This window comes from Rutidosis leptorrhynchoides, chromosome 10 (assembly GCF_046630445.1).
Source record: "Rutidosis leptorrhynchoides isolate AG116_Rl617_1_P2 chromosome 10, CSIRO_AGI_Rlap_v1, whole genome shotgun sequence".
Taxonomy (NCBI): Eukaryota; Viridiplantae; Streptophyta; class Magnoliopsida; order Asterales; family Asteraceae; genus Rutidosis; species Rutidosis leptorrhynchoides.
The window spans coordinates 81402838-81474926 of NC_092342.1; the positions used below are offsets into that span (position 1 = coordinate 81402838).

General features: G+C 34.8%; 2 protein-coding genes and 1 non-coding gene across 3 annotated transcripts; all 3 read left to right on the forward strand.

Moving 5' to 3' along the window:
- Nucleotides 1–21201: 21201 nt before the first annotated feature.
- Nucleotides 21202–22425, forward strand: LOC139870407 (uncharacterized). Its single transcript, XM_071858218.1, has 3 exons — nucleotides 21202–21550; nucleotides 21682–21881; nucleotides 21937–22425. Exons 1-3 carry the CDS (start codon nucleotides 21202–21204, stop codon nucleotides 22423–22425), a joined length of 1038 nt encoding a protein of 345 aa, XP_071714319.1.
- A 6731-nt stretch (nucleotides 22426–29156) lies between these two features.
- LOC139870408 (uncharacterized) lies at nucleotides 29157–30302 on the forward strand. Its single transcript, XM_071858219.1, has one exon. The coding sequence runs from the start codon at nucleotides 29157–29159 to the stop codon at nucleotides 30300–30302; it is 1146 nt and encodes a 381-aa protein (XP_071714320.1).
- Nucleotides 30303–64452: 34150 nt separating this feature from the next.
- Nucleotides 64453–64559, forward strand: LOC139873912 (small nucleolar RNA R71). Its single transcript, XR_011767623.1, has one exon. It is a non-coding gene; the product is annotated as a small nucleolar RNA R71 (small nucleolar RNA).
- The last annotated feature ends 7530 nt before the right edge of the window (nucleotides 64560–72089 follow it).

The following is a 72089-nucleotide window of genomic DNA, read 5'->3' on the forward strand; positions in this document are numbered from 1 at the left end:
TATTAAAAGTATTAAAAGTATTATAAGTATATATATGTGACGTTTGTTTAAAAAGAAAAGGTATTGATATATTATATATGGATAGGTTCGTGATATCAATCGGAGACCAAGTCAAAATTACATATCTTCAAGACGAAAGTGAGTATATAGTCCCACTTTTAAACTCTAAGTATTTCGGGATGAGAATACATGTATTTTATGTTTTACGTTATGGACACAAGTAACTGAAAAATATATTCTACGTTGAGTTGTACCACTGGCATACTTCCCTGTAGCTTGGTAACTACTATTTACAGCGGTATTGTAAACGCGAATCCTGTTGATAGATCTATCGGGCCTGACAACCCCAACCGGACTGGATGACCAGTATTCAACGGTTGCACAGTACTTCGTTTCGTGACTACACTTGGTACGGTGTAGTAAGATTTCATAATAAAGGGAATATGCGACGTGATTAAGTGTTAAGTATGGTTACCAAGTGCTCAACCACTTAGAATAGTTTTATTAAAATGTTTATATATGAAATCTTGTGGTCTATATTTATATCGCTGCCGGCATTAAACCTATATCTCACCAACTTTATGTTGACGTTTTAAGCATGTCTATTCTCAGGTGATAATTAGAAGCTTCCGCTGCAACATGTTGAATTTAAGCAAGATCTTGAGTATGCATATTTGTGTCAAAAATAAAACTGCATATCCGAGGAATTGTAATGTAAAATATGCTAGAAATCGTATTGTTATCATCACATGTAAAGTTTGTAAGTCTAAGATTATCGCTAAACGATAATCATCTTTATATTGTCTAAAGCTTGTATTAATATAAGAGTTATGGTTTGTAATGTAAAATAAATGCAGTTGTTCTTTTAAAAATGTCGCATATAGAGGTCAATACCTCGCAATGAAATCATACGTTATCTAACTCGTTCTTATGGTTAAGGACGGGTTATGACATGTGGTATCAGAGCGGTGGTCTTAGCGAACCAGGTTTGCATTAGTGTGTCTAACTGATAAGTCGTTAGAATACATTAGTAAGTCTGGACTTTGACCGGGTCTGATTTAAAAACCATTGCTTATCATTGTTGGTTAAAATTTATATGTAAATATTATGTAGTACTAATGGGTTAGTTGTTATGTGATAGATGTCGGGCTCGAAACTTATTATCACATTCAGCGACTCCGAACCAGAATCTTCAGATGGTGTTCCAGTTATTAACCTATCCGATGACGAAAATGATATCTTTGGGGAAGACTCACAAATTCCGGATGAATCAACTATAGAGAAACCGGAAAGTGAACCCGAGGAGGAAAGTGAACCCGAGGAGGAAAGTGAACCCGAGGTGGAAAGTGAACCCGAGGAAGAAATACAGGAAATTACGAAAGACAAGTTCTAATTAGGAAAGAAACGAAAGGCTAAGGAATTAGAAAATTCAAATCCCGAGTTTAGTAAGGATGATGTGGCACCAACTCCACTAGACACTACCACCCCTATTCCCGCTATTCCTATTCGTTCTATCCCGGCATCCAGTTCTTCAGCCCCACCGCCAAAATATAGGCAGACAGCTAGGATAAGCGTTAGGCGATTCATTGAACCTAAACGTCTTAGAAAATAGACCAAACGATGCGCTGCCGTATTAAACCATGGGATCATATAATGTTTTGTATAATATTATTAGAGTGGTTTGCTTAATGTTCGATGTAAGATAAGCATATGTAAAATAGTGAAGTGTGAAATGCAATAATTTTCCATGGTTAAGTATTATTTAGATGGTAGTAATTGATTCTGTACTAAGCTATTAAGTATGGACATTAACGGGTAGGTACTACCCTAGATATAATTATAAAACGCTAATAAGAAGAAAAGGCTTTTATAATAATACCTGGTTCATATTATTAATAAGCTATAATGTACTGTAAATATACACTACATCTATAATATTCCATGTGAATAATTATTTTCTTTTCATTCTTATAGAAGATTATGGCGCGATTGAACCGAATGACGGAACAAGAAATCCAGGAACTCATCAATCAGCGAGTGAACGACAGAATGTTATGGGTCGAGGCTGCAAGAGGTGCTGCAGTTAACCCAAATCCTCGTGTGGGGTGCACTTACAAAACTTTTCAAGCTTGCAAGCCCTCATCATTCAGTGGAACGGAAGGACCGATCGGTTTAACCCGGTGGATAGAAAAGATGGAGACTGTGTTTAAAATAAGTGGTTATGTTGAAAAGGACATGACCAAGTATGCATCGTGCACTTTACAAGATAGTGCACTCACGTGGTGGAAAAATTATGTGAAGGCTGTAGGAGGAGATGTAGCTTATGATACTCCATGGGAAGAATTCAAAACAATGTTAATCAACGAATATTGTCCAAGGAACGAGGTTAGGAAGTTGGAAGATGAATTACGAAGTCTGAAGGTTGTTGGTACTGAAATCACCAACTACAATCAGCGATTCATGGAATTAGTTTTGCTATGTCCTGAATTGGTTCCAACCGAAGAACGAAAGATTGAAATGTACAAAGATGGTTTGCCCACAAAGGTCAAGGCAAACATTACAGCATCGAGACCTAAGACAATTCATGAAGCTATAACCATGGCAAACGAGCTAATGGATCAGGTCATCTTGGATAAGAAATCATCCAATACTGATGTGAAGGTATTGGGTAACAAAAGAAAGTGGAATGGAAATTATGATCGAGGTAACCAACAACAATCTTTTAAGAAACAAGAAACCACGAAAGGTGCGGGTAGTGGTTCAGGTTTTGGTTACAAAGGACAAAGTCCTTTATGCAACCGATGCTACAAACATCATTTTGGTTACTGTAGTGTGGTATGCAACAAGTGTAATCGACAGGGTCATCTTGCTGAAGATTGTAGGGCTCTCGTTACAAATACAAATGGTACCAAGACTCTTGCCACCAATGCAAATAGAACTGCTTTGGCTACCGTTACTTGTTTTGGGTGTGGAAAACAAGGTCACTATAAGAGCCAGTACCCGAATCCAGAGAAGAATAATGGATCTGCACGTGGAAGAGCATTTGTTATTAATGCTAGAGAGGCGTGTGAAGACCCGGAGCTTGTTACGGGTACGTTTACCATTAATAACTTATCCGCATCTATTATATTTGATACTGGTGCCGATAGAAGTTACGTGAGTAGAGGCTTTTACGCTAAATTGAATTGTTCATCATTACCTCTAGATGCTAAGTACATGATTGAGTTAGCTAATGGTAAACTAATTAAAGCCGATAAAATTTGCCGTGATTGTAAAATAAATTTAGCCGGAGAAACATTTAAGATTGATTTGATACCCGTAGAATTAGGAAGTTTTGATGTAATAGTCGGCATGGACTGGATGTCCAAAATAGGAGCTGAAGTTGTGTGCGCCAAGAAGGCAATTCGCATTCCTCGTAAGGATAAAACGCCAGTAATGATTTATGGAGAGAAGGGTAACTCAAAGCTAAAACTCATTAGTTATTTGAAAGCTCAAAAGTGCTTGAAGAAAGGGTACTATGCTATCTTAGCACATGTTAATAAAGTCGAAAAGAAAGAAAAAGAGAAGTGAATCAATGACGTGCCTGTGGCAAGAGATTTTCCTGAAGTATTTCCTGAAGAGTTGCCGGGATTACCTCCATTTAGATCTGTAGAATTTCAAATAGATTTAGTACCAGAAGCTGCACCAGTGGCTCGTGCTCCATATAGACTTGCACCGTCCGAATTAAAAGAACTTCAAAGTCAGTTAAAAGAATTACTAGACCGTGGATTCATACGACCAAGCACTTCACCGTGGGGAGCTCCAATTTTGTTTGTTAAGAAGAAAGATGGATCTTTTAGGATGTGTATAGATTATCGTGAATTAAATAAGTTAACTATCAAGAATCGGTATCCACTACCGAGAATTGATGACTTATTTGATCAATTACAAGGATCATGTGTTTATTCGAAAATCGACCTAAGATCGGGCTATCATCAACTACGTGTCAAAGAAGAGGACATTCCGAAAACTGCTTTTCGGACACGTTATGGTCATTACGAATTTTTGGTCATGCCATTTGGATTGACGAATGCGCCAGCTGTATTCATGGACCTCATGAATCGAGTTTGTAGTCCATATTTAGATAAGTTTGTTATCGTTTTCATTGATGATATTCTTATTTATTCCAAGAGTGAGCAAGAGCATGAGCAGCATTTAAGGTTGATATTAGAGTTGTTAAGAAAAGAACAGCTATATGCTAAATTTTCTAAATGTGCTTTCTGGTTGAAAGAAGTGCAATTTCTTGGCCACGTTGTTAGTAGCAAAGGAATTCAGGTTGATCCAGCAAAAATTGAAGCCATTGAAAAATGGGAGACTCCTAAGACACCAATGCAGATACGCCAATTTTTGGGTTTAGCCGGTTATTATAGAAGGTTTATTCAAGATTTTTCCCGAATAGCTAAGCCGTTGACAGCGTTAACGCAAAAAGGGAAGAAATATGAATGGACTTCTGAGCAGGAGAGTTCATTTCAATTACTGAAAAAGAAGTTGACTACGGCGCCTATTTTATCGTTACCAGAAGGGAACGATGATTTTGAAATATATTGTGACGCTTCGCGACAAGGTTTTGGTTGCATTCTTATGCAACGGAAGAAAGTTATTGCATACGCATCCCGACAATTGAAGATTCATGAGCGGAATTATACGACGCATGATCTAGAATTGGGAGCAGTCGTGTTTGCATTGAAGATATGGAGACACTACTTGTATGGGGTTAAATGCACTGTGTTTACTGATCATAAAAGCCTTCAACATATTTTTGATCAGAAACAGTTGAACATGAGGCAACATAGGTGGGTCGAGTTAATAAACGACTATGATTGTGAAATTCGTTATCATCCCGGGAAAGCGAGCGTGGTGGCCGATGCTTTAAGCAGAAAGGAACGAGAACCAATTCGAGTTCGAGCGATGAACATAAAAATTCGCATGAATCTCAACTCACAAATCAAAGAAGTTCAACGAGAAGCACTTACTAAAGAAAACATAAGAAATGAAATAATGAAGAAGTATGAGAAGCAACTCGTTATACGAGAAGACGGAATTCGATATTTTGCAAACCGTATTTGGGTACCGAAGTTGGGTGGATTAAGGAAGTTGATATTGAACGAGGCACATAAGACAAGATACTCGATACATCCTAGAGTTGGAAAGATGTATCAAGATCTTAAGACACATTATTGGTGGCCTAATTTAAGGACAGACGTTGCAACATATGTTGGGGAATGTTTAACTTGTTCCAAGGTCAAAGCAGAACACCAGAAGCCGTCAGGGTTACTTCAACAACCAGAAATCCCAGAATGGAAATAGGATGGTATTACCATGGATTTCATCACGAAGTTACCAAAGACTGCCTGGGGATATGACACCATTTGGGTAATTGTTGATCGTCTTACCAAATCTGCACATTTCTTGCCTATAAAGGAAACAGATAGAATGGAGAAATTATTACGATTATATATAAAGGAAATAGTTTCAAGGCATGGAATACCTATTTCCATTATATCCGATCGTGATAGTAGATTTACCTCAAAGTTCTGGCAATCACTACAGGAGGCACTAGGAACTCGTTTGGATATGAGTACCGCATATCATCCGCAAACGGACGGGCAGAGTGAAAGAACAATTCAGACTCTTGAAGACATGCTCAGGGCATGTGTGATCGATTTTGGAAATGGATGGGATAAGTATTTACCATTAGCAGAATTCTCGTATAATAATAGTTATCATGCGAGCATTAAAGCTGCACCATTCGAAGCACTGTATGGAAGGAAGTGTAGATCTCCTATCTGTTGGAATGAAGTAGGAGATCGACAATTAACTGGTCCCGAGATCATACATGAAACTACTGAAAAGATAGTACAAATCAAGGAGAGATTGAGAACGGCCCGTAGTCGCTAAAAGAGCTACGCCGATGTTCGAAGGAAACCATTAGAGTTTCAGATCGGTGACATGGTTATGCTAAAGGTGTCACCTTGGAAAGGTGTAATACGTTTCGGTAAAAGAGGTAAACTGAACCCAAGGTATGTAGGCCCGTTCAAGATCATCGAACGCATTGGACCGGTAGCTTATCGACTCGAGTTACCGCAACAACTCGCCGGAGTACATAATACTTTTCACGTCTCAAACCTTAAGAAGTGTCTTACAAAGGAAGACCTCACCATTCCTCTTGAAGAAATCCATGTCGACGAGAAACTACAATTCATCGAAGAACCAATCGAAATCATGGATCGTGAAGTTAAACAGCTCAAGCAGAGCAACATACCGATCGTTAAGGTTCGTTGGAGTGCTAGAAGAGGTCCCGAGTTTACTTGGGAACGAGAGGATCAGATGAAACAAAAGTATCCACACTTGTTTCTCGATGACGCAAAATAGGTACAATCTTAAAATTTCGGGACGAAATTTATTTAACGGGTAGGTACTGTAATGACCCGCACTTTTTCGATCGTTCTATACTTATAAGATTAATATTTACATAAATTAAACCTTACCAACATGATAAGCAATCCAAATTGCTGAGACTTATGCCTTCGAAAAGAGTTTTACACAACGTTTGACCGTCTAGTTTGACCGACGATATCACGAACTATATAACATATGATAATTATACGTTTGTGTATATATATGTATATATACATATTTAACATGATCTAAGAATGTTTTAATACCTCATTTTTTATTAATAACAATAAGTTACAAGTATATTTTGAAACTACTAACTTAAGTTTTCAAAATGATAACCATACGTAACGTTAATTGACATAAATACTTATAATCTATAATGTTTATACATATATCGTATAAGTAATGTATTTAACCACTTTTTAAGGACTTAAACACATAAAACAATATAAGTGTATTCACAAAAGATAGCTATATTTGAATTCTCATTCCATTTTTCACAAAATTTCTATACGTATATCTAGAGTACATGTACTCGTATCATACCTAGCTTCTATACGTATTTACTATTGGTATATACACATCAAATCACCACCAACCAGCCCTTGTTCAATGCCTTATGTATAAGGTAACTACTTTTGTTATCTAGTATGACAATTTCACATGATTAAAAGATTTTTTCACAAAATTACAAACTTATACACCTTTTACACCACCATTTATACTCCATTCCATTTTCATTTTACTACACATTTTCTTTAACCAAAAACACACTCTTAAGAAACTCCATAACCATTCAGCTAGTATCCATGAAGATCTAGCCATAAAAACATCACTTAAACACCATAAGAAAAACCTTACAAAAACACTTCAAGAATCCTTTCAAGAACACAAGTTTACTTCCAATCTTTCATCCAACTCCATCACTCTTTTGGTTCTAGGTTTTTACTCCTCTTTTACAGCAATCTTGTCCAAGTAACTTGAGGTAGTAACTTTGTTCATAACCTTATTCGATTCATATATATATAGCTATCTTATTTTATGGTATAAAATATTAACAACAAGAACATAGTTTGAATGTTTTCAAATTTGTTTGCAAACTAAATAGATCCTTCTCACTTAACTTTTAAAATACTTCAAGACCTGTAATATATTATAAATATATGCTAATTTAACAAGGTATAACTTGGTTTTTCAAAGAACACCTTAAAAACTGAATTTACGACGTCGGAGTGCAACCGGGGGCTGTTTTGGGTTGGATAATTAAAAACCATCTTAAACTTTGAATTGGAGGTTTATTTTCTGGAAAAATGATTTTTACTATGAATATGATAACACATAAAAATTTCATGATTTAACTCAAAGTATAAGTATTTTTAGAAAAATAATCATTTAAGGTTGTTTACATGATGGAAAATGATTAACTTCATAAGTTTTACTAAAGTTTGACCTATGACCTGTGATTTTGAATACAAACTAAGGTATTTACAGTTCATAGTCTTAAAGAGGGACTCGATCCAAGGAAGTGGCAAGTTGAATCAATGAAAACAGAGTTGTAACGAAGAAACTATGACCAAAACGAGATCGGATATCTAAGACTAGTTTAGCTACGAAAATAATTGGAGAAAATTAAATAAATCACATCTTTTTAAAATAACATGATATTTTATATATATGTACTCATAATTTAATTTTATATGGTTCAGGATCACCCGTAAACAATACGAGAAGATTAATCATAAGATCCCATGATTGTACGCAACACGTCATTTGACAACACCGGTACTTTATGTACGCAACACGTCATTTGACAACACCGGTACCATGGGTCAAGATTAATCTCGACCAATACATATACGATGGGGGTTTTTATTTATTTCATTGGGGGTTTATTAAACACCTAAAAATGAACCATTAAAATTGAATTACTAACATCGGACTGCTAACTACGGACTAAGGAATTATTAAAAGTATTAAAAGTATTATAAGTATATATATGTGACGTTTGTTTAAAAAGAAAAGGTATTGATATATTATATATGGATAGGTTCGTGATATCAATCGGATACCAAGTCAAAATTACATATCTTCAAGACGAAAGTGAGTATATAGTCCCACTTTTAAACTCTAAGTATTTCGGGATGAGAATACATGTATTTTATGTTTTACGTTATGGACACAAGTAACTGAAAAATATATTCTACGTTGAGTTGTACCACTGGCATACTTCCCTGTAGCTTGGTAACTACTATTTACAGCGGTATTGTAAACGCGAATCCTGTTGATAGATCTATCGGGCCTGACAACCCCAACCGGACTGGACGACCAGTATTCAACGGTTGCACAGTACTTCGTTTCGTGACTACACTTGGTACGGTGTAGTAAGATTTCATAATAAAGGGAATATGCGACGTGATTAAGTGTTAAGTATGGTTACCATGTGCTCAACCACTTAGAATAGTTTTATTAAAATGTTTATATATGAAATCTTGTGGTCTATATTTATATCGCTGCCGGCATTAAACCTATATCTCACCAACTTTATGTTGACGTTTTAAGCATGTCTATTCTCAGGTGATAATTAGAAGCTTCCGCTGCAACATGTTGAATTTAAGCAAGATCTTGAGTATGCATATTTGTGTCAAAAATAAAACTGCATATCCGAGGAATTGTAATGTAAAATATGCTAGAAATTGTATTGTTATCATCACATGTAAAGTTTGTAAGTCTAAGATTATCGCTAAACGATAATCATCTTTATATTGTCTAAAGCTTGTATTAATATAAGAGTTATGGTTTGTAATGTAAAATAAATGCAGTTGTTCTTTTAAAAATGTCGCATATAGAGGTCAATACCTCGCAATGAAATCATACGTTATCTAACTCGTTCTTATGGTTAAGGACGGGTTATGACAGTTATCATCATTGAACATCACGACGTTAACATAATCATAATCTAATCATCTTTTCTTACTAATCGTCACCCTCATAAATGCAACCATCATCATCTTCGATTTCATCATCATCATACAAACCGTAACCATTATCATTATCATACATTATCATCTAACATCATATTCTTTATATCATAACACCTCGTCTCCTCATCATCCTTAACAACGAATATCTTCACTTCATCTTCATCATATTATGGTTTCGTAAAAAAAATAAAAGCTCGGTGGTGTGTGTTTTGTGTATATCGAACAGCACAAAAGAAAAAAAAGAAAACCGCAGGCCTGTCATCATCATATAAAAAGTTTAATATATTCCAATTTCTTGGTCGGCCATTATGTAGTAATTAATCCCACTTGTCTAACCAATTGGCGGTATATACAACTTTAATACATCAACTTGACCAAAACATTAAACTGCAAACATATTCAATCTTTTTCATCATCTTCATTACCTCTTTCGTCCCTGGATTAGTAAACAGGAACATGGCAGTAGCAATCAAATGATGATGTTTGGGTCTGGGAATCAACGAGCAAAAACAGAAACGTTTGAGTTGAAGTAATGGTTTAATGGGTGTCTTAATATTGATGGGTGGTGATCGAGTTTTAAATATAAGATGGTGAGGTTGAAGTGAGGGTGGCGGTTAAAAGAAGATGAAGGGGTGGTGAAAACGTGGTGATCATGGTGAAGTTGGTCGACGGTCGCAGTTAACGGTGATGATCATGTGATGGTTTCGGTCTGGGTTCGTAGAACAAAACGCATCAGGATATGAGAGAGAGAAATTGGTGGTTATCGAAGGTGGTGGAGTTCGATGGTGGAGGTTGATCAAGGTAAGGTGGTGATGGTTATGATAAAGTGTAATGACCCGGAATTTTCTGACCAAATTATACTTATGAGATTAATATTTACATAAATTAAATCATACCAACATGATAAGCAATCCAAATTGTTGAGACTTGTGTTTTTGAAAAGAGTTTTACACAACGTTTGACCGTCCAATATGACCGATGATATCACGAACTATATAACATAAGATAATTATACGTTTGTGTATATATATGTATTTATATATATTTAACATGATCTAAGGATGGTTTAACATCTCATTGTGTACTAGTGACAATGAGTTATAAGTATATTTTGAAACTACTAACTTAAGTTTTCAAAACGATAACTATACGTAACATTCTTTGATATATATACTTATAATCTATAATGCTTATACATGTATCGTATATATAATGTATTTAATCACTTTTTAAGGACTTAAATACATAAAACAATATAAGTATATTCACAAAAGATAGCTATATTTGAATTCTCGTTCCGTTTCCTCAAGATTTCTATACGTATATCTAGGGTATATGTACCCGTATCATACCCAGCTTCTATACATATTTACTATTGGTATATACATATCAAATCAACATCCTAATCAACATTATTACTGCACTAGATATGAGATAACTAGGATTTGTCAAGTAGTATGAATTATTAGTAAGAAAACAAAATTAGGAATCCTTTTCTTTCTTTATAAACTAAAAACATTTTTATAAATGAACACCATTTCTTCACTCCATTTTCTCATACCTACACCCTCATTTCTCTCTAAAAATACTCCTAACTTCATACTTGATCATCTCCAAGCATTTTCCCCATCATTTAGCTTCAATTACAAGCCTTAAACACCATAAGAAAACTCTTTCAAGAACATATCAAAATAACCACCCATTTGAAGAAGTTTACTTCCAACCTTTTGATCTAACTCCACCACTCTTTGATTCCAAGATTATTTCTTATCTTTTGCAGTAACTTTGTCCAAGTAACTTGAGGTAGTAACCTTGTTCATAATCTTATTCAATTCATATTCATATAGCTATCTTATTTTGTGGTATAAAATTTTAACAACAAGAACATAGTTTGAATGATTTCAAACTTGTTCGCAAACTAAATAGATCCTTCTAACTTGACTTTTAAAACACTTCAAGACCTGTAATATATCATAATGATATGCTAACCTAACAAGATATAACTTGGTTTTACAAAGAACATCTTAAAAACTGAATCTACGTTGTCAGAGTGCAACCGGGGGCCGTTTTGGGTTGGATAATTAAAAACCATCTTGAACTTTGAATTGGAAGTTCATGTTCTGGAAAAATGATATTTCTTATGAATATGTTAACACATAAAAATTTCATGGTTTAACTCAAAGTGTAAGTATTTTTAGAAAAATGATCATTAAATGTTGTTTTTATGATGGAAAATGATCACTTCATAAGTTTCACCAAAGTTTAACCTATAACCTATGATTTTGTATACAAACTAAGGTATTTTCAGTTCATATTCTTAAAATTTGACTCGATCCAAGGAAGTGGCAAGTTGAACCAACAAAAACGGAGTTGTAATGAAGAAACTACGACTAAAACAAGATTGGGTATCCGAAGCTAGTTTAGCTACGAAAATATTTGGAGAAAAAGTAAATTAATCATATCTTTTCTAATTAATATGATATTTTATATATAATTACTTATGATTTGATTTTATATATTTCAGAACCACCCGTAAACAACACGAGAAGATTAATCATAAGACCTCATGATTGTACGCAACACGTCATTTGACAACACGGTACTTTATGTACGCAACACGTCATTTGACAACATGGTACCATGGGTTGAGATGAATTCTGATCAATACGAATACGATGGGGTCTTTATTTATTTTATTTAAACAACTAATTGTGGACCACTAACATCGGACTGCTAACTTCGGACTAAGAAAATATTAAAAGTATTAAAAGTATATATATATATATGTAACGATTACTTAAAAAGAAAATATGTTGATATATTATATATATGGTTAGGTTCGTGATATCTATCGGAGACCAAGTCGAATTAAATACCTTCAAGGCAAAAGTGAGTTTCATTTGCTCCCTTTTTTAATTGCTTTTGCAATATATATTTTTGGGCTGAGAATACATGCGCTGCTTTTATAAATGTTTACAAAATAGACACAAATACTTAAAAATATATTCTACGTTGAGTTGTACCACTGGCATATTTCCCTGTAGCTTGGTAACTACTATTTACATGGGTATTGTAAACGCGAATCCTGTTGATAGATCTATCGGGCCTGACAACCCCAACCGGACTGGACGACCAGTATTCAACGGTTGTACAGTACTTCATTTGGGTGACTACACTTGGTACGGTGTAGTGAGATTTCATAATAAAGGGAATATGCGACGTTGATTAAATGTTAAGTATGGTTACCAAGTGCTCAACCACTTAGAATGCTTTACATACACTTGCGAGTGTATTATGTTTATGATTATGAAATCTTGTGGTCTATTAACATATTGAAATGATTGTCATGATAAACCTATGAACTCACCAACCTTTTGGTTGACACTTTAAAGCATGTTTATTCTCAGATACGAATTAAGTCTTCCGCTGTGCATTTGCTCAATATAAGGGCATTACTTGGAGCCGATCATCCCAATGGGACCAAATGTTGATGACTTCGTCCAGGTGGATTAGGACGGGTCCTTTCAGTTGGTATCAGAGCGGTGGTCATAGCGAACCAGGTCTTGCATTAGTGTGTCTAACTAGTAGTTGTTAGGATGCATTAATGAGTCTGGACTTCGACCGTGTCTACATGTCAAAAGTTTTGCTTATCATTTCTAGTCGGAAATCATCTACTTATCATCCTTAGGAAATAACCTGCTTATCATTCATAAGTCTAGACACGTTTTACTGCATTTACTGCATTGATAGTGTATAGATGAATTCTTATCTCAGCATATCTGTTATTGCGAACTTTGACTGATATCTTTTCAAAGATTCTCCGTAATTTACGGGATTTTGGTATTATATATACATATGTAATTTATGTATTGAAGAGTACCAAATCTAACTCCTATAATCTATTCCATACCAAAAATTCATTTTTCCCATTATACAAGATGGATTCCGCATCTAGTTCGAATTCTTCAGTTTCTGACAGTTATGCCGATATGGATTTCCATTCGGGCTTCGAAAGCAGCGTCACCAGAATGGATCAACCAATTTCCCATCATCTATTCTGGATGAATTGGGGATGGGTTCGTAATATACTAAATCACTGGAGACAAGAAGAAGGTGATCCATTCCATCCACCAAATTGCCCTCTTGGCGATGAACCTGAAGCACTTACCGGCGAACCTATTCGAAACACCATTTTCTCTCTCATTTCTAGAGTATCTCGTCACGATTATATACTATCCCATATTACAAATCTTGTTCATTCGCTCGCTCCAACCGCCAATCATCCCGGTGTACTAGCAGAAGTTAACGAACTTCGCGCTCGCGTGACGGCTTTGGAGAACATGGTGCGAAGGTTGCAAACACCAGCAGCAGCACCAGCAGCATAATCAGCACCACCATCAATAACATCAACAATACCATCATCACCACTAACAAACAACATCCGCATCACACGTCTCGACATCATAATCTATCCCACAAACATTAACATCATACGCACCATAGATACCAAGGAGTACCAACAATAATGAACGATGAAGTATTGATCCATAACTTCATTGATATTCTGCGAAGAATATGTGGTTTCAAAAAGTTTTAGAGATTTCTTATTCTAGCTCAAACCGAAATGCAAATGAGATTAATATCATATTAACTCATTAAATTCATGATTTTATCTGAAGAAAATATATATGTATATATGTTTTCATAAAGATTGTAATTAAAAGTTCTTTTGTACAAAATATTAATGGTGAAAATTTTTTTTAACGGGTAGGTAATACCCGAGGAATAATTAGATTTCATCTTAATAAGTTACATTGTACATTCGTCGAAGCTGATTCAACAGTCATTTACTATCCTACTTACAACCACCGATATACGTATCCGTTCACCGTAGAATAACGATTTTCATTCAATTTCATATTTGGATTTTGACTTCCCAGAATCCAACAAGTGGCATATGAAGAAAACATATGACAAAATAAAATCTGTTAGAAACAAACAAATTAACTATGAAAATTTTTGTTAAGAATCCACGCTAACTGTTCCAGCTAACTGTTCCTAGCTAACTGATTACATTTTATTTATCGCAGTTTATTTATCGCAATTTAATTATCGCACTTTTATTTATCGTCATTTAATTTCTGTAATTATTTTACGCACTTTAAATATCGGGACACGTATACAATGTTTTGACATATCATATCGACGCATCTATATATATTATTTGGAATCACCATAGACACTCTATATGCAGTAATGATCGAGTTCTCTATACAGGTTTGAGGTTGATTCTACAATAATATATATATAGTTTGAGTTGTGGTCGAGTCTGAGACGTATACAGGTCACGACACGTATTAATTAATTCGTATATTATATATTAAACTATATATGAATTATTGGACTGTTACTGTGGACTATCGACTGTGGACTAATGACATTGGACAATTAAAATGAATTAAAATATTGATTATAACATATGAAACTATACATTTCTTCAAGATTGCCACTTGATTTCATCTTAAACCTCATTGTATCTCGACGATTACAATCAGCGTTCAAATCTTTCATGATTCTTAAAAACACCTCAATCGAGAGGATAAACCAACCGCACTTCATCTACGGAAGAAAAGATTGATGCATATAGTTATGCACCTGAAAAACCCTCGGAAACTGAGTAAACATTTGACACGTATCTGTTCTAGTTCCTTTGACATTGTTATTACCGAAGATTGTTTTGCAATCCCTTTCCAAAGTAGCTAATTTTGTCACAGCTCCAGCAAGTCAACTCCGACTTTTCATCCGAAACGACTTTATTATAACCGCGATATATATGCGTACTCTTTATTGTTACTGGGGAACCTTTTATATTCCACAATATTACCTTCAGCGATTAATCATTTTAAAAACACAATTCTCCTAAAACTACCTCGGTTTGATAACCGATGACCCATATCAGTTAACTTTGAAAATGCTGACGAAGCAGCATGTTGTAGATGATCTTAATGGCCAAAAGTTTGATGATAAAGAAAGGAGTGTTAGGAACGCTCGATAGAAAATTTAATACCGAAAAGCGGATTATGCGAAACTATGAAGAAAGCCGTGGACAAATCATAAAGAATAAGTTTGCCTTCAAAGAATCCAAATGATTCTGTGCATGCTGAAATCGTTAGCAAACATCTTATTTCTCATTCTAAACCTTCACAGACAAATCTTCTTCATCATCCATTGATATTAGAAATTCTAAGATATTCTCGTATGTTCTATTATAAATATCCTCCATATTTCTGTCGATATTTTCACAACTATTCTTATCTGAGATCATTTATCTCTCCGTAATATCTGCAACATAAAAGAAACTGTGTTAGTTTCTAAAATCTGAAACCTTCGAGTTTAAAATATGAATATTTTGAAGTAGTGTTGGGAACTGAAGCATGGATTAGTATAATATAATGAAACTTGATCAACGTCATTATATTACAGTAAGTCATGCTGAGTTTCTAATGAAGCATGATGATTCACAGTACCGTCATCATGTGCCATTTACACGACTCTTACATTCTATCTAATCTCTAAACATATCAAGAGAATATTTTTCTGGATGACTCGGTCTTCTCCAGGGTATTCTGGTAATTTAACAAATCAAAATCGTTCTATTACCATTTTCTTCTTAGAGCATTAGCTATGTTCATTCTAAATTTCATATCTACGAATTCCGGACCATTACTCGCTTGACTCGAATTCGGGAAGAGAAAACGAAAGCATGAAGCTCCGAAAAATAATGAAGAATATAAACTCCGATAATAACCCCGAAATTACAAACCGTATATATCGATGCAGATAGCAATATAGAGACACGGGAGAATTAGAAACACTATAAACACAAGAGTATAGTAGAAGTAAATAGATTCTTCTGGTGGTAGATGAAAAAGAAGAATGACAGATATAAAAATTAGGAGTATATCAAGAATCGGGACTGGATGGAGCATATTGATGAATGCTTTAAAGTAAGAATCAAGGGAGAAAGAATAGAAGGTGTGAGTCGTGGAAAATAAGGAAACGAAGGGGTGAATTTATAGTGAAATATCCGACAGAGCAATCGAAACAGATTATTGCATATAATCAAAGAAGATCCTGATTTCCTTAATCACCAAAGAACCAAATCTTATTACGTAAGATTCTCTTTAAATCCCTTAAATCCCGGAAATCAATCATAACTACGTCATCGGTTAAGACGAATATATTTTACTCATCTCACTCTTTTACGATAGTCTCATTTATATTCTTCGCATAATAGAATCGCTTTATCTACATTACTCAATGATGATAAAACTCCATTATCACCTTATATTTGTCATTAAAACCTTCTTATTGTTATCCATAACAACCTCTATCAAATTTCGGGGACGAAATTTCTTTAACGGGTAGGTACTGTAATGACCCGGAATTTTCCGACCAAATTATACTTATGAGATTAATATTTACATAAATTAAACCATACCAACATGATAAGCAATCCAAATTGTTGAGACTTGTGTTTTTGAAAAGAGTTTTACACAACGTTTGACCGTCCAATATGACCGATGATATCACGAACTATATAACATAAGATAATTATACGTTTGTGTATATATATGTATTTATATATATTTAACATGATCTAAGGATGGTTTAACATCTCATTGTGTACTAGTGACAATGAGTTATAAGTATATTTTGAAACTACTAACTTAAGTTTTCAAAACGATAACTATACGTAACATTCTTTGATATATATACTTATAATCTATAATGCTTATACATGTATCGTATATATAATGTATTTAATCACTTTTTAAGGACTTAAATACATAAAACAATATAAGTATATTCACAAAAGATAGCTATATTTGAATTCTCGTTCCGTTTCCTCAAGATTTCTATACGTATATCTAGGGTATATGTACCCGTATCATACCCAGCTTCTATACGTATTTACTATTGGTATATACACATCAAATCAACATCCTAATCAACATTATTACTGCCCTAGATATGAGATAACTAGGATTTGTCAAGTAGTATGAATTATTAGTAAGAAAACAAAATTAGGAATCCTTTTCTTTCTTTATAAACTAAAAACATTTTTATAAATGAACACCATTTCTTCACTCCATTTTCTCATACCTACACTCTCATTTCTCTGTAAAAATACTCTTAACTTCATACTTGATCATCTCCAAGCATTTTCCCCATCATTTAGCTTCAATTACAAGCCTTAAACACCATAAGAAAACTCTTTCAAGAACATATCAAAATAACCATCCATTTGAAGAAGTTTACTTCCAACCTTTTGATCTAACTCCACCACTCTTTGATTCCAAGATTATTTCTTATCTTTTGCAGTAACTTTGTCCAAGAAACTTGAGGTAGTAACCTTGTTCATAATCTTATTCAATTCATATTCATATAGCTATCTTATTTTGTGGTATAAAATTTTAACAACAAGAACATAGTTTGAATGATTTCAAACTTGTTCGCAAACTAAATAGATCCTTATAACTTGACTTTTAAAACACTTCAAGACCTGTAATATATCATAATGATATGCTAACCTAACAAGATATAACTTGGTTTTACAAAGAACATCTTAAAAACTGAATCTACGTCGTCGGAGTGCAACCGGGGGCTGTTTTGGGTTGGATAATTAAAAACCATCTTGAACTTTGAATTGGAAGTTCATATTCTGGAAAAATGATATTTCTTATGAATATGTTAACACATAAAAATTTTATGGTTTAACTCAAAGTGTAAGTATTTTTAGAAAAATGATCATTAAATGTTGTTTTAATGATGGAAAATGATCACTTTCATAAGTTTCACCAAAGTTTGACCTATAACCTATGATTTCGAATACAAACTAAGGTATTTTCAGTTCATATTCTTAAAATTTGACTCAATCCAAGGAAGTGGCAAGTTGAACCAACAAAAACGGAGTTGTAATGAAGAAACTACGACTAAAACAAGATTGGGTATCCGAAGCTAGTTTAGCTACGAAAATATTTGGAGAAAAAGTAAATTAATCATATATTTTCTAATTAATATGATATTTTATATATAATTACTTATGATTTGATTTTATATATTTCAGGACCACCCGTAAACAACACGAGAAGATTAATCATAGGACCTCATGATTGTACGCAACACGTCATTTGACAACACGGTACTTTATGTACGCAACACGTCATTTGACAACATGGTACCATGGGTTGAGATTAATTCTGATCAATACGAATACGATGGGGTCTTTATTTATTTTATTTAAGCAACTAATTGTGGACCACTAACATCGGACTGCTAACTTCGGACTAAGAAAATATTAAAAGTATTAAAAGTATATATATATATATATATATATATATATATATATATATATATATATGTAACGATTACTTAAAAAGAAAATATGTTGATATATTATATATATGGTTAGGTTCGTGATATCTATCGGAGACCAAGTCGAATTAAATACCTTCAAGGCAAAAGTGAGTTTCATTTGCTCCCTTTTTAATTGCTTTTGCAATATATATTTTTGGGCTGAGAATACATGCGCTGCTTTTATAAATGTTTACAAAATAGACACAAATACTTAAAAATATATTCTACGTTGAGTTGTACCACTGGCATATTTCCCTGTAGCTTGGTAACTACTATTTACATGGGTATTGTAAACGCGAATCCTGTTGATAGATCTATCGGGCCTGACAACCCCAACCGAACTGGACGACCAGTATTCAACGGTTGCACAGTACTTCTTTTGGGTGACTACACTTGGTACGGTGTAGTGAGATTTCATAATAAAGGGAATATGCGACGTTGATTAAATGTTAAGTATGGTTACCAAGTGCTCAACCACTTAGAATGCTTTACATACACTTGCGAGTGTATTATGTTTATGATTATGAAATCTTGTGGTCTATTAACATATTGAAATGATTGTCATGATAAACCTATGAACTCACCAACCTTTTGGTTGACACTTTAAAGCATGTTTATTCTCAAGTACGAATTAAGTCTTCCGCTGTGCATTTGCTCAATATAAGGGTATTACTTGGAGCCGATCATCGCAATGGGACCAAATGTTGATGACTTCTTCCAGGTGGATTAGGACGGGTCCTTTCATAAAGTGGTGGTGGTCTCATCATGGCTCGGGTTTTATGAAGATGGTGGTGTGTTTGTGGAAGATGGTGATATGGTGGTCATCGAAGATATTGTTGGTGTTGTGGGTCGGAACCGTCGTTGGGGTGATCAAACATGAACACGTAGTATAAGCAGTAGATTGATGATATTTCATGGGTATAGTTCATAGTTGATATTGGTGGTCGACAAAAAGAAAAAGAAACAGAGAAATAATCAACGCAGGTGGTGGCGGTTTTCAAGTGGTTGAGCTGTGGTGGCCGTGAGGTGGTGTTTGGTTGCCGGATAAGGGTTGAAGGTGACAAGAGATATGGAAGTTGATGGCGGATGATGGTTACAGAATGGTGCTAGTGTATGTGTGGTTGTGTTAAATGGAGAAGATGGTGGCTCAATAAAAGAGTGAGGGATGGTTATGGTTAATCATAGTTTCCTGTAAACTACCTCTTGCATATATAGATTTATAGATGTAGATATTGATATATAATAGAACAATAGAAGATATAATATAATACTAATTACTAGCGATAAATAATAATAATAATAATAATATATTATGTAATAATTCTCTAATTCAATCATAGGGGGAAATGAATGGAAACAGGGAAACAGCCTAAAGTTTAGATTTATCTGCCGACACTATATCGCGGACTAAATTTCGTACTCCGTTGTTAATTCAATGACGGATAAAAGTTCTCAGAAAAATTCCAAAATTTTAAATTAAATAGTTTTATTTATTTTGGTCATTATGGTATAAAATTTGATCATTAATTTATTAAATAAAAATTACATCAACTGTCCCTCTCAATTTTGGGTAAAATATAAATAGTTCTAAAATTTAATAACTAGATCCTAAATACATTTTTAGTAAGCCTAAAATTTATAGAACTCATTTTTGGATCACCATTTATTTTAAAATCACATAAGTTCGAATTAAACTTCTCTAAATAATAATCGAAACGTCCAACGAGTATTACAATTATTAAATAACTACATTTGATATACTCTCTATATATATATAGATTTATTTTAATAATAATTTAATTATAACTTATATTTATTTCTAGCAATTAAGTTGTATATTTTTTCCAATTATTATATTTTCTTACAAATAATATTCATATTCATATATATATATATATATATATATATATATATATATATATATATATATATATATATATATATATATATATATTTCATTACTTAATATTATTTTACATATTTATTTATAACAAAAATTTCATATAAATGATTAATAACATTTATTATATAAATATATTTATTTATATATATATACTTATCTATTTACAAATAGTTGCTCGTGAATCGTTGAGAAAAGTCGAAGGGTAATTGCATATATGAAACAGTTCAAAATTTCTAAGACTCAACTTTACATATTTTGCTTATCGTGTCAAAAAGTATCGAAAGTTTGATTTAAAATTAGTCAAAATTTTCCGGGTCGTCACATTTACCCTTCGTTTCAGTTTATTTACATGATAGTCCTCTCAATCAACATTCGTGGGTTAAAAAAGAAAGGGAAGATAGGTTGGTTCGAAGTATATGTGCAGAAACAAATACGTATATAGTGGTGTTACAAGAAACAATGTGCAAAGAAATTGGGGATAGATTTATTGAGTTGTTATGGGGATCTTCAGGTTATAGGTATATACAAAAGGCAGCAAACGGCAGGTCCGGGGGTTTGGTATTAATCTGGGACACAAATATGTTTCAAGCCAATCAAGCAATCGAGGGTGATTTCTTTCTAGCAGTAAAGGATAAATTGAAAGGGCAAAACTCGAAGATTATAGTGTTAAACGTGTATGGTCCTCACAAAGACAACAAAAAAAGAGAACTCCTAGATAGCTTAGAAAATCTTTTACAATTCGATAATGAGGATTGGATTCTCTGCGGTGATTTTAATGAGGTTAGACATGCGGATGAAAGGAAGAATTGTGAGTTCATCCAATGGAGAGCAACCACATTCAAAAACTTCATTATCAAAACGGGTTTAACTGAGGTTCCATTGGTTGGTAGAAAATTCACCTGGATATGTGATAACGGGAAAATTTTTTTATCAAATTAGACAGGTCCTTTGTTTCTAATTCGTTAATTCAAAAATGGAATGACTTATCTGTTTTAGTTCTTGACCGAAAATTTTCAGACCACTGTCCATTAAGTCTGAGATCCAAAGTGTATGATTATGGGCCCAAGCCAGTAAAAGTTTTCGACAGCAGGTTAAATCATACCGCAGAAACAATAATCTCGTCTTCTTGGAATACTGAGGTAATTGCTAGAAGACCAGATATTAGATTTAGATTAAATTTAAAAAAATGTGAAGCATGCACTCAAATTGTGGAGCAAGCAGCAATTTGGTACTCTAGATTCCGAAATAGAAGAGGCGGAAAAGAAAGCATGTAGTTGGGAAATTGCGAATGAAAAAGACATTACAGATACTGAAAGGGTACAATGGTTAGAAGCGAGAAGAGTTTGGCTGGAAAAAGACAAAGTAAAAACCAACATGTTAAAACAGAAATCGAGAGCAAAGTGGATAGTGGAGGGTGAAGAAAACACTAAGTATTTTCACTCTATGATCAAAAGAAGAATAAACAAAAACACTATTCGTGGTCTCCATATTAACGGTAAATGGGAGGAAGACCCGTCTCTAATTAAAAAAGAAGTGCATAAATTTTATGAGAAATTGTTTCAGGAATCAGATCTCCAAATGCCATGTATTCCAAGCAATCTGGTAGGTTCTGCTCTTTCGGCTGATGAGTTCAGCAGATTAGAATGTAAGTTTGAACTAGATGAGGTTTGGGAAGCTGGTTAAGGGGTGTGACGGGTCAAAAGCTCTGGGGCCCGACGGGTTTAATTTTAAGTTTTTCAAAAAAAAAAATTGGAGTATAATCAAAGATGACCTCATGTGTGCTGTGGATTGGTTCTGGGGGAAAGGCGAGATATCAAATGGGTGTAATGCTTCATTTATGACATTAATCCCAAAAAAATATCGACCCGACCGAGCTTAGTGATTATCGTCTGATCAGTTTAATAAATAGTTATTATAAGATCATTGCTAAATTGTTAGCAAACAGAATTTACAAGGTCTTACCCAAAATTATTGGAACCAAACAAAGCGCGTTTCTCTCAAAAAGATCCATTTTAGATGGTATACTTGTTTTAAAAAAAAAAGTATGGCTGATTTGAAAAGGGGTAGAACTAAAGGCTTCATTTTTAAGGCGGATTTTGTGAATGCGTTCGATAGTGTAAATTGGAAATTTTTAACTTCAATGTTGCATAGAATGAGTTTTGGACCGAGATGGATAAAGTGGGTAGATGCGTGTCTCAAATCCGCTTCTATTTCTATTCTTGTGAACGGATCTCCGACCGAAGAATTTAAACTTCAACAAGGAATAAGACAAGGTGACCCTCTCTCACCTTTTTTATTATAATGAAGGTTTAAATACGCTTGATAAAGATGGTAATATAAAAGGATTATTAAATGGCGTGAAAGTTGGTAAAGATCGAGTAGAATTAACACACCTTCAATATGCGGATGATACCGTTTTCATTGGTGAATGGTCCAAAAGTAACATTAGTAATTGTATGAAGTTGCTCATGTGTTTTGAAGATGTATCCGGTTTAAAAATTAATTTTGAAAAGAGCAAGATATATGGTATTAATATGAATGCTGCTGAAGTAACTAGCATAGCCAATCGATTCAAATGTAAGGGTGATAATCTCTCGTTTTACTAACTATGATTACCGGTGGGGGCGAGAATGAATAATGTTAATGATTGGGATCCGGTGGTTGAGAAATTTCAGAAGCGATTCTCGAATTGGAAATCTAGAACGGTGTCATTTAGGGGGCGTTTGACTCTTATTAAATCGATCCTCAATAGCCTACCGTTGAACTTTTTCTCTACTTTCATTTCACCTGCTTGCATCATCAATTTGCTCGAACGTTTGCATCGTAACTTCTTTTGGGGCGGGACGGGTGAGGGATTTAAAATGTCATGGGTCAAGTGGGATGATATTTTAATTTCATATGGGGAGGGGGTTAAATATCGGGTCATTAAGAGTAAAAAATTGGGCACTTTTGGGAAAATGGTGGTGGAGGTTCCGTACCGAAACCAATTGTTTTTGGGTGAAGATAATCAAAAGTATTTATGGGCGAGATGGGGGTTTGGGTGGTACATCTCATTGTCGGGTCGGGAAGGGTATGTCACCTTGGAAAGATATCATAAAAGTGGGAAAAGATATGTTAAAATGCGGTTACAATTTTAACAATTCTTTTGTAAGAACTATTGGTGAAGGCAGGGATACACTTTTTTGGGAAGACCGTTGGATTGGTGATTGTTGTTTAAAAGAAAAATATCCAATATTATATTGATTAGAAGAGGATAAAGGAGTCACTATTTTCAATTGGGTCAAATGGATTAATGAGGAGCAGCAGATCAAATGGAATTGGAGCCTGCACCCTTCGGAAGAGCTCTGGATGATGTCCAGAATTTACAGCAAGAAGTCGCGGGTTTGATTCGCAATAACAGCAGCGAGTTTTCGGATAGGTGGTTATGGAAGACTAGTGATGATGGTAATTATTATATTAAAACATTGGCTAACATATTAGATAGTCAATTACATGGTCAGAATAATAATGCATGCGAAACATATTTGAATAAATTGGTACCTAAATCACTCGGGATTTTCGTGTGGCGTGCAAAACGTAGATGTCTTCCGGTAAGTATTGAATTAGATAATCGTGGGATAGATCTCCATACGGTCCGTTGTCCAATGTGTGATGACGATGTAGAATCAATAGATCACGCATTAATCCTTTGCAAGTTTGCGTTTGAAGTTTGGGAAAGCGTTTATCGATGGTGGGGGTTTGGAAATTTTTCAAGCACAAGTATCAACGACTTATTCAACGGAGAAAGTAATAGTATTGTCGGGTCCAAAGCAAGATTTATATGGCAAGCCGTGGAGTGAGTATGTGGTTATTTAATTTGGAAAAACCGAAACCAAAAAGTTTTTTATAATAATATTCGAACACGAGATACACTACTCAACGACATCCAAATCAAGAGCTTCGAATGGATTTCGAGAAGAGAAAAGAAAGTTAACATCGAGTAGCACCAATGGCTAATAAACCCTTCATCGTATCGTACCGGAGTAGGCTAAGTATAGGATAGTTTTCGTTTGTAAATTGTATATTTCGTTAAGTTATTGTTCATCCATCCGTGATACTTTTGTGAAGGAGGCATCCTAAAATGCAATGTAATTATTAAAAGTATATATACAAATTTTGGCTTTTCAAAAAAAAAAGTAGTGACATTGAATAAAAGAAGAGTCCAATGGGGTAAGTCAATTCTAGCTCCAATAGAATACATTGAGTTAACTTGTGACCACTTTCGATCATTTTTCTCATTAGCCCAAAATATATTGTTAGTGGATGTATTTAGCATATACTTAGTGGTATCCCGTGACATCACTAGTTTTCAAAATTATTATACAAATTAACATTGAAATTGTATTGAACACTACTAAATCTAACTATAGGACCCCGTATATTTGTAGGACTTATCGGTTTTTAGAGATAAACAACCAATAAATATGAATAGTAATTTGTAAAACTGAAAAAAATCGAGTCCGTTTAAGTTTTGATCATAAATAAATATGTAACTTGTTGTTAGTGAAGTTTGAACCCGAAACACGCATGAATATATAAAAGTCTTAAGCACTAAACTATCTTGGTTTAACCACTAAACTATCTCGGGGGTGGTTAAAAAAAATGACGTCAATTAAGCACTAGTTTTGATATAGAAACTGTACCATTTATGAGGTTCCAAACGGATGTTTATATATTAAGGTGTGAGAACGTAGACAATCTTTGATATTCGTGGTGTGAAGAGTTTCTTGGAGCAACTTAATCGTGAAAGTTGAAGTTGTCAAGGTGTTGAAAAAACTTGTTCGTGATAGTAGACTAACCAGTGGAGGTACAAGAAGACGTTTTAGCATGTTTAGTTTGTTTTCTTGGACGGTGTAAAAGACTCTTGAAACGAGTTTCTCTAAAGGAAAAGAGGTCATAAGTAAATTGAATAATACGAGGAGCGTGAAAAAAATGTAACCGGGTTATTGTTGCACTATAAGAAAAATGGTCATTTGTGATGATCTTTTAGTTATGACTTATTATTTGCTCACTAATAATGATATTTATTTACCATTATAAAAGTCGTCACTAAATTTTGGTCGGTATACGATATTAGTGACCAAACAAATTGTCACTATAGTGATCAATTTTAGTATTTTGGTTTCTAATAATGTTTTGTGACGGATTTATAGTGACGAGAAGTGACCAACCTATTTTGGTCACTAACTCGATTTATTCGCCAATTTAGTATATTATTAGTAGCCAATAGCCCTTGTTACTAAAGCTGGTTTTTCTTGTAGTGTTGATTAGTCAAGGAAAACACACGTTAGTGTACATTGTGGCTATGGAGGTTCAAATCGGGCTGATTTTGGATGTGGTCAGGGAAGAGGTCTTGGGTCCGTGAAAAGTCGAGATGTAAATGAACATATCTCGGATTAATCGCGTTATATATTACAAGTGTGGTGAGTGAGTAGTATAGAAAAATCAATTAAGAGGGTGATTGTTGGTTTAATTGGTTTTACATGAGATATTACTATATTAACTATTAGACAAAAGTTAGTTTCATGGGCAAAATCATCATTTCACTTTAAAAGGGTATTTTGGTCTTTTTTCACTCATTAATAATAACTATATCTATTTTCTACACCCTTCTACATCCTCCTTCTCATATATTTATAATTCTAAATTTAAAGCCACGTGGGCCATTTACAAATAACTAGCTTTTTCTCATTTATTTTATATATATATATATATATATATATATATATATATATATATATATATATATATATATATATATATATATATATATATATAAAGCAAAGCAAAAGTGGAACGACGATGTTGGTTAAGAAAATATATTGAGGTTTTATGGCCTTCGATTAACATGTTAAATAGCTAAGGTTCACTTTTAACATATTATATAGTTAAACAATTTTATAGGCTTGAATCTAAACATTATTAAAAGCTAAAGTTTATTAACATATTAAATTGATCATAGGAAAAAAAAAATTGTCTATTAACCTTTATTTTCTTTATTTAGGTAAATATCTAATTATATATTACTGTAATAAGTGCAAGTAATCGATAATGCACAAACCCGACGCGGAGCGAGGGTTATACCACTAGTTATTACTAATAATATCTCATCTAAAACCAATTAAACCAACAATCACCCTCTTAATTGATTTTTATATGGAATTGATATGGTGGGTTAATGTGCATGTATGCCAAAGGTTCACCAGCTTGAGGTAAAGAAAAAAGTGTACATATGGAATTGATATGGCTAAACACGTACGTGAGTTGTAGTTTTAAGACTAAATTACATTTAAGTTATAGATATGGGTGAATATTGTGTATGTATATATTTTGGTTGTATAAAGCCTTCATTGTAATAAATAAAATGGTGACATAGAGTTTTTTCTATATCCTTTTTCTTTGTGTCATCATCTTTTTTTATGCTCCGTTATTTTGTTTGCTCAATTCAATTTTACATATTAGTTGAAGGCCTTTGTTCCAACACAAATAACATCTTCATGAAATATTCAATGTTGTACTATATATCGTCACATATTGTCGAGTGAATATGCAAAGTGTGTGTTGGCTAGATCAAACTTAACCTTAGATACACACTTTGCTAAGCGGATGGAGTTCTTCTCATAGGAGTTGTTGACATTCTACTTGATAAAAAACTTTATTTTAGGGTCACGTTATAACGATCATTAGATACCATGCATGCATATGGGCATGGGCCAAAGTACCTAAAAGAGTTGGGAAACAATCATGTTGATAATCTTCATAATGCTGTTCCTTAGTCACATATAGTGATCTCAAATTCCAAAATAAGTAGTTAGATTTTCTAGGTGTTACTCAAGCTTTTTTTATTTGAATGATATTCAAATGCATGATTGCAATTAATATGGTCCTCCTCTTACCCATACTAAAGTATGATCAAACTTAGCCTTGTGTTTATCTTTATTTCTCGTTTGTTTAGTTTTGTTGTTGCTTAGGTTATCTTGTTTAGCTTGTTTGGCATGTTTTTGCTTCATGGTATCTTTGTTCCGCCCTATTGACTTCATTTTGATTTAGGATTGTGATTTATGTCGCTTGTTGGCTAAATTGTTTTTGATAGTGTATCTCCCCGTTAAGATAAACGAAGCTAAGCTAACGAAGATATCACGTCTAACGAGGATAGATGACATAAGATTTGATCACAAGAACACATATGTCAAATACAAATCAAGAGCGAGATATACTCAAACTCAAATAATGGCGCCCAAATGACAAAAGAAGAATGCTACCAAAATATAATCCCTATATTCAGAGATGGTACGAAACCACTTCCGTTATACGAAGCAATAGTAACGAAGAAACGTGATGACGAAGGGATCACGGTTACCAATGGACAAGGACCTCTCCTAAAGTCACAAGATTACCTAGACTGAAGGAGAGAAGTAAGCGGGTTGACCAAACTCGCTTCCACTAACATCCAAATGACAAAAGAGGAATGTTGCAGGGTAGCTTTCTTGAACCAGCAGGAGTTGCAGTCGGTCGAAGGGAAAGTCCCCTTTGTCTCATCAGAGATCGCCTTGGAGACTGATCCCACCTAGAAAGCTGGTGATAGAGATATTGCCTAACCCTATAAAAGGAGAACATGATCTCTGGAATCGGGATGAAGTTGCAATTACTCACATACAATACTCTCAATGAGTTACCTTCGTATCTTGGTGGTGTAAAGTACGATACCTTAGTACTACCTTCGGGGAACCGCCAACAAGCATACATTCATCATTATATCCTGCTATATCATCCATTCAGTGATCAGATCTCAATATCCTTGCTCCATCGACAAGGATTGCCAAGAATTGTACAAACAATTGGCGCCATCTGTGGGACACCACTTCAATATTCACTTTGTTTGAGAAAAACACAAGATCATGGCAGATTCTGATCACCCACCACCCGGTTTCTCTTTACCATCTGTGGTAGACCAGCATGAGATCGGGACACGAACGCCAATCACTCTCGCTATGCCAATAACCACAGATCGGAGTGATTCCGAACCACCGCCGTTAATCTACAAAACTTTCATACTCAATAACTATGATAACATACGCGCCGTTATCAAAAAGTTACGAGAAGAGGGGCATTTACACAGTCGGCGAACCCTCACTTATGATAGCGAGGACGTTGACGAAGAAATAGAAATGGAGACGAGGCCAGCAAGAAGTCTCCCTCTTACCAACCAGCCCCCAACCTTGCAACTGGCAATCCCTTCGAATGTCACTCTTCAGCCGGTGCCTTCGCAACCAATTCATTCAATGATCACCACCAGCGTCCCGTCGAACAACTCAGGAGGGCCAGTTACATAGCAGTATACCTTCGGGAGTCCGTTTCCCGTTGTTCCACAGAACATGCCCAATATCAGCACTGTCTTACCAGCCACGGGAATAATTCCCGTGGTAACTCATCAAAACGCTTCGTTGCCCATGGGGTCGCAAACTTGGAACGGAGGTAATCCGTGGGTTACCTTACCCTACCAAAATATGTATGCTGGAAGTACTCCCGCAGTGAACAACTTTCACCACGAGGCCAATGGAAACGCTGGCGGATGCTTAGACGAGTCCTGGAAGAGCCAGAAAACTCCTTTTGTACCCTCGATACAAAACCACCCGCTACCTATCGGGATGAAGATACCCTCCCATCTGGGATATTATGAGGGAAAAGATGATCCTGATGATTTTATAAATATCTTCGAAGGTGCGGCTCGAATGTCAAGATGGGACACATATGTAGCTTTCCATGCATTTTCATACGTGCTCAAAAGTGACGCAAGGATCTGGTTCGACTCTTTAGCAAAAGATTCCATCTCAAGCTTCGGGGACCTTAAACGACTTTTCAGATCGGAATTCGGCCAGCAAAAAAAACACAAGAAGAATCATGTTGCTGCCCACAGTATCAAGCAAAAGGATAATGAAGCTTCGAGATCTTTTCTCGTCTGGTATACGGACGAAACCCAACAGATCCCAGGACTCCCAGAGTCACAAAGAATCTCGGGACTCCTATATGGCTGTAGGACCCGAGCACTGGTGGAGCATCTTATCCGAGATCTCCTCGACACTTACGAAGCTTTGCTAGACAAAGCGTATGTTTGGTTAGACGCAAAGGACACCGTTAATAGCTTCGTATACGAAGAATCTCAGGGCTTTAAGCGAAAAGAAAAGGCAAGTCAACGTGAAGATAAGTCCAGAAGAAGGAACGAGCGGAACAGGTTCTCCCCTTACAGAAAGGAAAACACCCCCGGAATCCTCGGGACGTTGATAAAGTCACCTAAAGAAATCCTCGCTACTGAAAGGGCTGCCCAAGCCTTTAAAGCTCCGCTAAAGTTGAATATCAAAGGAAAAATGAGGGATACAAGCAAATTCTGTGATTTTCATAATGACTTCGGGCACGAAACAGACGATTGCATACAATTAAGGCAGGCCATAGAGGAGGCAGTCAGATCTGGAAAATTGTCACATCTAGTCAAAGGCATACGCAACTCGAAGGTGCCAAAGTAAGAGGTTAAGGCCGAAGAAAAGAAGCCAAACACAGACAACGCCATATTGATGGTCGCAGAATGCTTCGCCGTTGAGAAGCTAAAGTCCTACAAAAGGGAAAGAAAGAGCGAGGTTATAGATTGGGAAGAGATCTCCTTCTCAGCTCTCGATACCATCACCCCCTCAGACAAACCTGTTACAATCAACGGACGAATCTTCGAATGAGAAGTACATCGAGTTTACTTAGATGGCGGCAGCACATGCGACATCTTGTACGAGCATTGCTTCAATCAACTTAGCCCTGCCATCAAAGCTTGCCTAAACCTGCCAAGAGTACCTCTAGTCGAATTCTCCGAAGAAATATGCTGGCCTATCGAAGAGGTAGACCTCGATTTCACCATCGGAGAGCCACCATTGTCCAGGACCAAAACACTTGACTTCGTAGTAGTCCGGTCCACCTCACAGCATAACATTCTACTAGGAAGAATAGCCATGATGAAAATGGGAATAATTGTATCCACTGTACACCAATTGGTGAAGTTCTATACACCCGAAGGGATTGGCGCCCTAGTTTCAACCTATGATCTGGAGAAAGTGATCATGGCTATCAGGGAAATGGAGGAAAGGCTAGGGGAATGTATCCTTGAGACTAGAGAGATAGATTCGAGTGAAGAAAAAATCTCCATCAACCCTTTATTCCCTGAGCAACAAGTAACTATCGGAGGTGCACTACCTACGGAAATGAAGAGAAAGCTTGGTAAGCTACTACAGGCCAACATTGATATCTTCGCTTGGGAATATGGAGATATGACCAGCATCCCTAGAACGCTCAGTATCGATGGAACAATCTTCTCCAAAGAGCATAAGCTTAACGAATACAAGCACCTAGAGCCGATACATCAGAAGAAAAGAAACCTCGTCAACGAGAGAGATGAGGCTGCTTGTAAAGAGGTCGAGGAACTACTCCAAGCTGGCATAATTAGAGAAGCGAAATACCCCACTTGGGTTGCGAACCCCTTCATGGTAAAGAAATCAGATGGGGGATGGAGGATGTGCGTCGATTTCATGAATATCAACAAAGCTTGCCCTAAGGATTGTTATCCTCTGCCAGAGATTGATTTGAAGGTGGAATCCCTAACCGGGTACAAATATAAGTGTTTTCTCGATGCCTACAAAGGTTATCATCATATTCAAATGGCCAAAGAAGACGAAGAAAAGACATCGTTCTTCACAAGCAAGGGGATCTATTGTTATAAGAAGATGCCCTTCGGACTAAAGAACGTCGGAGCTACATACCAAAGGCTGGTAGACAAAGTTTTTTATAAGCAATTGGGAAGGAACTTGGAGGCTTATGTTGACGATATGGTGATCAAGAGCTTTGAAGAAAGCTCTTTATTAAATGATATTCAAGAAACCTTCAACACCTTACGGACAGTCAACATGAAGCTAAACCCTAAGAATTGCTCATTCGGGGTAGAAGAAGGAAGATTCATAGGATATTACATCACTAAGAAAGGAATCTTAGCAAACCCAGAGAAAGTAGACAAGCTACAACAACTCAAAACTCCAACCACGGTCAAAGAAATGCAGAGCTTAAACGGAAAGCTAGCGTCATTAAGCCGTTTTCTGTCCAAGGGAGCTGAAAAGCAGTTACCTCTCCTCAAAGTTTTAAAAGGATGTTTAGGAGCGAAAAAGATATCGTGGACCAAGGAAGCAGAGCAAGCCTTTGTTGATATGAAGGCACACATAGCTAATCTGCCAACCCTCACGTCTCCAAGGCTAGGGGAAACACTCTATATCTACCTAGCAACGTCCAAAGAATGCATTAGTGCGGTGCTAGTAGCAGAACGAGAAAGGGTACAGGTCCCAATATACTTCGTAAGCCGGGTACTACAAGTTGCGGAAGTAAACTACCCAGAACTCGAAAGCTCACACTCGCCCTAATTCATACCGCCAGGAAACTACGAAGGTACTTCCAAGCTCATCCTATCATTGTGATAACTAACAAGCAAAATAGGTAGGTACTTATGAAGCTAGAAAAGTCGGGTAGAATGGCCAAATGGGCCATAGAGCTCGGGGAACATGACATCGACTTCCAACCTCGTCATTCAATTAAGGCCCAAGTGCTAGCAGACTTCATGGCAGAAACAACGAAGATAGACAAAGAGAAGGACTCTACCTTCGCACAAATCATCACTCCGTCTGTTGAAACGAAGGAATGGAAATTGTTCACCGACGGAGCTTCTAGCTCTGATGGCTCAGGGGGGGCTTATGTTAATTAACCCAGAAGGACAAGAGTTTACATATGCACTACGCTTCGAATTCAACACGAACAACAACGAAGCAGAATATGAAGCTCTGCTCGCGGGCTCAGAATAGCGAAAGAGATGAAAATTGAGCATTTACAAGCCTTTGTAGATTCCCAACTCGTTGCCAACCAGGTTCTAGGTATCTTCGAAGCAAGACAACCTACCATACAACTCTATTTGTCAAAGGTCAAGGAACTAGTAAAGAGCTTCAGAAGCTTCACCATCGAACATGTGAGAAGAAGTCAAAACAAGAAAGCAGATGCTCTGAGCAAGCTAGCCTCTATCACCTTCGCACACTTGGCGAAAGAAGTATTGGTCGAAGTATTAGAAAAAAGGTCCATCGAAGCTAAGGAAGTCCATGACTTAATCACCGAAGAAGAAAATACATGGATGAAGCCACTAAGGGAATACTTGGAACTCGGAATTTTACCCGAAGATAAAAAGGAAGCACGAAAGATCTGGATCAAAGCACCGTCATACAAAATAATGAACGGAGCCCTATATAGAAAATCTTTCCTTAATCCTTGGCTTCGATGTGTCGGACCAAACCAAGCTTTGATGATCATCAGAGAAATGCATGAAGGTATATGTGGGCTTCATTCCGGACCAAGGTCAATCGTGGCAAATATACTAAGGATGGGGTACTATTGGCCAACCATGCACGAAGATACAGTCACACTTTTACGAACCTGTGAGCCATGTCAGATCCACGCCAAAGTTCAAAAACAGCCAAAGCAAGAGATGATATTGGTGCTATCAGCATGGCCTTTCTCAAAGTGGGGGCATAGATCTAGTAGGTCCACTCACCGAGGCACCAGGAGGCTACAAATGGTTGGTAGTTGCGATAGACTACTTCACAAAGTGGACGGAAGCAAAACCACTAAGCACCACGACGGGGAAACATATAGAAAAATTCTTCTGGGAGCATATCGTGTGCCGGTTTGGGATACCCCAAGAAATCGTTTCGGATAATGGGAAACAATTCGTCGAAGGTATCTTCCCAGGGTTATGTGAGAAATTACAGATAAAGCAAACCTTCACTTCCATTTACCACCCACAAGGGAACGGACAGGTTGAAGTAACCAACAGGGATATCTTAAAAGGCCTCGAGAAGCGATTGGGTAAATGCCACCAAGGATGGATGGAAGAACTCCCCCTAGTCCTATGGGCTCACTGAACCACACCCAAGAGGAGTAATGGAGAGACCCCCTACAGTTTGGTTTACGGCACTGAGGCAGTCCTGCCCACTGAGATACAGGTATTAACCAACAGAACCACGAACCTTGAAGAGAATGAGGAGAACCTGCATCTCAACCTTGACCTCATGGAGGAAAGAAGGGAAGCTGCGCTGATTCGGGAAGCAGCCTACAAGAAAACGATTGAGAAGTATTACAACAAGCGAGTCAAACCATCGGTGTACAAAGTCGGGGACTACGTCCTAATGCTCAACAACACTAGCAAAGTGGAATACGAGGGCAAGATGGGTCCAACTTGGGAAGGCCCATACATAATCTCCGAAGCTTTCGGGAATGGTTCATACAAACTTGAAACCACGGAAGGAAAACATGTCCCCAGAACCTGGAACGGAGTAAACCTTCGAAAGTTCTACTTCTAGATTTTTAGCTATATGTAAGTAGAAAAATTTGTAATGGGTAGTTGAAACTTATACGCTTCCTACCACAAGAAATGTGAATGCAATCCTACTATCTTTTGGAAACACCAAGCTTAATGATGTAATACTTGCCATACTTAAGCAATACGCAAATGGTAACCCAAGCGGTATACCGAAACTATTGCAGAGTATTTTGAAGAGGAATACTTCTCATACTTAAGCAATACGCAAGAGGTAACCCAAGAGGTGTACCGAAGCTATTACAGAGTATTCCCAAGGGGAATACTTCTCATACTTAAGTAATACGCAAGAGGTAACCCAAGAGGTATACTGAAGCTATTGCAGAGTACTCCCAAGAGGAATACTTCTCATACTTAAGCAATGCGCAACAGGTAACCCAAGAGGTATACCGAAGCTATTGTAGAGTATTCCCGAGAGGAATACTTCTCATACTTAATCAATACGCAAGAGGTAACCCAAGAGGTATACCGAAGCTATTGCAGAGTATTCCCAAGAGAAATACTTCTCATACTTAATCAATACGCAAGAGGTAACCCAAGAGGTATACCGAAGCTATTGCAGAGTATTTCCAAGAGGAATACTTCTCATACTTAATGAATACGCAAGAGGTAACCCAAGAGGTATACCGAAGCTATTGCAGAGTATTCCCAAGAGGAATTACTTCTTACACTTAAGCAATCCGCAAAAAGGAAACCCCAGAAGTATGCCAAAGCTATTGCAGAATATTCCCAAGAAGAATACCTCCAAGGAAATAGCGCACATATTTCAGCACTAAAGGGTCACGCCTAGATAACCAGAAGGCAACCAAAAAACCCAAAGGCGTGACCTGCTTAAAAATTAAATATAGTAATAACACATAGATGGGCATGAAAACCCACAAAATACAGAATACAAATTGTTCATCGACAACAAAGCCCCAAATCAGCAGGCACACGGGCCTGATAAAGGTACATTAAACATAAGATAACTAGCATACAGGTCACCACAGCAAAAGAGGATCACAAAATAAACCAACCACAAAGATCATTGCTCCGCAACCAAGGCAAGGAGCTCCACATGCTTAGCATCAGAGTGAGCAGCAACAGAGGCGACATAGTTGAGCTCAGCATCGGCAAAACGAGCACATGCAGCATCGACAAGGGCTGAAGCCTGATCATTATACTCCGGATAGTCGCTAAGCTCAAGGTTGCCCTGCTTGGATAGCTCGGTGAACAATTTACACCTCTCCTCCAGTTGGCTAGCAAGAACAACATCACCAACGAACGTGCTCAACTCTTTGCTACGAATAACCTGCCTGCAGACATATGGAATGACCTGGGTAATCACATCAGAATAATCAGCTTTTAAACCATTAAACCTCTTCTTCTGATCTGATAACGCTTTTGCTTCCTGACGGAGAGCCTTGTTCTCTTCTTCCAAGTCAGCAATCCTCTTTTCATCAAGCTTATGTTTCTCCTGCATGCTCAAAATCTCACTCTTGGCTGATTTCACCTCCTCTTTCCAAGACGTGTTCAATAACAATCGCTCTTGGAGCTTCTTCACAGACTCTTTGGAGGATGCATTGACATCCCTAAGCTCTTCCACCTCCTTCTCTAGACACACAACATCGCCAGATTTCTGCTTCAAACGGGACAGAACGAGGTGGTTATAAATAGCTGAACGGTAGCAATGAGCGGTATAAACATCAATGAGCTTGGAGGTATCCACGAAGGCATCTTCGAACTCAGAAGGAATCATTTCATCAAACACATCGAAACAAGCTTCTAAAGAAGGGACATCAGGAATATCACCTACAGAGGTACAAAAATATATTTGAGAACAAAGAATAGTTCAAATAGAAAACACTAATAAAAAAGCATACCCAAGAGAACATTGTCGCCAGAACCTTCAACATGAGCTTCGTCATCAGTATCTTCATCTCGAAGGGCGAACTTAGTTTTCTTCAAGGGAGAACCAGAAACAACCTCTTTCATTTTCCTAGCAGCCTTCTGACGCCTAGATGCCCCAACAGGGATGCTCTTGGACACGTCAGGCTCCGCATCAACATCAATAGGCTCGTGCTCCGAAGCGACCTTTGCGCTGTGTTGAACCTTGGGGGCACTAGACTCAGCCACTTTCTCCGGTTTACTGTCCACCTCCATAAAACCAGAACGAGAAGGAGAATCAAGCTCCTTAACGACAGTGCTAGCACGGACAGATTCAGTCATCTGTTTCACCCCAAAGGACTTGATAACATTTCGCAAAGACATCTCTACAAAAGCAATAAGGGTCAGAGAGATAAAGTAAAAAGGTCAAATAAAAATAAAGCCTAGGGCATGCAAAACCTACCCTTTTCCCCACAAAAGTACATAGGAATAGCTTCGCCTCTCTCCCATGAAGGTACCATGCCGAGCTTAAAAATAAGGGAATCCGAAAGAGTTGAGGGTATTATAGGATAACGACAAATTCTGCCGTAGAGAGGATCATTTTTAGCATCCTCAGGAACAGGATCACTATATTGTTTGGGAACAGTGGCCCACCTGCTATCAACGGCATTGGGAAATTTGTCCGGAAAGAAAAAAGACTTCTTGATATTGACAAAGGAATTCTTCCAATTCCTTTCATCAGGAATGGAAGAAGCAAAACACATGGGAGTATCGATCACACTACCCATCTTTTTACGACGCTTGGAAATTATAACCCAATTCTCAGCATCACCAGTTTGAAAGAAGCAGCAAAATAAGTCAACAGAAGGCTGGCCGCCATATGCTTTGCACATATATTCAAAAGCCAGGATCTTTTTGATGGCAAGAAGGTGAACAATCGAAACATGAACTTTAAAGTAATCAAGAAAACTAAGGAAAAACGATGAAATGGGGATCCTAAGGTTGTACTCTGTAAATGAGTGTGTGTACATTTCGACGTAATCTGCCAGAAAATCCAGCATGAACATACCAGATTCCGGCAAAATTATGTCATCTCCTTTAAGACCTAGGGTTTTACGGAGGCGTTCACAGTTTTCGGGGTCACAACACTAGAAATAGATCGAAGCCCTACTTTAGCCATAACAAAAAAAAAAAAAAAAAAAAAAAAAGATAGTAAGTTGGGAGCAATACCTTTTTGAAAATTAAGGAAGATGGTCGGATGATGAAGAGAATCAAAAGAAAAAGGAAAGGAAAAAATGAAAGAGAAGATGAAAATTTAACTCTTTATTACCCCTAAGCAGAAAACCGTTCCATCAGTTACAGAGTTACTTTGGTAATCGTACCGAAAAATTACCGTTTCACCCTTCAAGCCTATTTAAACAGAAAAGATTTAGCAGGGGCAAAAAGGTAATCGTACTCGGGTAAATAATTGCTGAAATCAGAAACGTCAAATCAGGTAATCAAGCGGCAGTTTGAGTTTAATTCAACATAGCTCGGTAAGAAAGCTTCGTAAAATTAAACTAGGGGGCTTGATAGTGTATCTCCCCGTTAAGATAAACGAAGCTAAGCTAACGAAGATATCACGTCTAACGAGGATAGATGACATAAGATTGGATCACAAGAACACATATGTCAAATATAAATCAAGAGCGGGATATCCTCAAACTCAAATAATGGCGCCCAAATGACAAAAGAAGAATACTACCAAAATATAATCCCAATATTCAGAGTTGGTACGAAACCACTTCCGTTATACGAAGTAATAGTAACGAAGGAACGTGATGACGAAGGGATCACGGTTACCAATGGACAAGGACCTCTCCTAAAGTCATAAGATTACCTAGACTGAAGGAGAGAAGTAAGCGGGTTGACCAAACTCGCTTCCACTAACATCCAAATGACAAAAGAGGAATGTTGTAGGGTAGCTTTCTTGAACCAGCAGGAGTTGTAGTCGGCCGAAGGGAAAGTCCCCTTTGTCTCATCAGAGATCGCCTTGGAGACTGATCCCACCTAGAAAGCTGGTGATAGAGCTATTCCCTAACCATATAAAAGGAGAACATGATCACAGGAGTTGGGATGAAGTTGCAATTACTCACATACAATACTCTCAATGAGTTACCTTCGTATCTTGGTGGCGTAAAGTACGATACCTTCGTACTACCTTCGGGGAACCGCCAACAAGCATACATTCATCATCATATCCTGCTATATCATCCATTGAGTGATCAGATCTCAATATCCTTGCTCCATCGACAAGGATTGCCAAGAATTGTACAAACAGTTTTATTGTCATATGTTAATTTTTACGGCTATATTGAGTCAACATCAATCGTCGATTTATTGGCGACTTAACTAATTCTTAGAGCTTAAATTAAATTCTAAAATTCATGGAAATTTGATTCTACCATTTTCATTGCGTCTATTATTATTATTATTATTATTATTATTATTATTATTATTATTATTATTATTATTATTATTATTATTTTAGTATTTTTATATTATTTTTTTAACCTTTTCCTATTTAATGGTCGGAGGTCCTCTCGGAAGCAATCTCTTTATACGTCAAATAACGAGAGGGATGACTTTCTCTACTCTTGAGAGTGTTTCACTCTGGGTGGAGAAATGACTTGTCTTTATTCTCGAATAAGGAAGGATTGTCTACACATCACCTCCCTCATACATTATTCATGTAGTATTGAGTTTTGTTGTTGTTGTTGTTGTTGTTGTTGTTGTGTCGTATGTTAATTTTGTGATCCTAATCTAGCATATTGAAGATGGAACAAGTTTCAAAGTAAATCTCTATTTTAAAACCACTATTTAATAAAATTATATGAAACCTATAGGTTAAAACATCATCATTGTCTTCTTTGCGTTACACGGGGTAATAAATTTAGCCACAATACATCCATCATAGTTTTTAATTATAGATCCGTCAAGAATATGTATTAAGAGTTTGAAATGTATAATTTCATCAATTTGATAAATTATAAAAAACATATAAGAGATATTAACTAAACTTCAGCACAAGAATCTATAAAAAGAGAAGAAGATGGTTTTAGGGCATAAAGCATAATTCAAAGCTTCAAACGTGCTCCCCCTAATTGATTAAAGTCAAATGTAAGTACTTAATTTTTTATATTATTGCTGTAGAGGAATATTCATTTGAGTCCATAAATTAAGTTGAGATTCAAGGGACCAATGAGAGCGCGATACGTGTCGCGAAAATCACATGTGATTGAAAAAAAATTCAAAAATTTTTTTTTAAAAAAAAAATTTTAAATTTTTTTTCGAAATTTAAAAAAAAAAAAATTTTAAAATTTTTTTTTTTACAATCACATGTGATTGGATTTGCCATGCATAATCACATGTGATTGGGTTTACAATTACATGTTATTGACATGCATAATCACATATGATTTTTTAAAAAAAAAGATTCGAAAAAAAAAAATTTCGGAAAAAAATTTTTCGGAAACAAAATTTGAAAAAAAAAAATTTTCAAAAAAAAAAAAATTAAAAAAAAAAATTTTTCGAAATTTTTTTTTTTCAATCACATGTGATATTCGCGCCACATGTCGCCATCTCATTGATCCCTTTGTTTTCAAGCAAATTTATGGATACAAGTGATTACAACTCTATTGCTGTAAAAAGAAGTACTTAATTTATAATTATACAACCAACTTCACCATGGTACACACCATCCCACATCGAGAATAATTAGCAATCATGGATTGTTAATGTGATCCACCCAATTTATACATGTATTACTTTGTATTTACGATTTGTTTTATAAAACATATATGGTTACAAGTTTTAATACATCAAACGCTATTTTAAACATAAAGATTTAATTAAGCCTTTGGTCCTAAAGTTTTTTTTTTTTTTTTCATCCTTGTCCTTAAATTATTTTTGTTTCATCCTAACCCTTAAAGTTATGATATGATTTCATTTAGGTTCCCAGTTAACAAATTGAGTTAACGGCAGTTAACCATGGGGACCTAAATGAAACCATATCATTACTTTAAGGGTTAAGATGAAACAAAAATACTTTAGGGACAAGGATGAAACAAAAATACTTTAGGGACCAAGTGCGTAATTAAGTCAAGCAGGAATAACATTTTAGGGAAATAAATAACAATTACTTCGTACTTACTTATATGCGGCAATGTCAACCGTAAAGGTGCATGATTGATATTTGGTTTGTTACGGGTAGTTGACTCTTTGCTTGCACAACAACTCCCACCTGGCCTGCCTTTAGAGTTCCTTTTGTCAATGTCTTTCGGCTATATTATTTGAGGCAACATCAATCGTTGATTTTTTGGCGATTTGACTACCGCTTAAAGCCTAGATTGAATCCTAGACAGACTTAAAAATCCATGAATATTTGATTCTACCATTTTCATGGCGTCATGTTTTTATTATTTTTTTATCTTATTTTATTTATTTATTTATATTTATATTTATTTTGTTTTATTTTATTATTTTATTATTTTTTTGTTCAGAGGTTCTTACGGAAGCAATCTCTCTATCCTGAAGTAGAGAGATTGCTTCCATGAGGACCTCCGACCAAATAATAATAAAATAAATATAAATAAATAAATAAATAAATAAAATAAGATAAAATAAAATAAAAATAAAAACATGACGTTATGGAAAATAGTTGAATCAAATTTTTATAGGTTTTTAAGCATGCATGAGATTCAATCTAGGCTCTAGGCGGCAGTCAAGTCACCAATAAATCGACGCTTGTTTTTGCCTCAAATAATAAAGTCGAAAGACATTAACAAAAATAACTCAAAAGGCATGCCGGGGGAGTTGTTGCGTAAGCAAAGAGCCAACCACATGTAACAGACCAAACACCACTCATGCACCTTTACGGTTGGCATCCCCGTATATAAGTAAGTACAGAGTAATTGTTATTTAATTCCCTAAAATGTAGTTCCCACTTGACTTAACGTCGTTGGTCTTTTTAGATTTACCATTTTTTTCATCATTGTCCCTAAAGTATTTTTGTTTCATCCTTGTCCCTATAGTATTTTTGTTTCATCCTTGTTCCTAATGTATTTTTGTTTCATCCTTATCCCTAAAGTATTTTTGTTTCATCCTAACCCTTAAAGTAATGATATGATTTCATTTAGGTCCCTATGGTTAACTGTCGTTAACTTAATCCGTTAACTGGGGACTTAAATGAAACCATATCATAACTTTAAGGGTTAGGATAAAACAAAAATACTTTAGGGACAAAGATGAAAAAAAGATAAAACTTTACGGACTAAGGGCTTAATTAAGTCAAACATAAATAAATAGCTATATGTGTACTTCAAAGGGGCAATGTATTAATGCTAGTACGGACTATCACTGAAATAGGCTATATGGTGTACAATTTGTAATTTTTTTATAGTTTTAAATTAGTGATACCCGTAACTACAATTTCTAAATCTGTCAGTAATGTACGTGATGATTTATAACTGACTAGATTTTATCCTTACACCACTAGTTATGTTTATTAAAGTAATATACATTATGTAATGCATGATAATGTGTACCCGGCCCGTTTGGTTGAAATAATATTTTTGAAAAAAAATGGAATGTATCAAAGAAATTGTGATTGATAAATTTTATAGAATTTGATAAAAAAAAAAATGTATTTTTTATTGATGTTGAATTGAATTAAATTCAATTTATAAAATAACTAAAAAGTTATAAAAAAAATTTTGCATCGTAATTGATAAATTCCATTTTTACAAAACATGAATCGAAAACGCGAGTAAAAAAGAAAACGTTCATCGAAAGCGCGTGCTGAAAACAAGCATCGATAACTCGAGCCAAAAACGCGCATTGAAAACGTGCGTCGATTCGGAAATGGGCGTCGAAACCGCGTGTCCAGTCGAAAACGCGCGTCGAGCCGTAAATGCGAGTCGAAAACATGCGCCTAATACGTGAATCAAAAATGAGGGTTAAAAACACGGTTCAAAAGCGCGAGTCAAAAACGAGGGTCAAAAACGCATGTCAAAAACGTGGGTCGAAAATTCGGGTCGAAATCGCTAAAACACGGGCCGAAAATGCTAGCCGAAAACAAACCAAAACGCGCGTAAGTTCGTGTCGAGTCGAAAACGTGTGTGAGTCCGCATCTAGTCGAAAATGCGCGTCGAAAATGCGCGTCGAAAATGATCGTAAAAAGTGTTACGCGCGCCGAAAATGCTAGCTGAAAACGTGATCCGAAAACTCGTGTCGAAAACGCGCATGAGTTCGCATCAAGTTGGAAACGTGTGACGAAGGTGCGTGTTGAAAGCGCGCATCAAAAGCGTTAGTCGAAAGCACACGTCGAAAGCATGCGTAAAAAAAAGGAATCTCTAGATGTTTTAATTTTTCATAAATTCATTATTAGAAGAAATTCAAATCCTTCAACATCTCGAAGGAATGAACATTCCATTAAATGAAGAAATCTCATAATACCAAGAATTTAATTCCTTCTAAAATATGTCAATCTAACGGAGAGGCTTACATGATTTAATTCTAATTCCATCAAATTCCTTTGGATTTCGTAAACCAAACAAGGCCTTAGTTATAATTCGTTAAGGTTACCAAATTGTGATGTTACACACTTGAATTCTTGTTGAGTTTGCAATACCTAATGTTAAGTAGTTTTTATACATGTTTTTACAACTAAAAGTAGGGGTGATCAGTATTTGGTTTGAAAACATTTAACCCGAAAATTAAACCGGAAAAAAATCAAACCAAATTTGAAAAACAGTTTTCGGATCGAGTAAACCTGAAACCGAATTTGAATTCGACTTTCGATTCGGTTTTTGGTTTTGAAAATTATGAAATCGGCTCAACTGAAAATCGAATTCAAAATTTTTAATATATTTAACTTGTATATTGTCATTATATTTTGGGATCCAATCATTTAATTAGGTTCCTACCCATATGATGATTTGGTAGCCCACATCTACGGGTGTTCACGGAAGCATTAAACGTCAAAATTAAGCTACAAATGATGATAAATAATTGAATTTTTGATAATTAAATTGTACGTCATTATTTTTCGTTGTAAATAACAAAGTCATCAGTAACACCACAATTAAACTACCATGGTTCTAAATTCTTTCATGATTTTCGGTTTTAACCGAAACCAAACCAAATTCGGTTTCAGTTTTGGTTTGGTTTCAATTTTGAATTCGGTTTTCAGTTCGATTTTCAGTTTTGCTCAAAAAAATTTGAAAAACTGAATCGAATACACTGAACAAACTGAAAACCGAACCGATGAACACACCTAACCAAAATCTTGATTCAATTGTCACTGATCATGTCATCAAAATCTAATTTGGTGATAAATTTGTTGGTAATTTAGTGTAATTGAGAAATTTAGTCTTCGCTTGAAAATGAGTTAGGAGGTATAAAATGTACTTCCATTAACTGATAGATTACCCAGACCCAAATGCAACTTTCCATTTTATAACTCTTATGACTTTGTCAAAATTTTGATACTTGACTAAGTGTTTTGTGATGTGTTTTCTTTGTCAGCATTGATGGGTCTTGATATCGGCTAAAAGTCACGTTTTCACCCCGGTATTTAGGCCCAAAAACAATAAAGTTCCAAGCTTTATCGCCAAAATACTCGCTTCATCGGTTAAAAATGAAGATCAAGTGATTACAAAGCCGGTACAAAAAGAATCAAGAGAGTCGGAGCTAAAATGAAGATTCTAGAGCGAAAACGATGAAAGACAAGTTACGACCCCGAAAATCAAGTTACGATCCAGCAAAACAGCAGACCAGGGCACGTCATATGGCTTGTCATACTGCCTGCCATGTATGGATACGGCCTGCCATACATCCGGGCATAACAAACGGGCTGCCCTGCCATACGGGCAGGCTATACGGCTTGCCATACGGCCTGCCAGCCGTATGCAGGCAAAACCCAACTCTATTTAAAGGGCATTTGTCATCTATTTTTACACACACTTCAATTCATTTCTCTCTCTCTTTCTACAATATTAGTCAGACTTTCAAGGTCTTCGACTCCGTACGGGAAACCTAGTACCCGGAGAAGAACGCCGAATATTGTATTAGGAGCGGTCTGGAGTTTGAAGTTGTCACTTTTGTATTCGGAACTCGTTTAATCTACTGGTACTTCTATCCTTTGTCTTTTTATAATGTCTTATATCATCATGCTTTGTGATATTGTTACCATGATTAGCGAGTAGTTATCTTTAGTGTATGCTATGATGTAGTCAGTTATAATGCCGAAATAATATTATGGTTTGTGTATGTTGTCAAGATGCTTTTTGATTATGCTTTAAACTCAATTGCTTTTCCAACTAATAGAACGTAGTTATCGGCTATGTTATTAGGAAGTCGCGAACCCCAATTCAGAGTACACTATCTGTGTCATCCCTTGGTAAGAAAAGTCTGTCGGATACAACGTAAGTTTGACTGAGGCACACCGGTTGTAGTAAGTCCACGGAGCCTTGGATTCCGACTGAGGACTCTTTCGTAGTGAAACATCTAACTAGGCTCTTAGTACATTGCCGGTCCCAGACCATGCTAGTGTAGTCACCAAGCATATAAACTTCGTATGTGCACGCTGAAGCACAACGGTTGTTGTAAGTTGTACCTCTGCTAAGTAAGGTCATGGAACCCGGTCAGTGTGACAACCCGGAAATTTCCGACCAAATTTAAACTTAATCTTTATATGTTTCCGATACGATAAGTAAAGTCTGTAATGTTGAGTCTCGAAAGTTTTGGAACTATATTAATGTAATCGGTTACCCTTTGACTATGCTCAACGATTCACGAACCATTTTGATCATGAATTTCTCATTTAATGATTATAATAAATAAATATATTTAATATAAAAATTTGGGATTTTTCTAAATACTTTTATCCACTACTAATTAACAACGGGGCACTAAATAATATCCGAGATAAAACTGTCGGCAGATATATTAAAAGATAGCCGCCTAAGTACTGTTTTTCTTCACTCATGTTGTTAATTTTTAATTAATTAAGTATTAGTATTGTACTATAAAATTCATTTGTTACTACTTGAAAACATATACATATGCATATTATAGGAGTACAACTGTCATCAACTAGTTTACCTTATATGCTTACACGATTAATATTATCAATTATTAGTGCTTTATGACTTTCTTTATCTAGTATCTATTTTATATATATCCATATACATATAGCATATAGAATACAGATATAGCCAACCATACACTACCCTCTTACCTTCGTGCAAGTATCACCATAAACATCACAACCCTCATTCACCGGGAACCACACCATGAACCGCCGGTCACCACCACTTTCCACACCATCGTCAATCGAAGCCCCCACTTTACTTATTTTACTTGTTCTTCCTCATATCAATCGACCACCTTCCACCTTCGAAACCCCACAACAACCACCCAAGACTCCAAGTAGCACATAAAGCTCGAGAACAAACGATAGTTTAGATTTTAGTCACAAAGAATCAAGAACGGCCATGAAAATAAACCGTATACGTATTGTTCATCAAACGATAATCACTATCTTTCAATTTTTCTTGTTCCATCTTTATCATCATCAAACACCTCTACAATCCTCCGCCATCTTCACACCCATACCAAAAATCATCATTTGTTTTATTACTTGTTCTATCTGGTCGAGAACAAGCTTCACGACACACTTATTTAACTCCTATAAATCGATAAACTGCTGCTGCTACAGTCGATCATTCACAAGCCTTATTGCATATATGTTCTCTACTGCAGCTAAACATGGTGAACCCAACTCGTTTAAAATATTACTATTTTTTTCTGTTTCACTTCGAATTACTACTGCTACCGATTCCCATCAAACCTATTTAAATTTTTCTGTTTGCAGTCAACCATCACGAATCAACCCTTCATTTTATTTTTTTTCTTTTGTTAGTCTGTATCAAGAACCTCAACCCACCATCGTGAACCTTCACCCTTTCCGTATCTCTCTCTCACACTCTATACCTCGTGAATCAACCACCACATGTTGCTATTATTTTACGGCTGGAAAGCACGATCAAAGCTGCCCCGAAAACCACGAACCCAGAATCATGGCTGCTGTTATTTCTTGTTTCTTTCCTTCTCTGTTCGTGGGTGCACAGACCCAAACAACTTAGAAGATTACTGCTGTTATTGTGTTTTAAATTACCTCAAAACCGCGATTAAATTTCTGTTTCCTGTCAACTTCGAAAACAACCACCCATCTTTATCATCGTGTTTATATATATATATATATATATATATATATATATATATATATATATATATATATATATATATATATATATATTATCACAGACTCAGACATAACTAACAGCTATTACGCATTAAATCCTCTTTCTTGTGGCAAACAAAGCATTAAACAAATAACCCACTTGGCTTATTTTATTCGATTACTGTCGATGGCTGTTTCCCTTATTTGTTTTGTTTTCGAAACCACAACTGGACCCTAATCCTGCAATTGCTAACGGGTTAAATATTGGGCCGAGTTCTTTTTCTTTATTTTGGGCCACCAGGTTTATAAATTGTCTTAGAGCCTTGAACTCGTTTTATGTACATGGGCCGAGCATGTTAAATTGGGTTGTAGGCCGAATTATGGAAGTGGTTGACTGTTATGATATATGGGATGGTAAATGACGATAATGATAATTATCATGAAATGATAATTGAATTGCATGAGGATTATGATTATGATTATGATCATAATTGTAACCGATGATGACGATGATGATGGAGATCATTTTAAGATGATAAGGATGACGTATGATGATGAGTACATAATAGTATAATCAATGATGATACGTAAGATTGATGATTCGTGGTAATGAAGATCACGATTAAAAGATGATGATGATGATTGTTGTTGATGAAGAAGAAAAGAAAATCAAAAACGGTCAGATGGTTTGAGGTGTTAACGGGTTAGCTGGCGGTCACGGGTTCGAGCCCGGGCCGGGGCGTTTATTTTTTTTAAAGCTTGTTACATTAAGGTAGCCATCTTATTATTATTATTATTATTATTATTATTATTATTATTATTATTATTATTATTATTATTATTATTATTATTATTATTATTATTATTATAATTATAATTATTATTATTATTATTATTATTATTATTATCATTATCATTATTATCATTATTATTATTATTATTATTTAAAGTATCATTATTATGACAATTCTAATAATTATTAAAACTATCATTTTTATTAAAATTACCATTTTCATTATTATTTTTATATTATAACAAATAAAGATTTTGTACATAAAATATATTTATAATACCTATAACTATAAATTAAACCTATTAACATTTTTTAATATATATATATATATATATATATATATATATATATATATATATATATATATATATATATAGGATATAATTTAAGATATAATATATAGACAAAAATGTAGTACAAATTCTATATAAACTACAACACTAAATATATAAAAATTATATAATTAATAGATGTAATTATTTGATTACTATTATAGGTGTTAATATATAAATGATATAGGTTCGTGAATCCGAGGCCAACCCTGCATTGTTCAGTTCCGTCGTATGCATATTTTTACTACAAAATTTCGTATTGTGAGTTTCATTTGCTCCCTTTTTAAATGCTTTTGCAATATATTTTTGGGACTGAGAATACATGCGCTGCTTTTATAAATGTTTTACGAAATAGACACAAGTAATCGAAACTACATTCTTTGGTTGGATTATCGAAATCGAATATGCCCCATTTTAGTCTGGTAATCTAAGAATTAGGGAATAGACACCCTAATTGACATGAATCCTAAAGATAGATCTATTGGGCACAACAAGCCCCATCCAAAGTACCGGATGCTTTAGTACTTTGAATTTATCATGTCCGAAGGGAGTCCCGGAATGATGGGAATATTCTATATGCATCTTGTTAAGGTCGGTTACCAGGTATTCACCATATGAATGATTTTTATCTCTATGCAGTGTGAAATGCCTAATATGAGATGATGTTTATGAGAAATGGAAATGAAAATCTTGTGGTCTATTAAATTAATGGAAATGATTGTTTATAGTAAACTAATGAACTCGTCAACCTTTTGGTTGACACTTGAAAGCATGTTTATTCTCAGGTATTACAGAAATCTTCCGCTGTGCATTTGCTCATTTTAAAGATATTACTTGGAGTCATTCATGGCATATTTCAAAAGATGTTTTATTCAAGTGATTGAGTTCAATAAAGATTATTATTAAGTAAATGACAGATTAGGTCATTTATAATTGGATATTATGAAATGGTATGCATGCCTGTCAACCTTCGATGTAATAAAAGTTTGTCTTTTAAAAATGAATGCAATGTTTGTAAAATGTATCATATAGAGGTCAAATACCTCGCAATGTAACCATATGTTATAGTATTCGTCCTTATAGATTAGGACGGGTCGTCTCATGTGGTATCAGAGCGGTGGTCTTAGTGAACCAAGTCTTGCATTAGTGTGTCTAATGGATAGTTATTAAGATGCATTAGTAAGTCTGGACTTCGACCGTGTCTGCATGCCAAAAAATTTTGCTTATCATTTCTTGTCGGAAATTACATGCTTATCATTCTTAAGTCTAGACACGTTTTAGTGAAATTATTGCATAGATAGTGTATAGACAAAATTCATATATTAGCATATCTATTACTATAACTATGCTTGACAACTTCCGAAAGTTCCTCCGTAATCTACAGAATCTTTTGGACTACATATAGGTATTCTATGTAATTAGAATATCATCCGAATCCAGAAAAATCATTTCATATCAAAAATCCTTTAGCTAATCGTGTAAGATGGATCCTGTACCAAATTCGAATTCATATAATTCCGAAGGCGATTCTGAAGACACTGAAGGTAGTGTGACCGAAGTGCCCCAACTGTTTGACTACACTTCTTTATGGAGGAGATGGAGGTGGGTTCGAGACATACTCACCCGCTGGAGAAATGAAGAGGGATAACCCTACCGTAAACCAAATTTACCTCCCGACATCGAAGAAATTGACGCGCTCACCGGTCAACCAATTCACAATACCGTTTTCACACTCTTTGCGCGAATATTCCGGCTCGAAGAACGCATTCATAGAATTATGTTAGTAATTCAGTCTCTACTCTCGACTACTAATCAAGTAGGATTAATGGAAGAAGTTAGAGAGCTTCGTGCTAGGCTTGAAGAAAGAATGGAGTTTCTGGAAAGTACAGTACGCAATTTGGAAGATAGACTTACGTCTACAGCAACAACACCAGTACCACCAACAACATCCACATTGCAAGCCTCAATATCACAAGCACCAGTAGCATCACTGGCATCAACGGTACCACCATCATCAATACCAACAGTATCATTACCACCACCAACAACCACATCCGCAACCCACACCTCAATATCACATCTGAAATCTGTACTTCGAACATCAACATCATACACACCATAGGTACCAAGGAGTACTGATAATGCTAAAAATGAACATATATTTCATTGCATTATCCTTCAAGAAAGACAAGCTTTTAGTTACAATTGTTCTATTTACAAGTGATATTCGTTTAAATAATAAAAGGTGAAGACAAAAGACAAATTCGACGATTTGAAGACGCAAATGACCAAAAAGCTAAAAAGTACAAAGTACAATCCAAGTGGTTCAAATTATTGATGAGAAACGTCTAGAAATTACAAGAGTACAAGCCGCAAAACGCAAAGTACAAGATATTAAATCGTACGAAAGGACGTTCGAAGATCCAGAACCGAGACATAAACCGAGCATCAACGCGCAAGTCAACGGACCTAAAATTACAAGTCAACTATGCACATGAATATAATATAATATATATATAATTATATAAAATTATATATATTATATATTTATATTTAAATGTGTCTGCAAAACAAGAAGACAAATCATTGTGAGCTGTCCCAGGAGGCCATGCGATCGCATGGCCATAAAGAAGAAACTCCATGCGATCGCATGGAGTGAAATATCTGGTCAGGTGCTATAAAAAGGCAACGAATTCTGCTATGTACACCTTCATCATACATCTCTTTGATCACTCTCTCAATTATATTTAATTTATTTTATAATTATAATTTTAATATTAATATTAAGTTAATAATAATAAGGTTATAGTGGCGAATGTTTTAAGTTTGTAAGTCGAAATTCTGTCCGTGTAACACTACGCGATTAATACTCATTGTAAGTTATGTTCAACCTTTTTAAATTAATGTTTCGTAGCTAAGTTATTATTATGTTTATTTAAGCCAAAGTAATCGTGATGTTGGACTAAATATTAAGACGGGGTTATTGGGCTTTGGACCATAATTGGGGTTTGGACAAAAAACCGACACTTATGGAAATTGGGCTATAGGCTATTAATGGGCTTTATATTTGTTTAACTGAATGATAGTTCGTTAATATAATATAGAGATTTACAATTTTACGTATCTATAAATAACCACATACACTCGATCGGACACGATGGGCGGGATATTTATAAATACTAATAATCGTTCATTTAACTGAACACGAGAATGGATTAATAGTCAATGGACTCATTAATAAAGGGGTGGATTACATACAAGGACACTTGGTGTAATTGATAACTACGTATTAAAACCTTGGGTTACACGTAGTCGATAACCTGGTGTAATCATTAACAAAGAATTAAGACCTTGTTACAGTTTAAGTCCCCAATTAGTTGGAATATTTGACTTCGGATTTAAGGGTAATTTGACGAGGACACTCGCACTTTATATTTATGACCGATGGACTATTATGGACAAAAACTAGATGGACTTATCAAATAATCCAGGACAAAGGACAATTAACCCATGGTAATAAATTAAAATCAACACGTTAAACATCATGATTACGGAAGTTTAAATAAGCATAATTCCGTTATTTTATATCTCATCGTACTTTTATTTACTGTCATTTTATTTATTGCACTTTTAATTATCGTACTTTTAATTATCGCACTTCTATTTATCGTCATTTACTTTACGCTTTAAATTAAGTTATATTTATATTTAATATTTTACATTAGGTTTTAATTGTGACTTAAGACATAAAATCGACAAACCGGTCACTAAACTGTAAAAACCCCCCTTTATAATAATAATAATACTACTTATATATATATATATATATATATATATATATATATATATATATATATATATATACAAATATAGTTTAAAATATATATAGCGTTAAACTCAGCTAACTCCCTGTGGAACGAACCAGACTTACTAAAAACTACACTACTCTACGATTAGGTACACTGCCTATAAGTGTTGTAGCAAGGTTAGGTATATTCCATTCAATAAAAAAATAAATAACTTGTGCAAATTGTATCGTATTTAATAGTATTTCGTAGTAAAATATAATCTATTTCATACTACACCTCGCACACATCAAGTACCAACGACAATAAACGATGAAGTATCGATTCATCATTGAAGTAATATTCTGCAGAGAATATGTAGTTTGTAAATGTTTTAGAGATTACTTATTCTAATTCTAACCGTAACTCAGATGAGTGAATGAATATAGATAATAGAGGGAACCTTGACAAGAATGGTGCACGAATTACAAGTTAGATTTATTATACAAGCTCCACCAGTAGTATCACCAGCATCACCATCAGTATCACCAACACCAGCAACACCTGTAGCATCACAAGCTACACCAGCTCCATAACGATCGACAATATCGACATCACAATCATCAATGGGTATATTGAAATAACAAGTTATGAAGTATTAACTCATTCCCTCTGAAGAATTTATATGTATATCTTATATATATAAATTTTGAAACCATAATATATCTTTTCGTACTAAGCTATTACGTGTGAATTTTAAAGGGTAGATACTACTCGATTAATTCATGTTACTGATATGCTATGATGTACAACCTTCATTAACGACTTAACAATCGTTAAGTATAATCTCTACTTCAATTCAATTCCATTTCATAATAAACCAAGTGTATTATTCAAATACATGTTTGATGTTACACTTTCCTTTTCGATGTACTCGAAACTTTCTAGAAAATATTATTTGAAGATAGCAAGAGTTCTATGAGAATCAACATGATTCATCGAGGAAATATCAATAAGAATAAATAGTAAAGTATTGATCACAGTAGTGAAATACTCTGTGAAGATTATATAATCTCTAATGTTAGAAATTATTCATTTCTAGTTCCAGCCGAAAATCAAATGAGTTTAATTTAATATTAACTCATTAAATCTGTATTACATCCGAAGAGAAAATATATATTTTTTCATAAAGACTGTAATAAAAATTCTCTTGTACAAAATATTATTTGTGAAACTTTTAAAGGGTAGGTAATACCCGAGAGATATATAAATTCACAATTTATATGTTACATTCTTCGATTCTGATTCAGCAATCATCAACTATACTCACTATTTTCACAACAATATACATTCTTTCATAGAAATCAAAACAACCATACTCATTCAAATCCAAATGCATATTTTGATTTTAACATATCAGAATCCAAGTCGAGATATAACCGATATCATCACTCTTAGATTCCTACATCTTTCAAAGCCATACTTTGAATTTAAAATTGTATAGCACATCACTTCTATTCATAAACCCAGAAAAATATACGAACATCATATGTATATTGATGATTACAATCTGCGTTCAAACCATTCATGATTCTTGAAAACCTCTCAATTATAAAACAACCGAGAGGATGATCCAACCACACGTTATCAACGGAAAGAAGGATTACGCGTATAGCGATACACCTAGAAACTCTCGAAACTAAAGTCATAGACTAACACATAGTAGACTAACACATATTTGTGTCAACTCCGTGGGCTGCTGAGTTTTATTATAATATATAATATAATATATATAATTTTATATAATTATATATATATTATATTATATTCTTGTGCATAGTTGACTTGTAATTTTAGATAGTTGGTTCATGTCTCGGTTCTGAATTTTTGAACGTCCTTTCGTACAATTTAATATCTTGTACTTTGCGTTTCGCTGCTCGTACTCTTGTAACTTTTAGACGTTTCTCATCAATAAATTGAACCACTTGGATTGTACTTTGTACTTTTTAGTGTTTTGGTCATTTGCGTCTTCAAATCATCGAATCTATCTTTTTTCTTTACCTTTTATTATTTAAACGAATATCACTTGTAAATAGAACAATTGCAACCAAAAGCTTGTCTTTCTTGAAGGATAATGTTATGAAATATATGTTCGTTTTTAGCATTATCAAATATTCCCACACTTGGGCGTTGCTTGTCCTCAAGCAATATAGAACTTGAATATAACTTTACTAGAGTCACTTCTTTATTCTTCACACTTTGTACATCAGTGATTTTAATACGGCGGTATGAACAATGGTAGTAACATTGTGATTTACAGTCTCACATGACTATAAAAATTTAGATCCTTTAGGAAATTGGATCTTTATGAAAATATTTGATCTTTTGAAAATTCAATATAGCTTTTACCCTAGATAAGTTTTTCGGAATAACCCTTCACCGGTATTTGCAAAATATTCTTGTGGGTTTTGTGAGTTTCAGATTTGGAAATTTTAGCTCAAAACTTGCGGTTTTTTGTCACCCACTTGCTAACCTTGTATTAGGAAAGCAACACGTCCAGTATACTTGTTCCGTATATTACCTTTCAGTAAACTACCTTCCGGTTGTAAAGGAAAGCGTTAAACAAGCAACTGTTAAGGCAATGTCTAATGACATGCTTTTGATTATGGTCCATAACGTGTAGGATGTAATTACTATCCTTTGTAGGAGCACTAGTAAATATCACCCTATAATTTTTCGGTCTGGCACAAGGTCCTGTCTTCGACCATGCTATGCAACCATCGTTCTTACGGTTGACACCCGATTTGGTTCAGGTGACCTAATGAATTCCAGGTGAATTCCTAAGATTTTACGTTCAATGGTAATGAACGCATTGAAAATGGGTTTTCAGAAAACAAATCGGTTTGTAATTTGATCAAAATATTTTCTCGTTCAAGCTCGAGTTTAGATATCATCGAATTCCATGAGTTTGAATTCTCAATCTTTAAGGTCAATCTCAAAGGATTGAGTAATATCAGGCTTAAAAGCTGATTTTTAATCTTTAAGTAGATTATACTTTCTGGGATCTGATTCATTAGTCTTATAAGCTAATTTGTATGGTGCCCCCCCATTGTACGAGACAGATCCTCTCATGGTTAGGATAAGTCTGACCACTTGGCGACCCTGTTTGATGCTGAGGTCCGTGGATTTCCAGCTGATTTTCGAGAAAACTTTTCAAGGTTTTTCGTAGACTCTACAACTGGTCTGGATGACAACTTCCTGACTGAAATCAAGAAGCGCGTATCTTTTCCTCGGAAGACTTTACTTTCTTTTAAATCAAGTGGCACATTTCTTTCAAATATATTATAAGAAATTGGGTAAAACTGATTAAAATCGTCCAAAACAAAAGTACCTTCAATTATTTGTACAAAAATTTGTGATATATGATTTAAATAACTTGGTAAATTTTTTCCACACTTGGCTTTTATATTTCTTTCTTTGCCTTTTTATTCTCTTCTATTCCATTTTAAATGAATTCAAGCATTTTGGGTTGTTTCTCAGTTTATGTCCTTTTCGAGGTAACAATAATTTCAGTGTTAGCACCTAGTTTTATCGTTCATAAATATGTATAAACATGATTTTGAGTTCATTTAGTTAAAAAAAAATTAAAAATTTTACTAGAAGTGGGTAGTCAGTATATAAGACTAGGGCTGTTCTTTATTATCAGAGAGCACTAGATTCTAATACAACTACTGCGTTACTAGTAAATTTAACGGTGGCTATTAAACCAAGTGTATAAGTCAAAAAAAAAAAATTAAAACCGAAAGAATTTAATCCTTTCCCACACTTAAGATCTTGCAATGCCATCATTTGCAAGAAATTAGTAACAATTTAAATTATTGAGGGTGATTAGCGTAAAAAAATGATTAAATTTTACCAAAGTTTCCAAACATATTGTTGTTTGTTTGAATGATAAATGGTGCACATCATTTGTTCATTCCTGCAGTTGTTATATCACATTTATTTTTCGTCTTGTTGTCAAAATTAGTTGCTTTTGCTGAACTTATTGCCAGTTTTTGAAAATGCGCTGTTTTACCCTGTTGTGTACATGAGATAAAATACATACAATACAAATATAAACATGCATGGTATTTTGAAATGGGACTTAATATCCCACTTTCAATTTACAAAAATGAAATATTAGTACAAAATAATAAAAATGTTAAACATTACATAAAAGTATCAAAATGTTAAATGTTTAACATAAATAGATAAAAATAATAAAAGATAAGAAATCACCAATTGTTGAACACTATTGATTTGGATAGGGATTCCAGTTCATATCATCGCTCGGGTTCCATGGTTGGTGATAGGTGTCCTGATAGGCTTGATTAGGGTCGTACAGGTTAAAGGGTGGTCGCATGTCGGGCTGATGTGGTGGATAAAAAGCAGGCCGAGTCTGGATGTAGTTATGTGGTACCTGATATGATAGCTGGCTCATGATTTGGTACTGATGAACTTACCAGCTATCGTGTTAGCGTTACCTGGATTGCTCATACTCATTTGCGGATCTCCACTGCTCATACTGATGATGCCTAGCCTGGTTATTCATTTCCACCTCATCTACATGCTGGAAGACATCAGCATAACTATCCCTAATGACATCCCTAATGTCATCTGCTTCCTCCATCTTCTCATCCGAACCCCTCTCTCCCTGTGGATGGGTGCCTTGATATGGTATTGGCATATTGTGCCTCTGTTTTAGTACCTTTGCACCTTGATAAACTTGTAAACCTATAGTATCGGTTTGTTCCTCAACCACCATCATTGGACCCCCGTGTTCCCTATCTACACCTAAATACTCTCCAATGAGAGTAACAAAAATTCCTCCTCCTATTATTCTCCCGTCCTGTATACCTTCCACAACTTTGGACAAATAATACCCAATACAGTAGGGGATATTAACAAAGCCTCTAGTGTCTCGAATGCACTTAAGGTAGAATAAATCGTTTAGGGTCACTTTCTCCTTGTTTCTACCTCTTTGTGTAATCGAGTTTGCTAAAAATCTATGAATTATGCGAAGCTCTGCCTTATTAATATCTAAATAGCAGTGTCTTCCTCCCCATGTAAATACATTAAAATTTGACATACGCCTCCATATGGCGTTAGCGTCAAAATCTCTATCTACCCTCTCACCTTGATAAATTAAAGCTGTACAATTAGGTGATAATAATTCAGCGGGGGTGTAAATCTGTAAAGCTCTAGCCATGTCTATCATAGACATCCTGTACATCCTACCTCCAATTAAAAATCTAAGAAAAGTCTTATCGTCTAACCTATCTACATCCTTATTTAAGGCTATAGTACTCATTAGCTCCTTATATACATGCCTACGAGTGGTAAATAAACGTTCCCAATCAGGAAAAGAAGAGTTGCCATACCTTTGGATTAGTAATAGCCTAACTGAGTTAGCTAGATTGACCCTTTCCAAAGGCTCCTAATCTGTTACCCTTGGTATTTCCACATTTTTGGTGCAAAGCTTAAATTTGTTACGTTGGTACTTTGGGTTATCTCTCCAGCTTCTATCAAATCTTAGATTGGGATGTAACTCCTGTTCATGAATTCTTGAGTGTTCTATTACATGGTGAACAGGAAATATTATGTAGGCAATAAAAAATTGTGGTTCTGGTTCATAGTATGGCACGTGTTAATCATAATGTTATTGTTGTTCAGGTTGTGGTTCCGGTTGCGGTTCTTGATCAGGTTCTTGTTCAGGTTGTCTAGACGATGATGCACCATCCGTATCTGTATTTCTCTGCAAAACACATTAAACACAAAATTTGTGCATCCAAATATGCATTAGTGTTAGCAAAATAACAAATTAAAACAATTACAATAACATGTTTAATCCATATTAAACTTACACTCATTTTCATATTTTTATCAATTCTACAATTTTTCAAATAAGCATATATGAAAATGTATACAAAGTTCATAAGCATTCAACTCAAATAACATGTTAAAATAACCATTACCAGCAATTAAACAAGTTTCAAATGGCATTCATATCAAAATAATCAAGTTCATGAATTTTAGACTTAAAAAGTCCACTTTGATGTTCAAAAATCATGTTTAGGATCAAAGTTTGGATCATTTAGCAACCTAAACATGTTACACTACAAAAATCGGCCATAACCTGTTTATATCAAAAAGCCCCAATTTGCTCAAGAACACAAACCCTAGATTTCTAAAAATTTCGAAGTTTAAGGCTTCAAATCATGACAAATAGCATCAATTTAGGTTATACAAGCATAATATACTAACAATTTAACTCTAATTAAGCTAGAAATTATCAAAATTAAATTGGGTAAAAATTTACTCAAGAACACTATAATTCGAATTTAAAGAGTTTTAGGGGTGGAATCAATACCTTCTTTGAAAAGCTTCTGAACAAACGCATGATTAGAGCAGATTATAGCAAGAAATTTGGTTGATTTTGATAAAAAAATTGAAGATTTGAGGTGATTATGTGTGTATTTGTTCGTGAATGTGTGTGTAAATGTGGGGAGACAGAGAGCAGCTCGACTGCCTTTTGAATCTGTCCAGTTTTTTTAGTCCATGCGATCGCATGGTGGTATAGGGTAAATCCCATGCGATCGCATGGGTTCCCTAATTTTTTTTATATAAAAACTTTAACTTATAAAACAAATAATTACTTAATTTAAAATTTTGTTTCTTTTTAGATTGAGGGCGTTTCGGTACGTTTACCTAGTTCGTCCCTCGACAAAATTTTAAAATTTGTCATTTTAAAGCGGTCGTTTTAAAAGCAAAGATTTTTTTGGTTTTTTAATGTTTTTGGCATACTTTAGATCAATAAAAATTAAAAAATAATGATAATAAAATTTCTTGTCCCGCCCTTGGGTAAAGCAATTTCGGTTCAACGACCTAGTCTTCAACTCACGACGAATTTTAGAAATCAATTTTTTTTAACTTAATGAAATAAAGTACATTTTTGTTTTTAAATTCACACCAAACTTAAATTTAAAATGCATAAAATTTCATATAAATATTATTACTTTTTCAAACTTACATTTAAAATAATATAGTTATATATTAATTTTAAAAAACAAGGTAAAAATAAAAATAAAAATCTTTTTGGTCTTTTATCCCACTTTAATCAATCAAATATTATCAAAAATATGCGTCCCTCTTTTGGGTAAAGTAATTTCGGCTATATTACCTAGTTTTACTCCTGACGAATTTCTGAAATATTTTGAATTGATTGATTAAAGATATTTATACCTTATGAATAAACGGTAAATTTTGCAGTGATGCATTAAATTTTTGTACGATATCAATAATTTCGGTTTCGCATACCTAATTTTATTGAATATCAATTTAATACTTTATAGCGAACGATTCAGCATTTATTATCAAAAGGTTAAAATAAATAAAAACAAATAAAAACTGTACATACTTACCTATGAGATAGAATTCTCAGAGACCTGCTTTAGTCGACTCATATGAGAGTCATTCGATTTGGTTTTCCATAGCTACATAAGCGTAACCTCTAAATTTCAATAACTTTTCTTCTAAACATATGAACGGTCCTTCTCTGCATAGAGTAACGAACTCGGTATTGGAATGTGTTTGATTGTTCAAACATTTCCCTTCGTGTGACCATTTTCCGCATTTATGACATCTTTCAAGGTGTCATGCTCTTCTTTTTGTTGCTAATTTTGATTTTCCTTTACCAAAATGTGTCTTATGATGATTCTTCCTGAGTTCTTTCCTCACTTCGTCCATTTTGCCTCTTATGAATGATACCAGTTCACTCGGGAAGATGTTATTATTACGTTTAGTAATCATAGCATGTAGTAGTAGACCATGGTTCAGATCAAAGGAATTCTTCATCTCGTAAAACCTAAAAGAAATAAAAATTCAGAATGGAGGGAGAAGACTAATTCTTTAGGGTCTGCTAGGGAAAGACCATTCGGATTCCATTTTCGAGAACTACATGAAAACAGAACATCTAACTCTAACAGAAATTCATAATCTTAAAAAAATTTGAATCTTCCCACACTTAGTTAGCCGTGGTATCGAAATTGTGATTAATCTTCATTATTAACTTCAATTGGACCATCAACAACTTTCATATCTCTGACTTTTCCTTTAAGCCATTTGTTGATTTCCTCTGTAACATTTACAAATTCAATTAACATCGCCTTTTCTTTATGCGACAAATTGGATACTAATCAGTTACATAACTTAAAGTTCCCCTTAATCCTAGCATCTTGAATCCATTTATAAAATTTCTTCATTGAACTGTTAAAAACGGGTTCATCTAATTTCGTATCAATAACGGGGTTCTTTGTTATCGGGTTATCATTAGGTGTTTCTTCATCTTCCCCACACTTAGGCATTTTTATTGGTTCAACAGTTTTGGTTGGTGGAAATCTAAACTTTCGGTTCACAAAGGTGACCGATTTGTTACCATAAGTGTCATTCTACCTTCTCTAACATTAAAGAACGCCTCGGTGGTTGCTAAAAATGGGAGACCTAAAATTAGAGGAATATCAAGGTCTTCCTCCATATTAATAACTATGAAATTTGCAACAAAGGTCAAACTTCCCACTTTAACAAGTAAATTATTGGCTATTCCAACTGGGTGTTTAATGGTTTGATCAAATAATTGAACACCTATTCTAGTTGGTCTTAATTTACCCACACCTAATCTTTTGTATAAGGAAAGAGGCATAACGTTTGCACTTGCTCCTAAATCTGCGAGCCCATTATATATAATACCATCATTAAGCAAGTAAGAAATGATAAATTCCCCTGGGTCTCCTACTTTAGTAAGTAGAGTTGGTTTATTACCCTTTTCTGGGTGATCTTTTCTTTGTTCTTTCACTTCTACTTGAACTTCTTGTTCACATTTTACCCCTTTTCTTGGAATAGGAGGTTTATATAGAAATTCTTCTTCATTGCTCCAATTTGAAGCCTCTCTTTTTTCCAATTTTGGTTTTTCATATGTCGTTGATAATATATTTATGTTTTCATTCTGAGGGTTTTCTTGGGTGGTGAAATTATGATTAACTTCATTGTCAACTTCCCTCAGACCATGAATATAGTGTTTAACTCTGTGACCATTAACTTTAAATTCAATCCCATTTGAATTTATCAATTCTATTGTTCCATATGGGAAAACTCTTTTGACTATAAATGGTCCAGACCATCTTGATTTCAATTTTCCAGGAAATAGCTTGAATGGACCCATAAAGTCAACACCTCAAACGTCGAATACTTCACATACTTGAATGACATTTTGTGGCATTTCATCACGTTGACTTATTTTTTCGGCCCTTTGACAAGCATCACAGGATTTACAAAGAAGGTGTGCGTCTTTGAAAATTGTAGTCCAATAGAATCCAGCGTCATAAACTTTTCTTGCTGTAAGTTGAGGCCCATAATGCCATCCTGTTGGTCCTGTGTGACAATGGTTTAAGATTTGACTAGCTTCATCTCCGAATACGCATCGGCGTATTATTCTATCGGGAGAACTTTTGAATAAATGTGGATCTTCCCAAAAATAGTGTTTTATATCACTAAAGAATTTCTTTTGTTTTTGGTACGACAACCCTTTTTTAAGAAATCCGCATACTAAGTAGTTTGCATAGTCTGCAAACCATGGAATTTCATTATAATCGATTTTCAATAGATATTCATCAGGAAAGTTGTCTTGTATAGCCGATTCATTTAGAACTTCTAATTCGGGATTTTCAAGACGAGAAACATGATCAACGGCGAGATTTTATGCTCCCTTTTTGTCTCGGATTTCAATATCTAACTCTTGTAAGAGTAAGATCCAACGGATTAATCGTGGTTTGGCATCTTGTTTTGAAAATAGGTATCTAAGAGCAGAATGATCAGTATAGACCACCGTTTTAGCTAGAACAAGATATGAACGAAATTTGTCAAAAGCAAAGACAATTGCAAGGAGTTCTTTTTCAGTAGTTATGTAATTTGTTTGTGTTCCTTGTAACGTCTTACTAGCGTAATAAATAGGTTGAAATCGTTTTTCAATCCTTTGTCCTAAAACGGCTCCCATTGCAAAATCACTTGCATCGAACATGAGTTCAAATGGCAGATTCCAATTTGGAGTTATCATGATCGGTGCATTAGTGAGTTTTTCTTTAAGAATATTAAAAGATTTGATGCATTCATCCGAAAAGATGAATGGAGCATCTTTTTCTAGGAGTTTATTCATAGGAGTGGCAATTTTAGAAAAATCTTTTATGAAACGTCGGTAAAAACCGGCATGCCCTAGAAAACTCCTAACTCCTCTAACATTGGTGGGATGTGGAAGTTTAAGAATTACATCTACTTTAGCTCTATCCACTTCAATTCCTTCCTTTGAAATTTTATGACTAAGAACGATGCCTTCTTTAACCATGAAATGGCATTTCTCCCTATTAACTACTAGATTTGATTGCTCGCATCTAATAAGCATTCTTTCAAGATTAACTAGACATGTTTCAAAAGTATCACCGAAGACTGAAAAGTCATCCATGAAAACTTCCATGCATTCTTCTATCATGTAGTGAAAAATTGCCATCATGCACCTTTGAAAGGTTGCAGGGGCGTTGTAAAGTCCAAATAGCATGCGTTTATAAGCAAAAGTACCATAAGGGCACGTGAATGTGGTTTTCTCTTGGTCCTCGGGTGCGATTGGAATTTGAAAGTATCCGAAGAAACTGTCAAGAAAACAATAGTAACTATTTCCAGCTAACCTTTCCAACATTTGATCAATGAAAGGTAAGGGAAAGTGATCTTTTCTGGTGGCGTCATTTAGTTTTCTATAATCAATACAAACATGCCATCCCGTTACAGTCCTAGTAGGAATAAGCTCATCTTTTTCATTTGTGATGACAGTCATGCCACCTTTCTTAGGTACACATTGAACTGGGCTTACCCATGGACTATCAGAGATTGGATAAATTAAACCTGCATCTAGCAGTTTAATAATTTCCTTCTTAACAACATCTTGCATGTTTGAATTTAGTCTTCGTTGGCGTTGCACATATGTTTTATGACCTTCTTCCATAAGGATTTTATGTGTGCAATACGAAGGACTTATTCCCTTAATGTCATGAATCTTCCATGCAATAGCTGGTTTATGAGCTTTTAGCACAGAAATGAGTTGAGATTTTTCATTTTTCGTAAGAGAAGACGATATTATTACAGGTAATTCAGATTCACCATGTAAATAAGCGTATTCCAAATGGTTTGGAAGTGGCTTTAACTCTAATATCGGTGGTTCTTCTATCGATGATTTATATCGATATCTGTCTTCCTCTTTTAGCATTTGAAGTTCTTCTATTGTTGGTTCGTAATCATTAGCCATGAGTGTGGCTAATATTTCAGCTTCATCAATTGGTTCAATTCCTTCTCCTAAAGAACATTCTCCTGTTCCTTTTAACTCTGGAAATTCTTGTAACAATTCTGCATGTGAATCTATAGTTTGAATATAATAACATGTATCATCTGCAGATTGCGGTTGTTGCATGGCTCTATCAACAGAAAAGGTAACACTCTCGTCCTCTATACTTAGGGTCAGTTTCTTACCAAACACGTCTATTATTGCTTTAGCCGTGTTTAAGAATGGTCTTCCTAATATGAGAGGAACTCGAGAATCTTCTTCCATATCCAGAATAACAAAGTCTACTGGAAATACTAAAGTACCAACTTTAACTAGCATGTTCTCCATTATCCCTCTAGGATATTTTACTGATCGATCTGCTAGTTGTATGCTTATTCGTGTTGGTTTCAATTCTCCAAGGTCTAGTTCAGCGTATAGTGAATATGGCATTAAATTTGTACTAGCACCTAAGTCTGCCAATGTTTCTATTAAACTAAGGCTACTCAGAAAACATGGAATTGTGAAACTTCCTGGATCTGATAATTTTCCTGGTAGTTTATTCAACAGCACTGCAGAACAATTAGCATTCATAGTAACAGCCGAGAGTTCTTCCATTTTCTTTCTATTTGTGATTAGATCTTTCAAGAATTTAGCATATCTTGGCATTCTTGAAATCACATCAATGAAAGGAAGGTTGACATTTATTTGTTTAAACATATCCAAGAATTTAGATTGCTCGGCTTCAAGTCTTTCTTTTCTCATTTTACTCAGGTAAGGAAGCGGTGGTTGGTATGGTTTAACATAAGGCTTTGCCTTAACTGTGTTATCTTCATTAACCTTTTCAACTACCGGTTCTTTTTCCTTATCTTGCTCAGACTGTGGTGCCTGTGTAGTAGGAATAGAGTCATCAGAAATTACAGGCATTTCAGGTGGTTTAAGTGTGATACCACTTCTTGTGGTAATGGCTTTAGCTGTTTCATTTCGGGGGTTAGCATTTGTATTGCTCGGTAGACTCCCCGGTTTTTTTTCACCGATCAACCTTGCTAGGTTACTTACTTCTTGTTCCAGATTTTGAATTGAAGCTTGTTGATTTCTATATGCTTGAGCATTTTGTTCATTGGTTTGTTTCTGAGATGTGAAAAACTGCGTTTGAGATTCAACTAGCTTCGACATCATATCTTCTAAATTTAGCTTTTTATCATCGGTTTGTGATGGTTTATTTGAAAAAATAGGTCTTTGCTGGTTGTAAGTATTATTAGATACTTGTTGATTGCTAGGACCTTGTTGGTTGTTGTATGGAACATTTCGGTTATAATTTTGATTTTGATTGTAGTTTGGTCTTGGCGGTTGATAATTATTCTGATAATTATTTCCAGGCCTTTGATTTATATATGAAACATTCTCTCTTTGTTCCATTGTTTGTTCAATACTGAGACAATCTTTTGTCAAATGTGGTCCTCCACACTGCTCACAACTAATTTGTATTGTGTGAATATCTTTAGTCATCTTTACCATTCGTCTCTCGAAAGCATCTAACTTCGCGGAAATAGAATCAAAGTCATGGCTAGAATCTACTCTAGCCGCTTTAGATGATCTAACGATGTCTTTTTCTTGATGCCACTCATGTGAGTGGGAGGCTGTGTTATCAATAATTTTGTAAGCTTCAGTTGCGGTTTTCTTCATAATGGAACCACCATCTGCTATATCGATGTCTTTTCGTGTAGTAATGTCGCATCCTTGGTAGAATATTTGTACTATTTGATAAGTATCTAAACCATGTTGAGGACATCCTCTTAACAACTTCTCGAATCTTGTCCACGCCTCATATAGAGTTTCATTTGGCTTCTGCTTGAACGTAACAATTTCTCCTTGAAGTCTCACGGCTTTAGATACCGGAAAGAATCTTTTAAGAAATTTTTCAACTAAAACATCCCATGTATCAATCGCCCCTTCAGGTAACGATTCTAACCAATCTTTGGCTTCTCCCTTTAAAGTCCAGGGAAATAACATGAGATAGATCTGTTCATCCTCAACTTCTCTGATTTTAAATAAAGTACAGATCCTATTAAAGGTACGAAGATGTTCGTTTGGATCTTCCTTCGGCGTACCACTAAATTGGCACAGATTAGTTACCATGTGTAGGATTTGTCCTTTGATTTCATAATCTGGCACATTAATATCTGGTTGAGTAATGGCATGACCTTGGCCAGTGCGTGTAGCTCTCATTCGATCTTCCATACTTAGAGGTTCTTGATTTTCAATGATTGAATTTGTTGAATCTGAATCACTAGAGGATTTTGATTTAATGATTTCTTCCTCGACAATATCTAGTTGTATGATTTGCAGTTCAGGAGGAATGATTAGTGGTTCATGATCTCTAAATTGTCCTTGAATATCCTCCGGGTTCTCAATTGTGAGGTTGGGTTCAAAAAATGGATTATTGGAAATTTGAATTGGAGTACTTGGTCGACTAGATGATGATTCTAAAGAAAAATCAATGGCGGCAATATTGGCTAGATGTCTTGATCGAGTTACAGGTGGTGAACGTATGAAAGGTGGTGAACGTTTTGCTCGGTGCATTCACTGAATATCCTATTAGTTATATAAGCATATTAATAACATGAACTAACCGAGTAGTTAAGATTCACACGTAATAGCTTAGTACGAAAAGATTTATTTTGATCTTAAAATTCATATATATATAAAATATACATATAATTTTCTTTAGAGGGAATGAGTTAATACTTCATAACTCATTGATACGATATACGCGTTGTTGATTAGTGATGATGTTTGCGGTGATTATGGATCTGGCGGAGCTTGTGATGTTATAGATGCTACTGATGCTGACGATATTGACGGTGCTGGTGATGCTGACGGTACTGTTGATGCTGCTGGTAAAACAGATATAGCTTGTAAATTGTGCACCATTCCGATCAGGGTTTTATTTCATCATTTCTATTCGCTCACTCATCTGGTTTACGATTAGAACTAGAATAAGTAATCTTTAAAACTTTTAGAAACTACATATTCTCTGCAGAATATTTCTTCGATGAAGTTATGAATCAATACTTCATCGTTTGTTGTTGTTAGTATTCCTTAGTATCTATGGCGCGTATGACGTTGATGTTCGAGGTACAGATTGTGATATTGAGGTGTGGGATGCGGATGTTTGTTGTTGGTGTTGATGATGGTGGTACTGTTGATACCGGTGATGCTGCTGGTGCTTGCAATCTTTGCACCATATTCTTCAAAGCCACTACCCGAGCGCGAAGCTCGTTGACTTCTTCTACTACAACGGGATGATTATCGGTTCGGACGAGCGGATGAATAAGATCCAGAATTTGAGATAGTTTATAAGCATGACGAGATACTCTGGAGATGAGAGAGAAAATGGTATTACAAATAGGTTCACCGGTAAGTGCTTCAGGTTCTTCGCCAAGAGGGGAATGTGGTGGATGGAAGGGATCACCTTCTTCTTGTCTCCAATGACTAAGTAGGCTACGAACTCATCTCTAATTCATCCAGAATAGGTGATGGCCAATTGGTTGATCCATTCCGGTTACACTGTCTTTGGAGTTCAAGTGAATATCCATATCGGAATAGCTGTCGGAGTTTAAGGAATTTGAACTAGATACGGGATCCATCTTGTACAATTAGAGAGATGATTTTTGATATAAAATAGATTATAGAATTTAGATTGGTACTCTTCAATACATAATTTACATATGTATATATATAATACCAAAATTCTATAAATCACGGAGGAATTTTCAGAAGATGTCAAGCAAAGTTTACAGTAATAGATATGCTAAGATATGAATTCGTCTGTAAACTATGTATGCAATAAATGCAGGAAACGTGTCTAGACTAAAATGATAAGCAAGTAATTTCTGACAAGAAATGATAAGCAAAACTCGGTAAAAACAAATACGGTCATAGTCCAGACTCACTAATGCATCCTAACAATTACCAGTTAAACATACTAATGCAAACTCTGGTTCCCTATGACCTCAAGCTCTGATGCCAACTGTGATGACCCGTCCAAATCCATTTGGACGAATACATCATTCATTGATTTCATAGTGAGGTTTTGACCTCTATATGATACGTTTTGTAAACATTGCATTCTTTTGAAAAGGCACACCATAAATGAATATATAAATTCAAGGTTTTCGATATCTGATGATTTCTATGTATAGACAATCACTATATATAATAGTTTTTAACAATACATCCGTTGAAAATACAGTCAAATAAGATACATGGTGATGATTTTGTGAATGCAAAGTTTTCTCAAATAAAGCACGTATGACTCCATGCACATAGCTTGTATAATGTATAAGCAAACAGCGGAAGACTTCTAGGAACCTGAGAATAAACATGCTTAAAAGTGTCAACACAAAGGTTGGTGAGTTCATAGTTTTAATGTTGCGCATAATCTGTATATAAAGGTGGATCACAAGATTTCAGTTGTTTCATCCAGAAACATTTATCAAATTATTCTACAAGATTGAGCACCCTGGTAACTAAACTTTAACGTTATTATAAGTAACCATGTTTTAACATACATGCAACCGACATGTACAATACACGCAAACCAACGTGTACTAACCTCAAATAGCATACGTCAGTTTTATAGTTCAGGCTAGGGTTTCTATACCTGGAACAGACGGGGATGTCAAGCCCTATGGATTCATATATAACTACTCGTGCCCGCCAGTTCTTATAACCGGCAGTTATTAGTTACCAAAGCTAAGGGATTTTCGGTTCAAACTCGGTGTAGAATTTAGTATGTACTTGTGTCCATTATATTTAAAATAAAGTGCATGTATTCTCAGCCCAAAAATATTGATTGCAAAAGCAATTAAAAATGGATCTATAAACTCACCTTAGCAGCATATAAGGTCATTCACCGAAATGTGACCGAAACTCGGAAAGCAAAATAATCGTAGATCTCAACCTAGAGAACATATTTTGGTCAATACATGTGTAATAAGCTAGGTCAGGTCATAGTGTATCACAATCCTAATGCTCGAGACCGACATGCAAAAGTTAACAAAAGTCATCTAAAAAAGTCAATTTTGACAATTGTTTGACAAAACGAGACGTGTCTTATATAAGAATTCATTTACTCGACTAGTAGTATCCAAAAAACCAATTTATTAATCTTATAAATAATTTGTTTAAATATTAATTGTAGTTTCAAACACAATTTCAATTAACGCCAAACATAATTCAGTTGACCATATCTTTTAATCCGTTCATCGAAATCTCGCGATTTCTAAATGAAAAGTTAATAATTTTTCGCCAGCTTTCCAAAAACATGCATATCATATACTTTATATCAGTAGCATATGTATCAAATTCGTGATTCATCATAAACTATCTAACTACAAAATTTAAAGTATACAAGCATGCATAAATATATATACTCGAGCACTAGACATGAATACACTATTAATATTTTAAAAGACAAGATATGAATGCTCACGTATCAATATTGTGATTCAATATTGCAGGAGATACGTAGACGCAACGGAACGGATAGATATTAGGTTGACCTCACGAACAATACCCATGAATATTACCCATAACCTCTATATCCATAACCCATAATTTCCTTAGCTCTGTCCCGCTCGAAAACCCATTTTGAAAAATAAAAATAAAATTGATGCGGAGTAAATATAAATAAAATGATACTGAGTAATATAAAAATTATGATGCGGAATAAATTGGTTCGACGATATGGATATTTATATATACATATATATAATATAATAATATAAATATAATAATATAATAATTATGATAATATAATATAATAATATAATAATAATAAACGTGTTAAATTAAAAGCCGCCATTACTTTTTATGTCGACAAACATTATGCGTTTCGCGTAGATTGGTACCCGATCCGCGTATGGTGTCTTCTTGAAAGTTGTAGATTTATGAGTTATGGACGTCTGGACACTAGAATCACCCTTTTTCGAGTTAGTATGATTTAGTTATGATTTTTCTCGTACAAGTGCGCAGGTTTAGTGATTTCCATCATTTTATCTTGTAATCTTGAGATGAAATGTTGTAGTCTTTTGGTGCTCATTAGAAACCTTTATTTTATCTTTATTTTTATTTTCATATCATTGAAAATCTATAAAAACATTTTATAATCAAATTCTATTATATCTAAAAAAAATGTTTTCGTACGTTTGAAACTAAATCAAATAATACTATAAGGTTTAGTTTTCCAAAACTACTTATATTCAAAATTATTTTACTAAAAGGTTTAAATAATAGAAATTGTTATATCATAAAACGTTTTCATTTAATAAAGTAAAATCATATAATATATAAGTCATAATGGTTTCCAGTTTTTACTTACATTATATTAGTGAATCGTAGGGGTTAAGTCCAATGGACAATTAAACGTATGAAATCGTTTTGAATTAACATATCCATTTTCTTATCTTGTCGACATCCATTTACATTTCATGTTCTTACAATTAATTTTATGAAAGTTTAATAATTAACTTATCAAGAGTCACGAGGAAGTTATTGTAAAGCATGCGTTGAAAATTTAACAGAAATCTCCACTAACTTTTGTCTAGTTCCCGTTAATTGACACATTTGTTCTTACTTGTAAATCACTTTACCATTTTCTGAATATTGTTAAAAAAACAGATTTCTTAAATCATAGTGGACCTCATAACAGAGACCCGTAACCATACCATAATTATTTATGGACTTTATAATTGTTAAAATATCTTCTAATTCAATCATTGGTATTATCTTTTAATTCCGTAGATAAATATATTGAACATATATTGAAACAAATAAGTTTAATGTAAAATATTATACATTAAATACTTTGTTAACGTTTTCAATTAATGTAACTATATATTATATATACATATCTACATACACATAAATGTTCGTGAATCGCCGAGTACAGTCAAAAGGGTAATTGGTTACATGAATATAGTTCCAAAGTTTTTTGAGACTCAACATTATAGACTTTGCTTATCATGTCGAAATCATACAAAGATTAAGTTTAAATTTGGTTGGAAATTTTCGGGTCGTCACACTTATTCATAATGACTCTCATCTGAGATTATTTATCTCTTCGTACTATCAGTATTATATCATAAAGGAAACTGTTTTAGTTTCTAAATTCTGAGAAATTCGAATTTAAAATAGGAATGTTTTGAAGTAATGTTGGGAACTGAAGCATGAGTTAGTATAATATAATGACACTTGATCAACGTGATTATATTACAGTAAGTCATGCTGAGTTTCTAATGGAACGTGATAAAGGTTCACAGATCATACCCTCATCATGAACCATGTTACATAACTCTTTCATTCTATTTAACCTCTAGACTATCAAGAAAATAATTTTCCTGATGATTCGGTCTTTTCTGGATATTCTGGTAATTTGACAAATCAAATCGTGCTACTACCTTTCCTTTCTACTTTGTATAGTATGATAAATTCGAAACTTCATACCTACGAATTCTGGACCATTACTTGCGAAAAGAAAATAAAAGCATGAAGCTCCGAAATAGAAGAGGGGTATAAATCGCAATAAACGGAAAAGATCATTAACCGTAGATGTTAATAATTATGGAAAGACAAATACAAGGAAGGATTATGAAAATCGCCACCTCAAGAGCGAAATAGAAGTAAACAGATTCCCCTGGAGGGAGTTGGAAAAGAAGAAAAATTGTTGCGACAGTTAGAAACATATCAAGGATCATAATTGGATCAAGCATATTGACAAATGTTTTAGAAGTATGAATTGGGGAAGAAAGTATAGAAGATGGGAGATGTGGAAGTAAGGAAATAAAAGGGGTGGATTTATAGTGAAACAGCCGACAGGGCAATCGAAATAGATCATTGCATTTAACCAAAGAAGATCCTAATTTCCTTAATTACCGAAGAATCAAATCTTATTACGAATATTTCTCCAAATCCCTTGAACTCTAAAAATCAACCCTATCTACATCAAAAGATATGATCAAACTTTACCTTTCTCATTTCACTCTTTTGTGATAGCTTCACTTATACTCTTCGCGTAATCAAATTGTTTTATCCATATTACTCAATGATGATAAAACTCAATTTATCGACTCATATTCGTCATGAAAACATTTTTATGGTTAGCCATGACGACCACGATCAAATTTCGAGACGAAATTTCTTTAACGGGTAGGTACTGTGACAACCCGGAAATTTCCGACCAAATTTAAACTTAATCTTTATATGTTTTAGTTACGATAAGTAAAGTCTGTAATGTTGAGTCTCAAAAGTTTTGGAACTATATTAATGTAATCAATTACCCTTGGACTATGTTCAACGATTCACGAACCATTTTGATCATGAATTTCTCATTTAATGATTATAATAAATAAATATATTTAATATAAAAATTTGGGATTTTTCTAAATACTTTTATCCACCACTAATTAACAACGGGGTACTAAATAATATCAGAGATAAAACTGTCGGTAGATATATTAAAAGATAGCCGCCTAAGTACTGTTTTTCTTCACTCATGTTGTTAATTTTTAATTAATTAATTATTATTATTGTACTATAAAATTCATTTGTTACTACTTGAAAACATATACATATGCATATTATAGGAGTACAACTGTCATCAACTAGTTTACCTTATATGCTTACACGATTAATATTATCAATTATTAGTGCTTTATGACTTTCTTTATCTAGTATCTATTATATATATATATATATATATATATATATATATATATATATATATATATATATATATATATATATATATATATATATATATATATATATATATATATATATATATACATATAGCATATAGAATACATATATAGCCAACCATACACTACCCTCTTACCTTCGTGCAAGTATCACCATAAACCTCACAACCCACATTCAACAGGAACCACACCATGAGCCGCCGGTCTACCTTCATGCAAGTATCACCATAAACCTCACAACCCACATTCACCGGGAACCACACCATGAACCGCCGGTCACCACCACTTTACACACCATCGTCAATCGAAGCCCCCACTTTACTTATTTTACTTCTTCTTCCTCATATCAATCGACCACCTTCCACCTTCGAAACCCCACAACAACCACCCAAGACTCCAAGTAGCACATAAAGCTCGAGAACAAACGATAGTTTAGATTTTAGTCACAAAGAATCAAGAAAGGCCATGAAAATAAACCGTATACTTATTGTTCATTAAACGATAATCACTATCTTTCAATTTTTCTTGTTCCATCTTTATCATCATCAAACACCTCTACAATCCACCGCCATCTTCACACCCATACCAAAAATCATCATTTGTTTTATTACTTGTTCTGTTTGGCCGGGAACAAGCTTCACGACACACT

What these genes read in the sequence shown, in the direction of transcription:
- LOC139870408 (XM_071858219.1), top strand. Translation starts at nt 29,157, where the DNA reads ATGCCCAATATCAGCACTGTCTTACCAGCCACGGGAATAATTCCCGTG.
- LOC139870407 (XM_071858218.1), top strand. Translation starts at nt 21,202, where the DNA reads ATGTGCAAAGAAATTGGGGATAGATTTATTGAGTTGTTATGGGGATCT. An exon ending in TGCGGATGAAAGGAAGAATT is followed by an intron (nt 21,551 to 21,681) that starts GTGAGTTCATCC and finishes TTATCAAATTAG; the next exon opens with ACAGGTCCTTTGTTTCTAAT. An exon ending in CGTCTTCTTGGAATACTGAG is followed by an intron (nt 21,882 to 21,936) that starts GTAATTGCTAGA and finishes AAAAATGTGAAG; the next exon opens with CATGCACTCAAATTGTGGAG.